This window comes from Tamandua tetradactyla, chromosome 17, assembly GCF_023851605.1.
Source record: "Tamandua tetradactyla isolate mTamTet1 chromosome 17, mTamTet1.pri, whole genome shotgun sequence".
In the NCBI taxonomy this organism is placed as follows: Eukaryota; Metazoa; Chordata; class Mammalia; order Pilosa; family Myrmecophagidae; genus Tamandua; species Tamandua tetradactyla.
In genome coordinates this window covers 79,160,572-79,232,660 of record NC_135343.1, presented here as the reverse complement: position 1 = coordinate 79,232,660, position 72,089 = coordinate 79,160,572, and the positions used below count along the sequence as shown (strand labels likewise).

The window sequence follows — 72,089 nt, the reverse complement described above, 5'->3', positions numbered from 1 at the left end:
TCTTCAAAGGACTTTATCATGAAAGTAAAATAACATCCTACACAATGGGAGAAAATATTTGGAAGCCACATATCCAATAAAGGATTAATATCCAAAATACATGAAGTAATCATTCAACTTAACAAAAAGACAAATAACCCAATTAAAAATCGGGCAAGACTTGAACACGCATGTCCCAAACAAGATATGCAAATGGACAAAAATCAAACAAAAAGAAGCTCAACATCATTAGCCATCAGGGAAATACAAATCAAAACTACAAGATACCATTTCACACCCATTACAGTGGCTGCTATTAAACAAACAGAAAATAACAAGTGTTAGAAAGAATGTAGAGAAATAGACACATTCATTCATTGCTGGTGGCAATGTAAAATGATGCAATGCAAACTGAGGAAAACAATTTAGCAGTTCCTCAGAAAGCTAAGTGTAGAATTACCATATGACCTGGCAATCCCACTACTAGGCATATACCCAAAAGATTTGAAAGCAGGGACTCAGCTATTTGCACAACTGATGTTCATAGCGGCATTATTCGTAATTGCCAAAAGATGGAAGCAACCCAACTTTCCATTAACCAATGAATGCATAAAAAAAGTGGTATAAACATACAATGGAATATTATTTAGCCATAAAAAGGAATGAAGTCCTGATACATGTGACAATGTGGATGAACTTTGAGGATGTTACATTGAGTGAAATAAGGAAGACACAAAAGGAAAAATATGGTATGATCTCACCATTTTGGAACAATTAGAATAAGTAAACTCAGAAAGTCAGATCAAAAATGTAGGTCATCAGGGGACGGGGTAGGAACAGGAAATAGGAAATTAAGGTTTAATATGTACAGGGTTCCTATATAGAATGATACAAAAGTTTTGGTTATGGATGGTGGTGATGGTGGCACAACATTGTGAATGCAATTAACAGCCCTGAAATAGATGTCTGAATATGATTAAAAGGAGAAATATTAGATTGTACATATGGCAGCAGAATAAATTTTAAAAAAAATACAGAACTACACAATGCAGTGAATCTTAAGTTAAACCATGGACTCTAAATAATAGAACAATTATAAAAACGTGCCATCATCAATTGTAATAAATGTTCCACACCAATGCAAAGCAGTGGTGGGAGGGTGATATATGGGATATATGCATGATTGTTCTATAAATTCCCAACTTCTCTAATCAAAAATAAAAAGAGTGAGGATAGATTTCCAGGTTCTGGGAATAGCAACAAGCAAAGACACCGTGGCAGGAAGTTATAAGGACCCACGCAGAATTCAGACCTACTGGGCTGGGCAGGGTCTAAAGGAAAATGTGGATCTGGCCTGAAGTACCTGGAATTTAGGATGGAGATTAGTGCTTAATTACACAGAGAGCAACTGCAATTTTCAGAGCGGGAAGTGGCATGCGGTAAGTGAAATTCAAGTGGTATTCTGTGATCACTAGAATACTGTGACGAAAAGAGTAAAACACTTAAAAGCTTATATTAACATTCTCATAGAGAACAAAGTTATTTCTAAAACCTATTGCTAACATAGGTTTTAATGATAAATTAAATGCTAAAAATAATGCAGATTCTGAGTGATCTTGAAAAGGAGAGTATAGATAAAAGAGAGATCTTTTAGATAGAAATAAGGGAGCTAAACTATCAGGAGCGATAATGACTGAAGCAACCTGATTTGTAACATGGACTCCTCAGAAGCCTCAGCAGACTGGAAGCACCAGTTAGGTCTGGAAGTCTGTTTAAGAAATAGCCAGATCACCAGAACTCCTCCTCTCCAAACAGCCACGTGGGAAGCAGGAGGTTTATTCTCTCTGAAAAGGGTAAATTAGAGGATTTTCACAGCGAATAATGTCCACTACAGACAAGAATAGAGGCACAATGCTGAATATGGAGGGTTGAAATCAGTGTTTACATATCCAGATATCCAGGGCTAAGACTCCCAGGTCTCTTCCCCAATTTGGCTCCCAAAATTCTGGCAACAGATATATACCTTCCAGAGAGGAGACAAGCACATTCTTTTCTGGTGAATTTGACTAGTGCAGAAGGAAAGGTCTAAAGAAGGTGTGCTGGTTTGAAAGGATGTATGTCCCCTAGAAAAGCCATGTTGTAATTCTAATCCCATTTTGTAAAGGCAGCCATTTCTTCTAATCCCTATTCAGTATTGAATGTTTGAAACTGTTATTAGATCATCTCCCTGGAGATGTGATTTGATCAAGAGTGGTTGTTAAACTGGATTAGCTGGGGGTGTGTCTCCACCCACTTGGGTGGGTCTTGAGAAGTTTCTGGAGTCCTATAAAAGAGGAAACATTTTGGAGAATGAAGGCGATTCAGAGACAGCAGAGAATGCTGCAGCACCACAAAGCAGAGAGTCCATGAACCAGCGACCTTTGGAGAAGAAGAAGGAAAACACCTCTTGGGGAACTTCGAGAAACCCGAAGCCCAGGAGAGAAAGCTAGCAGATGATGTTGTGTTCGCCACGTGCCTTTCCAGCTGAGAAAGAGAAGCCCTGACTGTATTCGCCATGTGCCTTCTCACTTGAGAGAGAAATCCTGAACTTCATCAGCCTTCTTGAACCAAGGTCTCTTTCCCTGGATTCTTTTGATTGGACACTTCTATAGACTTGTTTTAATTGGGACATTTTCTTGGCCTTAGAACTATAAACTAACAACTTATTAAATTCTCCTTTTTAAAAGCCATTCCATTTCTGGTATATTGCATTCCAGCAGCTAGTGAACTAGAGCAGAAGGTATCAGGAATCCTTCAATGAAAAGGCCCAGCCAGATCCTCTGGTGTGTCCCATGCAGACAACCACTGACCATCCACTCAGACTGTCCAACCCACTCTAGTTTCCTCCACACACACGTGAGGATTATCTGACATGAGGGACAGAAACCAAAAATTACTTCTTTACTTAATTAAAGCAACTTGGGGAAACAGACTTTTCAGGTAGCAGAAGGGGGAGAAAAAACCTAACGTTAATAAACTCAAGGAAATAAAAGAAGATATTATATATGAAAAAAAGTAGATTATTATTAAAAGAAAATAAAGGCAAAAGAGGAAATGCCTTGTTAAAAATGTTATAGTAGAAAAAATAATAATAAACCACAGTAGAAAGTTTGGAAAAAAGAGCCAAGGAAGTGTCGCAGAGAGAAGAAAACAAAAGCACAAAGATATGAAAAACATGAGTAGACAGACAGGCACAGTACAGGGCCAGCCCAAGAGCTCTGCCAGCCAAATTGCACAGTTTCCACCAAGAAAAAAAAAAAGAGAAAATAATGGTGTGGTAGGTTGAAATGTGTATCCCAGAAAAAAGCACATTCTTAATCCATTCCTGTGGGCATGAACCCATTATAAATAGGCCTTTGAAGATGTTATTTTTAGTTAAGATGTTGCCCGACTGAATGATCCAGGGTCTTAAACCTGCCACTGGGTGCTTTATAAAGACAAGCCATATGTAATTGCAAAATTTGGAAGTCAAAGAAACCCATGAGAGACGCAGAACTCATTGTCACGTGCTCTGCCGTGTGACAGGAAAGCCACGGAACCCAAGGGCCACCAGCAGCCAATCCCAGAATGCCACAGTCCTCAGAAGGAAAGCATCACCTTGCTTATGCTTTGATTTTGCACTTTTAGCCTCAAAACACGAATCAGTAAATTCCTGTTGTTTAAGCTAACCCATTGTATGGTGTTTGTTTTAGCGGCTGAAAACTAAGAAAATAGAGGAAGAAATCATCAAAGTAATTTAAGTCAATAGCCCAGAGTTAAAGGACACCATTTTCCACATTTTAAAGGCCCAGTTCAACTGGTCAGCACACAGAATAAAAGGAGACAACATAGTAAAATTTAGAACATGGAGAGAAAAGAGAAAAATTTACAAGTTTCCAAAGAGGAAATAGAAAAAAGAGCTCACATTCAAAGTTTCAGGAATCAAAATGGCTTGTAATTTCCTTACATTAACCTTAGGAACAAAAAAGAAAATGCATTAAGAATTTTAAAGTAAAATTAGTTTTTATTTACAATTCCACTCCTATCAAAAATTATCAATCAAGTGTGAAGATAGAATAAAAGCATTTTCTTCTCAAAGTCTTAAAGTAAGTCTCAAAAAAATTATATCTAAGCACGCTTTCTCTGGAAAATAGTAAAGTATGTATTCTACCAAAATGAGAGAGTCAATTAAGAAAGAAGACATGGGACAGAGGAAAATGAGGGACTCTATACAGAAGGTAAGGGGAATAATCAGGGACAGGGAAATTTCAGGCTGTCAGTTGAGCACCAGCTATCCAGGACAACATCTGAGACTGCAGCAGGTCGAAACAGGCCAAAAGACCCAGGATGAAACTGATAGATTACCTGATACATCTAAATAAATAATTGAGAAGAGACTTAGAAAAATGGGGAAGAGTTTTGCATTGAACTAATGTTGAGTATGTATATAGAAAACAGAGAAACACAAACAAAAATAAAACACAATTATGAACTCCAGGAAATAAAAAGTTGGGAAGGAAAGGATAAGTAATCAATGCATACTGTATGCCTCAATTCTCAATAGTCATCATAACATGTATTAAACAATGCTTTTACCTGAATTATAATCTAGTGGGGGACAGGAATAAGAAGAGAGTGAGGAACATAATGAATGAGAATTAAATCCTCATCTTCATAGTGGGGAGTCAAAAGATCATGCCTAAGCCTGAAAAATCAAGAACCAGAAATATGGAACTACCGATTAGAAAGATGATGATAAATACTGCATTAATCAGGCATCTTCAGAGAAACAAAACCAATATACACATACATAAGCATTAAGAAATTTATTGTAGGAATTAGCTCACACGGCCATGGAGATTGGCAAATCCAAATTTCACAGGGCAGGCCACAAGCTGGAAATTCCATGAAGGTGAGGTTGAACTCCCAAGGAGAAGCCACAAGTTGGAAACGCCAATGGACATGACATTGAATTCCCCAGAAGATGGCTGGCTGAAATAGAAATTCTTCTAATTGCTGAAATCCTTAGTTCTGCTTAAAGACCTCTAACTGATTGGATGAGGAGACTCCTTTCTTGCTGAGGGCAATTTCCTTTGTTGATTGTAGATGCAATCAACCAATTAAAGGTGCAAATTAATCTATGAAATACCCTCACAGTAATAATCAGGCCAATGCTGCTTGACCAAACAACTAGACACCATAATCTAGCCAAGTTGACATATGAGCTTAAGCATTACATATATCAAATGAAACAGCTAAAAGAGCATAAAGCAGTTGTCCCTAGAAAAGGGAAAATGAAGAATTGGGCAGACTTCTGTGTTGACAACTAGCCTTGTAGAACCATTTGACACAAAATTATGTGTGTGCATATAACTTTAGTTAAAATAAAGAATGAAGAAAATAATGTTTTAATTTAAAAATCAAGTCTGCACTGGGAGAAGGATGTATGTGTGAGAGAGAATTATATATAAATGACTTGGAAATTTCAGATTTGTTTGACTGGAAGATGGGGAGATCCAGAGGTGAGAGGGGTATTTAAAGGGAATTAAAATTATAACCAAAAAACATAGAAATTGCACCACAAACTACATGAAGATGCAAAATCGTGGAGCTCCACTCTCTAACTACAGGGACCCTTCAAGGTCATCTCGGTGCTGTTTCTTTTCTGAACACTTTCTAGGATCTCGTTTTGCACAGAGCTGTCTGCCCATGCTCTACTTGGATGGTGAAGGAGCATTCACTGTCTCCTGAGACGCATCATTTCTGCCTTAGCTTCTCAAATCATTGAATGAGTCCCTTAAGTAAAGCCAAATCTGTGTGCCTTTGCTCTTCCTTCCCATGCTGGAATGTGCTGCTGATCTGCCCTAATTATCCTCCAGCCTCTAACGAATACCCAAATGCCATGCCTTCCTGCCCTCTCAACTCTCTAAATTGTATCAGAGGATCCAGCATTCTAGTAAAAGAACCTAAATATTTAAATATGACTGAACATAAGTTTATATGGAATGGTGGCAACTTGTTCCTGCCTCGTCAGTTGAATTAAGAACTCTACAGATTCCTTCCAATCTTCTTGAGCAAACATAGTGAGGCATCTTGGGGCAGGAACCCATGAGGTTCAGGGACAGGGACGCAGCAGACACGGGGAAGGGTAAAGAAGGGGAGAAGAGGCTGCTGCTTCCCACGCCTTGCCATCCGGAGGTCTTCTGAAGTCAGCAGCTGTTGTGAGGCTAGACTCTGAATCTGTCTCTGAGAGCTGTACTTCAAATTAAAGCCCGGTACAACGGGGTTGCTTCCAGAATAATTTGGATCTTCAAGCTGTGCTAAGTGCCTTTTTGCCTGTACACATGAAAATTACTACATTTTTCAGTTTGTTTCTATTTGAAGGAAAACAGTTTAGGTGATTATTATAGAGCAGTAATTCATAGATTCTCCACAAATTCCACTTGTGATTTTTATGCTAAAATTCCCAATGTCTCTTTAATAGATAATTTATGTTGCTCAAAGATGGTGTATCTTTTTAGAGCTACAAAAGCCCTCAAACGTCCCAGAGGCAAAAGAAAAAATGAAACTCAACGTGAGATCTTAGGCTTCAGCTCTCTCCCGGAGGCCGATCCATCTTACATGATCAAGAGATATTCTCCTGTAATTCTCTGCGGGTGACTGAAAACTGCAGAAGAGTGATGAGACACAAACCCTTTCCCTGGACTTCATTCTCACCAATGCCAAAGGCAAAAGCCAAGAATTCCTTAGGACTCTCATATGAAAAATTCCAACTATCCTGATATACCTACTCTTACATTTGATTTTTATTAATTTATTCAATTAACACTGATTGAGCCATTTACCCTGTGACTGACTCTGTTCTAAGGGCTAAGGACACAGCTGTGAAAAAGATGGAAAAGCTTCCCTGAGGTATACATTCTGGAGTTGGAGAGACAGAAAGATGCCTGTGTCTGTCTTTTTCTGCTGTAAAGAAAATGAAACAGAGTGATGTCCTAGACAGTGACTGTTTGGCTGGGAATTGTGCTTTAGTTTCCTGCGAAAGCAAATGCCATCCAGTGGGTTGGCTTATAGACAATGCGAATTTAACAGCTCACAGTTTTGAGGCTAGGAGAAAGCCAAAATCGAGGCATCGGCTTGCCGTGCTTGCTCCCCGAAGGTGGCAGTGCTTTGGACCTGGCTGCCGGGGATCATTGGTCCTTGGTTTTTCCATCCCATGACAAAAGGCACATGGCCATGTCTTCTTTCTTTCCTGCATTCCGTTGACTTCAGCTTCTTGCTCTTCTTGTGGCTTTCTTTGCTTATAGGGACTTTGGCCACATTGGGCTTATTCAGTGAGGGCACGCCTTAACTAATAACATCTTCAAAGGTCCTTTTAACAAGTGTCTTTGGACCCACATGCCAGGGGTTGGGGCCTGAACATGCCTTTTGTGGGGGGCATGATTTGATCTCCAACAGACAGTTTACATGGGATGATCAGAAAAGCTCTCTTGGAGAAGTTATCAGAAGTGAAAACCAAGTATCAGGAAAAAGGGAGCCATGCAAAAGGGCTAGGGAAAGAATATTCCAGGCAGAAGGAAGAACAAGTGCAAGGGCTTCAGAGAGCTGTGACATGAGCATGACTTCCCTCCAAGGATAGGCTCAGGAGATGTTAACGTCTTTAGTGATAAGAAGTGCCCTGCGGCCTACACCCTTCAAGACGGAGGCACTCAGTCCCCCAGCTGCCCAAGAATAGCAGTTGATAGCTCTAAACTGTGGTCCTTTCCAGGAATCACCCTCAGCCTAAAAAAGTCACCCCCACCTTCCTGGGTGCATTCTGTTTTCAGTGACCGGCCACTGAGGTACGAAGATTCAGCCCTCTTACCTCCAAGGACACAACTCTGAGGGACCATTGAGCTCCCAAGTCTCCCTGGGTTGGCCAGGACCTCTGTAATACCTGCAGCCCAGCCCAGCTCCTCCCCCTGCCCAGTCCTGCTTTCCTCTCTGCCCCATGTCCACTGACTCTGAGGACATTCCCACTGTACCTCCTGCATGCAGAGTCCCCATCTCAGAGCATCTTTTCCTGCAGAATCCAGCTAAAGACCTAAGCTTTTAGGCACTTACCATTATTGGGATGGAATGGCAATATCACCAAATTGAAGAATGACTTCAGTGCCAGTGTTTTGCTTTGTTTGTTTTAATTTGCCTGTTTGTGTTTAACAAGAACATGGCGTGAAGTCCTAGCAGTCTATAGGCTTCTAGTCTTGCCACTCTGGAATCCATCTTTCACACCACCAAGTGTTCCTTTCCACACACAAATCTGACTCTGGTGACCCTCTCAGTGGCCTTCAAGCCAGTGTCTGAGCTCTGAGGTCCACGAGTCTCATCATGACCTGGTTCCTGGTCTCCTGCATTCACCTTTGGCCATGCTGTTTCACATCCTCTTACCTGTCCTTTCTTTCTTTCTTTCTTTCTTTGTAGTCAATTTTATAATTTCTTAATTGTAGTAAAATACATATAATATGAAATTTGTTATTTTAACCATCTTTCAGTGTGCAATTCAGTGACATGAATCATATTCACAAGTAGCATAACCATAACCACTGTTCCCCAAATTTCTCGTTACCCCAAACAGAAGCTCCATACTCCTCAGGGAGTAACCTCTAATCTAATTCTTTGCCTTTATGAATTTGCCTATCCTAGATACTTCATGTGAGTGGAGTTAGGCAACATTTGTCCTTTTGTGCCTGGCTTATTTCACTCAGCATAATGTTTTCTTGCCAGTCTTTGAACCTGAAGTCTACGGTACTTAGCAAATCTCTTTTTATTTTTTCCACCTACCTTCTCTGAAAGCCTTCTTTGGCCCCAAACGCAGAGTTCCTAACACTCTCCTTGTACTTTTCCTCCACTGTGAATGTTTTTATTGGTACATAGAGCACTGTAAATGTCTGCCCAAGTGCACTAGAATTTCCTTGAAGACAGGGAAGCACATGTTCTGCAGTACTGACCCAGTGCCCAAAATGCTGAGCACTTTGTACATATGCAGCCTGGCACATCCTGATCCAGTCTTGGCTAAGAGCCAAGGTCACAAACCAGATTTGTAAAAAAAACGGGTTACCATTTTACAATTACGGAAACCATCTTAGTTGAAATGCTTCTTTGCCTTGGGCCATGAGAGTGGAGGGGCAGGAATAAATAGCTGTAGAAACTTATGTGTGATGTTCTTTGCATTATAAGTGCAACTGCCCAGCCCTCTGAATCCTACAAGTTTCAAGAATCTAAAATCTGAAGGGCCCCCACAGACCACTTTATTTCCACATTCACCCGTTTTTCCCCACACTGAAGGATTTCCCACACTGCTAAGCCTTTACCAAATATCAGTCTTCCAGGCTACATAAGAAGAGAGAAAAAATGTTGGGCAAATTAGAGTAAAATCCTCAGTGCTTCTTTTGTTTGTCTCTTTTGTTTGTTCACAAGAGTAAACAATGGCAAAAGCAATCCATGAATTTAAGACAAGAATTCCTTTGGTTTAGCAACTAACCAAACAACGGTCATCCTTTTAGAAACATTTGGGGGTCACAGCCTTTAAACACTGATGATGGCAGTGATGAGCTCGTCATCATTGATAAGGGTAATAATCACAATATACTCGTCATACTGATAATTCCAGTGTGCAGAGGAGACAGTCATGGAGCAGAAAGACCGGTGGCCTTTGTCTTAGTTTGCCTGAGATGCTATAACAAATACCACACAATGGCTTGGCTTAAAAGACAGGGAATTTAGGGTGGGCCACAGTGGCTCAGTGGCAGAATTCTCACCTGCCATAACCGGAGACCCAGGTTCGATTCCCGGTGCCTGCCCATGCAAAAAAAAAAAAAACAGACAGGGAATTTAGGGGGCGGCGAGGGTAGTACAGCGGTAGAATTCTTGCCTGCCATGAGGGAGACCCAAGTTTGATTCCTGACCTACATACTTCCCCAAAAAACAGACAAAATACCAACCAAACAAAAATTCAACGAATACTACTGCAATAACGGATGCTCACATGGAAAAAGAATGAAATGTGACCCCTGCCATACAGCATATAAAAAACAGGGAATTTACCGTCTCATGGTTTTGGAGGCTGGAAAGCTGATGGTTCTGGTGTCGGCTTGCCACAATCTTTGCGGTTCTTCGGTTTGCACCTCTGCCTCCCATCACATGGAAATGTCCCCTCTTTTCTCTTCCAGGTTCCCGCTGACTTCTGGCTTCTCTCTGCAGCCTTCTCTGACCCTGGCTTCTGGTTCTTCCTCTTTATAAGGCTATCAGTAATGCAGATTTAGGCCCACCCTGCTTCAGTTGGCCTCATTTTACCTAAGAATGACATCTTCGAAAGGTCCTGTTTAAAAAGGGAGTCACGCCCCAGGAATGTAGACTGAGATTGAGCTCGTGTCTTTTCTGGGATATATAACTCAATCCACCACAACCTTTAAGGGGGAAGACTGGTGTTTCAGCCCTTGTCCTGCCTCTTAGCCGTGCGTCGGGAAAGACTTTTTTTTTTACTAGCTAACTGATGCACGTGCTCCTGACAGTACACGGTCAAGCAAAGAGATAATGCCTACACACAGCATGGAAACAAATGACACCCAGCAGCGTCTGTTTACTGCTCATTGAATGGTACAATAAGTCACAGCCAAAGGGTTTTCAAGGAGGAGGCAATTGCTGTGGATTGAGGTTTTTTTTACTTTGTACTTCTGTGAAAAATAACACATGCAAAAAAGCAATAAATTTCAGAACATATCACAACAACTAGTTATAGAACAGGTTTCAGAATTTGGTATGTTACAACTCCACAGTTTCAGGTTTTTACTTCTAGCTTCTCTGAGATACTGGAGACTAAAAGAAATAACAATATGTGATTCAGTATTCATATTCATTTGTTAAACCCTACCTACCTTCTCTATATAACTCCACCATGACCTTTGATTTTTCTCCCACTCATTAGGGATATTTGGCTATGCCCATTCTCACTTTTTCATATTGGAAGGGGCTGTGGATAATATGGGATGGGGGATGGAACTAGCTGATGTTCTGGAGAGGCTGGCCCCTCTGCATTTCAGGACTTATCTGGTCCAGGGACCCATCTGGAGGTTGTAGGTTTCTAGAAAGTTGCCCTAGTGCATGGAACCCTTGTGGAATCTTATATAATGCCCTAGGTGTTCTCTAGGATTGGCAGGAATGGTTTGGGTTGGGGTTTGGCAAGTTATGGTAGATAGCAAGGTCTAACTGAAGATTGCATAAGAGTGACCTCCAGAGTAGCCTCTCGACTCTATCTGAAAGGGCACGACATTTCACCTCTCCTAGCCTGACGTCCCTCATCTGCAAAGTGGGGATTAAATCAACCTAACTCACTGTCCTTGTGAGGATTAAACAAATCAGAGAATTACGCCTAATTCTAGGTGCTGCCACACTTAAGACCTCTTAGCTCAAAGCAAAACAAACGTTTTTACCAAAAACAAATGTTCTGTGCTCTGAAACTCAGGCACAGCAGATCATAAGAAGCAGTTCCTTCTGGATTAATAGCATCACTCTACCTTGCAAGAGTTTAAGATATGCTGATTTTGAATTTCTCATTTCGATTTTACTTCTGTATGATCAGAAAATCAGTTTATTTAAGGAACTATATCAAACTGTCAAATGTACTAGGCTTCAGTCCATTTGATTTCTTCCCCTAAATAAGCTGTTTGAAGAATGACAGTTTGAGAGTAAAAGGAAAGTTAGTTCCTTTATATACCTTTGTATCTTAGAAAATACCTAAGCAGATTAAAACCTTTCAGCATTTCTTAAAAGCACATTCTGGTCAGATCACCTGCGTGCTGAATTGTGTAATAATGGAATGTAAAAGGGTTAGGATAGTAAATGTCTCGAATCAACATATTTTAAAAAACCAAACACCACCAAAAATTTCACCTCTTCAACACAGTACTAAAGACAACCACTCAGATCTGATGGTTATAAAATGTCGACATTATTTTTGAAATGTCATGTTATTTGTTGGCTGCAAGGTTGGTGATACTAAAAGAAACAATGCCTGAACTGGGGAGAAAAAAATCTACAACCTTCTGTGCCTTTTGATATGCAAAGTGCTAAATCTTGTCAAGTGGACTAGAGGTTAAAGCAAATCTTCATCAAATTTTTTTAAACAAGGAAAAAGCTATTAATTAGTCTTTGGTATAGCCCTGCTTCATGCAAATTATACTCCTTGTCAAGGCTTTTGTTTGGTCACAAATAAAAGACTTAACGATAAAGATTTGGCCTTTCACTACAGGTTTTCTGCCAAACGGTGACCTGAAATGAACGAACTGGTATTGAGCGGAGCCTCCTGACTCTGTAATTTAATGTGGACAGTAATTAGCTAAGAAGGAGGTGTTATAATGAAAGCCCAGCGCACGGTGTTTATGTGATTTTACACAGAGGCAATAGATGGCACCTCCTTTTTCTGCCTCTTTCATTTACTACCACTGAAAAAAGAGAAGGTACAAATCATAAAAGATACAGGCTGCAGGACTCTCTGATAAATCTCTGGCCAGTGAGGACCTTGGGTTTAAATTAGCTGCCAGGCCTCAGCCATCTCACTCTGCAGCTCATGCTGGAGTTAGAAACAGTGCAAAGATACTATAAATGGATTCATAGGTCTTGATTAATGCCTCCTTTTGTAAACAGACTTTAAGCATAGAGCTACGCTGTAGCGAATGCTCCGTTCTAAAGGTTAATCTTTACATCAATGGCATATTCAAGACATCCGCATTTTTGCAGTTCTTCTTTTTCCTTTTTGAATTTCAAATTCTCTCAGAATAAATGAGGAGGAACCTTAATAGCAGAATCAGAATCTATTGTTAAAAACTTCCTGTGTAAATAAAGGATCATTCCTGAACCGCTGACTGTGGCACAGAACAAAGGAAATCCTTAGGAGTTGAAGCCCCTCCTACTTTGCCCTGAGAAAGGTGCTTCAGCAGGGAGAGGGCTCACTCCCAGATGTCTCTTTTGTGTGGCTAGGGGTAATCTGCTTGAAGGGATGGTGCTTTTATAAAGCGGTCTAACGTTCAGTGCTGGCTGAGTAATTCGATTTTAGGACCCAACAGTGAGAATACATAAGTAGGCTTGTCCTTCTCTAACCACTGCCAATCTCTGTTGTCCAGACAGTGGACTGTCACTTTGTTACTACTGGGAAAAAAATAGGGAGAAAGCTGCAAGAAGGTAGGGGCCAAAAGAATGCACTAATACATTTTTACTTCACCCAAAGCATTAATCCAGGAGGGAGCTATTAATACGAGCTTTTTGTCACCTCAGTTATTCACGATGAATTGGAAGCAAATCTTCTTTCAAGCGTTTATTGGCATTGTCATTTTCTCAGCTTCGTAAAGACTTTTGTTGACATAAGTTAGATCTTTATTTACTCTATGCCAGGCAGGAATAAAAATAAACCCAAACCCTTTCAATAAAAGCAATTATTTAATTACTTCCCTGTTCTAGTTTGCTAGCTGCTGGAATGCAATATACCAGAAACGGAATGGCTTTTAACAAGGGGAATTTAATGAGTTGCTAGTTTACAGATCTAAGGCCGAGAAAATGTCCCAATTAAAACAAGTCTATAGAAATGTCCAATCAAAGGCATCCAGGGAAAGATACCTTGGTTCAAGAAGGCCGATGAAGTTCAGGGTTTCTCTCTCATCTGGAAAGGCACATGGCGAACGCAGTCAGGGCTCCTCTCTCGGCTGGACAGGCACATGGCGAATACGGTATCATCTGCTAGCTTTGTCTCCTGGCTTCCTGTTTCATGAAGCTCCCCGGGAGGCGTTTTCCTTCTTCATCTCCAAAGGTCGCTGGCTGGTGGACTCTCTGCTTCGTGGTGCTGCAACATTCTCTGCTCTCTCTGAGTCCCTCATTCTCCAAAATGTTTCCTCTTTTATAGGACTTCAGAAACTAATCAAGACCCACTCAAATGGGTGGAGACATGTCGTCACCTAATCCAGTTTAACAACCGTTCTTAACTAAATCTCATCAACTAGGGAGATGATCTCATTACAGTTTCAAATATACAGTACTGAGTAGGGATTATTCTACCTTTAAGTAATGAGATTTATATTAAAACATGGCTTTTCTTAGGGGGCATACTTCCCTTCAAGCCAGCACATTCCACCCTCTGGCCCCTAAAAAAGACATGTTTTTCCCAAATACAAAATACATTAATTTCATAACAATATCAGAAATCCTTAAACCTATCAGTAGCAATACAATGAAGTAAAAAATTAGAGACAGTATAAAATCTCATCAAGTCAGTTACAGGCATGGTCTGTCCTAAGGCAAAATTCTCTCCATTTGCTCTGGACCTTTGAAAACTCACAACAAGTTATTTACTGCCAACATACAAAGGAGGAACATTCATAGGATATATATATACATTTCCATAGGGAGGAAGGAACACAGGGGTCACTGGACCCATACAGTTTCGAAAACCTGCAGGGCAAAGTCCATTAGATTTCAAAGTCTGAGAGTCATTTATCCTCAGGGCTTTAGAAAGTGGCAGCCCCACCCTTTCCAAATGCCTACGCCTGCCTCTCTCTGAATGCAACCTTGGGGGATATTGGGGAGACCACCTTTCTCTCGGCTCCACCCTCTCCAAGCATTGGGGCCGCACCCGGGCTCTCTGCCATCTCCGGGGCACACGCTCAGCCCCTCCATGTGGTGGTAGCCAGGCTCTCCCCCAACCCCAAGAAACATGCTTCACCTTCTCCAAGGTCTGAGGTGGCATGACTCTTCCACTGCAATGAGGTGGAAGGCCCATCCTCTGCCTTTGGGGCAAACTCACCTTCTCCACATGCTTGGGTGGGTCCGCGCTCCTGGCCCAGGGCTTCTTGACTTCAGACCTCAGTCTCCATGGCTTTGCCTCTGAAGTTATTTTTCCTCCAATGTGTCCCTTCTCTGAATCTCCCAGTCCAGACTGGCAGCAGCTCTGTTTATACAGGTCCCACAGCACTCTCATTGGCTTTCTATGCAGTAGCCTTGGATCATGCCCATCAGACAGAAGGAGTTTCCACAAATCCTTTCTGGATAACTCCATGTCCGTTCCTGACTTTCTCTGAAATGGCTGGCTGGTTCCACATTTGGTTAAATCCACACACAGGGCACTATACTCTGGAGTCCCCCTTTCTGTAGGCCCAGAATTTTCCAGGACCTCAATTTCTAGTTTCTTTTTACTCAAGAGTTCAGTTCTCAGCTTATCTCTTTCCTTTCGCATTTCACTATAAGCTGTAAGGAGAAACCAGACTGCACTTTCAACATTTAATTTGGAGATCTCTTCTGCTAAATATCCAAGTTCATGGCTTTTAAAATCTGCCTTCCAGCCAATACCATTAGTCAACTTTGCCAGATTATCTGCCATTTTAAAACAAGGATCACCTTCCTTCCAGTTTTCAATAACACATGCCTCATTTCTTTCTAAGGCCTCATCAGAGGTATCTTTAGAGTCCACATTTCTACCAACAGTCTCTCCAAAGCATTCTAGGCCTTCTCTATCAAGCTTCTCACAACTCTTCCAAAATCTTCCCTTTATCCATTTAAAAAGCCGTTCCAACATGTTTGGTATTTGCAAACTGTAGCAGCAGCACCCCACTCTCCGGTACCAAAATCTGTTCTAGTTTGCTAGCTGCTGGAATGCAATATACCAGAAACGGAATGGCTTTTAACAAGGGGAATTTAATGAGTTGCTAGTTTACAGATCTAAGGCCGAGAAAATGTCCCAATTAAAACAAGTCTATAGAAATGTCCAATCAAAGGCATCCAGGGAAAGATACCTTGGTTCAAGAAGGCCGATGAAGTTCAGGGTTTCTCTCTCATCTGGAAAGGCACATGGCGAACGCAGTCAGGGCTCCTCTCTCGGCTGGACAGGCACATGGCGAATACGGTATCATCTGCTAGCTTTGTCTCCTGGCTTCCTGTTTCATGAAGCTCCCCGGGAGGCGTTTTCCTTCTTCATCTCCAAAGGTCGCTGGCTGGTGGACTCTCTGCTTCGTGGTGCTGCAACATTCTCTGCTCTCTCTGAGTCCCTCATTCTCCAAAATGTTTCCTCTTTTATAGGACTTCAGAAACTAATCAAGACCCACTCAAATGGGTGGAGACATGTCGTCACCTAATCCAGTTTAACAACCGTTCTTAACTAAATCTCATCAACTAGGGAGATGATCTCATTACAGTTTCAAATATACAGTACTGAGTAGGGATTATTCTACCTTTAAGTAATGAGATTTATATTAAAACATGGCTTTTCTTAGGGGGCATACTTCCCTTCAAGCCAGCACATTCCCTATCCTAGAAATTCAGCAATTCCGCCTTAGGTTAGTGGATTACATCAGTCTATTTCCAACAATAAAATGGTAAGAAAGCAAAAATTTTGTGCAGGGAATTGGTTATCAATTCTAATTAGTTTTTCAGGGTATTTTTTTTAGCCTATGTACATACTATGTTTGCATAATTTAATTTGGATTTACAGAACATCAGTTCTCTCCTATTCAAATGAAATAGACAAATAAATATACATCATCCTAACTGAAGGAATGACCTGACCGTTTGCCACTGATCACCCCTAATTATCTCATATTCTTTGTCCATGCAATCTTTCTTATGCTGAAGTAAAATGCTACTATAATAGGGAGTTCTCCAACATCATCTTAGTGAAATCAATGGTCAGTTGATAGGAAGATTCCCAGGAAATCCATCCACTCTCTTCTCTTTATAACTGAGGCTCAAGCAGGAACCCTGGTCCCCAGTTAAAAACCATGAGAACTGGAAACCGCCAGGTGTGAAATGCCCTGGCATTCCTCCTCCCTTGGAAAAATAGGGGTTAATCAAGGTCCAAAAATGTAGAGCAAAGAGAACGCGTTTGAGAGCCCGAGGAGTTAAAAGTCCAGCACTGGTTCCAATCCTCTCCCAGGCTACAAGCATGGAGTGGTGGTAGGTCCTGCTTGAGCAAACAAAGAAAAATCCATGACCACCTGAATGGGACTTCTGAACCAAGAATTGTTCCGGAGAAGATGGCGGCTTAGTAAGGCGCGCGGGTCTTAGTTCCTCCTCCAGAACAACTACTAAATAACTAGAAACAGTACAGAACAGCTCCCGGAGCCACGACAGAGACCAGACACACAGCGTACCCCATTCTGGACCGGCTGGACCGGCTAAGAGATTCCGCTGGGGTGAGGTCCCTGAGAGGTGCACGCTTCCCCGGGCCGTGGCGGCTGGCGGCCGGAGCCCCTCCCTCCCTCCTTCCCGGGCCAGCTGGGAGCCTCGGATCGGCGGTTCCCCAAGCCGCGGTAGCCGGCGTCCGGAGCCCCTTCCACACACTCGGCTTCCCGGGCCAGCTGGGAGCCTCGGATCAGCGGTCCCCCAAGCCGTGGTGGCTGGCACCCCTCCCCCACAGGCAACTTCCCGGAGGGAAAGGAAAGAGTCTCCAACAGTAGTAGAGACTGAGCCCGACCTAACACCAATAGTGGCATTAATGAACAACTTCTGCCTACTAAAAATAGGCCCTCAGCTCAGGCAAAACTGATCAAGGCAGAAGTCGCCGATTGGGCTAAAAAAAAAAAAAAAACAGGAAAGGGGGTGAAAAAGAGCCTTCTGCTGCTGTTTCTACAGAGGCTTCGTTGCCTCTGGGCTCAGCGCTGGGATTACGCAGGTTATAACTGCCGCGAACGCAGAAACAGGCTGCTTTCAGGGCTCTCTACCACCTGAACCTTCCCCACGGGAGGGGTGAAACGCAACTCAGGTGGAAGCCCTCTCTCAAGGAATTCAGATCCCAGGACTTCGCAATTTGAAGCCATTAAAACCAACCTACAACCTTCCCTCTGTCTCCACCACACACCCAGCAGCGAGAGTCTTCCAAAGTTAAAGGAGCCACAACATCCTTTGCTGGTGGGACCCGCAGACAGACAAGCACCACATACTGGGCAGGATAAGAAAAACAGAGCCCAGAGACTTCACAGGAAAGTCTTTCAACCTGCTGGGTCCCACACTCAGGGAAATCTGATTAAATGCCCAGACACCAGCAAAAAATAACAAATCACACCAGGAAAATTGAAGATATGGCCCAGTCAAAGGAACAAACCAATAGCTCAAATGAGATACAGAAGCTGAGACAACTAATTCTGAATATACGAACAGAAATGGAAAACCTCTTCAAAAACCAAATCAACAAATTGAGGGAGGACATAAAGAAGGCATGGGCTGAACCAAGAATCAATCAGGTGCAGAAGATGCAATGTGCTTTCAAGTGTGGCTTTGGGGGAAAGAAAATAGATAGTACTTCTTTTAAAGAATAATCAGGACTTGTCATTCTAAAGAATTAGGGATTTTTACTTTTTGATGGAGCCACACCCCCAGACCCCCTCATGCCTGGAAAGTTGAAGAACTTAGCACCTTATAGTCAAGGGTCATCCCAGGAAGAGCCATGGATCTAACATCAGTGATGGGGTGAATTCCATTTTGAACAGGATAGCATGGACGCAAAACAGAAATAAGGGTATGTGTCTTTGAAGGAAAAGCACACATTAAAAAATATATGTGGTGGTAGGCTGAACAATGACTCCCAAGATATCCAGGTCCTAAACCCCAGAACCTGTAAATGTTTCCTTATTCGGCAGAAAGGACTCTGCAGGCAAAATGAAGTGAGGAATGTTGAGTTGGAGATTATTTTGGATTATCCCAGAGTGCCCTAAAGTAGGGTAGAGTAAAAGTGTCCTTCTAAGAGGGACACTTGATGACACAAGAGGAGAAGGAGAGGTAATGACAGAATCAAGTCGATGAGAGGAAAAAGTCATAAGTCAAGGAATGCAGGTGACTACAGAAGCCAGAAAAGGAAAGAAAATGGATTCTTCCCTAGAACCTCCAGAAGGAACCAGCCCTGCCAACACTCTGACTTTAGTCCAAAAAAAGTGATTGAAGAATTCTGGCCTCCAGACTGTAAGAGAATACGTTTGCATTGTTTCAGGCCACCAGGTTTGTGGCAATTTGTTAGAGCAGCAAAAAGGAGAGTGCATTAGCTTCCTGGCTGTTAAAGCAAATACCGTGCATTGGGACCAGCTTCGACAACAAGAATTTATTGGCTCAAGATTTTGAGGCTAGGAAAACTCTAAAATCAAGGCATCAGCAACGCAATGCTTTTTCCCTGAGGACCGTCACTTTCTGGGGCTGGCTTCCCGCGATCCTTGGGACTCCTTGGCTTTTCCAACTCATGACACAGCACATGGCAGCATCTTCTCCCTTTTCTTCTGGCTTCAGCTTCTGGCTGCTCCCCATGTCTTCTCTTTCTGTGTGTGAATTTCATTCCGAATATAAAAGACTCCAGTAATCTGGATTAAAACCCAAACTAAACTAAAACTTAACTAAAAATAAAATATTCAAAGGCCCTATTTACAATAGGCACAATCACAGGAAAGGATTAAGATTAAGGGCATGTTTTCCTGGGGCACATAATTCAATCTCCAACAGAAAGTAATACAAATATGTTCTTGGTATAGGTTAATATTAGGTAGTCAGAGACATAAGAAAGATAAAATATAAAAACAGATGAAAAGGCAGAAAGAAATTCCCTGGTATTATGAAGAGCCAAGCTCATCTTCAATGATCTAAATCATTACTCACCCAAAGCTAAATTTACCACAAGTGGATGGCTCAATATAAGAAGATAGTACAATATTCCTGTGTAACATTATCGGATTTATACTCGGTTACAGATCATAGAGTTCATTTTGACAACTACTTTAATTTTGTGTAATTTTTTCCTTCTGGAGGAACCCCCACCGTCTGCCTTCTCCTCATCCAGACTTTCATACAATTTTGTAAAAAACTAAATCCTTTAACAAACAATTTCCTAGTTGAAATATCTAAGATAATTTATATTTTCACAATTGAACCCTGACTGATCAGAATGAAAGGTAAGAGGAGGAAATTTTCTATTTAAAAATTTTCTAGAATTTTATTTCTCAATTAAAATAACTATAAAATATATTTCTGTACTGTTTAAGATTTCTAAAATATTTTCTAATGTACAGCCATTTGGAATTAAAAGGAGAGAGCTTTTCTTCCATGAGTCATGTGTGTGTAAAGAATTGCAAAGAATGGTATGTAAAATACGGGGTTAAGATGTGTAGGTGGCAACATGTTGAGGACTCACCTTATAAATACTGTACTGCACAGGTCCATTTGTGCAAGTTTGCATACTGTGTAGAGAGAGGGAAAGGCTGAGTTCCAGGAATGGGTTAGGGGCCAATGGATGCTGGAGTGGCAGCTTCCTTTTCTCTTCCTCACTTTAATATTCTTTGCTCACCTCTAGATAGTTTGTTCGCTCATTTTTGTTTGTTTTTAAAGCATCTAATACTCCCAGATCACTCTCTTGCTGATGTCCCTCGCTAGGTCTGTATCCCAGATTTTTATCATGCTTTTGGCAATTACGAATAATGCTGCTATGAACATCAGTTTTTGTGCAGCTATTTGTTGGTATACATCTTGGTGCATGTGTTGATATACATGTAATATGACATGTGGGTCATGTTATATATTTTTGTTATACTAGATTTGAGAATATAATTCAAATAGCATAAAATTCACCCTTTAAAAGAATATAATTTAGAATTTTTTAGTGTATTCACAGAGTTGTGCAACCATCACCACTGCCTCCTTTCCCAGCAGCGTCATCACCGTACAAGGAAACCTGGGGCCCATTAGCAGTCACTCCCCCTCCCCACACTATCTCATCCCTTGGCACCTTCTAATCTCGTTCCTGTTTCCATAGATGTGCCTACTCTGCACATTTAATAGAAATGGGATCGTACAAAATATGGCCTTAGGCAACTGCCTTTTTGACTTGGCATAACGTTTTCAAGGTTCATCCATGATGTAGTATATCTCAGCACTTCTTATTTGTTATTGCCAAATAGCATTCTATTGCATAGGTATACCATATTTTGTTTGTCTGTCCATCACTTGATGGACATCTAGGTTGTTTCCATTTTTGCTATTAAAAATAATGCTTTAAAAAATAATGCTATTATGGATATTTATGTACAGATCTTTTTATGGACATTTATTTTTCAATTTTACTGGGAATTTCCATAGGAGTGGGACTGATGGTTCATATAATAACTCTGAGTTTAGCATTTTGAGGAACTGCAAAAACGTTTCCAAAGTGGCTGCACCATTTTATAATTCTTCAGCAATGTATCAGGATTCCAGTTTCTCCATACCATCAATATTTACTGTCTATTTTTTGTTGTTTTTTTAATGTGAGCCATCTTAGTGGCTAAGAAGTAGTATCTCATGGTTTTTATTTGCATTGTAGTTATTGATTTTTAGCATCTTTTCATGTATTTAATGGCCGTTCAAACTATTCTTTGGAGAAATGTCTATTCAAGTGTTTCCCCTTAGGTCCTGCACTAGTCCCTGTGTCAGATATGTGATTTGCAGATCATTTGTTCCATTCTGTAGGTTGTCTTTTCACTTTTCTGATGATGTCAAAAGCTTTTTATTATTTTTTGTTAGAGGAGTTGTTGGTTTACAAAAAAAATCATGCATAAAATACAGACCTCCTGTATACCACCTTATAATTAACACCTTGCATTAGTTTGGTACATTTGTTACAACTGATGAAAGAACATTTGTATAATTGTACTATTACTTACAGTCCATGTCTTACAATAGGGATCACTGTTTATGTCAAAAAGTCCTATGGCTGTTTTTTAAAAATCTTTATTCAGGTAACATATGTACAACCTAACATTTCCCATTTTAACCATATTCAAATACATAATTCGGTGCTGTTAATTATGCTCACAGTGTGCTACTGTCACCACCATCCACTCACAAAACTTTTCCATCAACCCAAATAGAAACTTTATATATTTTAAACTTTAACTCTATTCTCTACCCCACCATCTGCTGGCAGCTATAGTCTACATTCTGACTCTATGAGTTTGTTAATTATTTCAGACCAATAAGGTCATATGATATTTGTCCTTTTGGGTCTGACTTATTTCACTCAACATGATGTCTTCAAGGTTCATCCATGCTGTCACATACATCAGAACTGCACTCCTTTTTAGGGCTGAGTAATATTCCACTGCAGGTATATATCACATTTTATATATCCACTGATTGGTTAATGGACACTTGGGTTGCTCCATCTTTTGGCAATTATGAGTAATGTTGCTATAAACATCAGTTTTTCTGCAGATATTTGTTGGAGTCCCTGCTTTCAATTCTTTGGGGTATATACCTGGAAGTATGATTACCAGGTTTTATGATAATTCTATATCTACCTTTCTGAAGACTTGCCAAACTGCCTTCCACAGTGCTTGCACCATTTCATACTCTCACCAACAATGAATGAGTGTTCCTATTTCTCCACATCTCCAACACCTGTAATTTTCAGGGCTCTTTTATGGTAACCTTTCTAGTGGGTATGAAATGGTAGCCCATTGTGGTTGAGATTTGCATTTCCCTTATAGTTAATGATGTTGAGCATCATTTTGTGTGCTTTTGCCCATTTGTGTATTTTCTTTGGAGAAATGCCTGTTCGAGTCTTTAGCCCACTTTAAAAATTTTTATTGTTGAGTTCTGGGTTTGTTTGTTTGTTTTTTAATATATTCTGGATATTAAACCCTTTTTAGATATGTGGCTTCCAGATATTTTCACCCAGTGTGTAGGTCATTTTACTCTCATGATAAAGTCCTGTAATACACAAAAGTTTTTCATTTTAATGAGGTCCCATTTACCTATTTTTTCTCTTGTTGCTTGTGCTTTGGATGTAAAGTCTAAGAAACAGGTACATAACATAAGGTCCTGAAGATGCTTTCTTTCCTATGTTTTCTTCTAGGAGTTTTATAGTTCTGGTTCTTATATTTAGGTCTACTTTGAGTTGATTTTTTATCTATGGGATGAGGCAGTTTTGTAGTAAGTTTGAAATTGGAAAGTATGAATCTTCCAAGTTAGTTCTTTCCCAAGGTTGGTTTGGTTAGTCTGAGTCCCTTGCATTTCTACATGAATTGTAGAAACAGTTTGTCAATTTCTAAAAAAAAGCCACTTGGATTTTGATGGGGATTGCACTGAATCTGTAGATCAGTTTGGTGTGTATTTCAATCTTTTTTTTTTCTTTTTCTATTTTTCTATTTCAATCTTAACAATATTAAGCCTTCCAATCTATGCCCAGTGGGACATTTTTCCATTTATTTATGTCTTCTATAATTTCTTTCAACAATGTTTTCAATGTGCAAATCGTTCTTTTGTTAAATTTATCACTAAGTATTTTATTCTTTTTGATGATATTGTTGTACATTGTATTTTCTTAATTTCATTTTCAGATTGTTCATTGGTATTGTATAGAAATAAAATCAATCTGAATATATTATTCTTGTATCCTACAATGTTACTGAATTCATTTTTTAGATCTAATAGGTTTTTTGCAACCTCCTTAGGATTTTTCTATATACAAAAGACAGATGGTATTACTTCTTTCTTTGCTATTGAATGCCTTTTTCTCCTAGTCACCCTGCCTAGGACATCCATTTCAATGTTGAGTAGAAGTGGCAAGAGTGAGCATTTTTGTTTTGTTCCTCTCCTTAGAGAGAAAGTATTCAGCCCTGTGCCATTAAATATGAAATTAGCTGGGAGGTTCTTCATCGATGCCCCTGTTGAAGTTGAGGAAGTTCTTCTAACTCTATTACTTTAAGTGTTTTTGTCACGAAAGAATGTTGGAATTTGCCAAGTGCTTTTTCTCCATCTTCTGAGACAGCCATTGGTGTTTGTCCTTTATTCAATGAATATAGTGTGCTATGGATTGAATCTGTCCCCCAAAAAGAAATATTTGCATCCTAAACCCAGTCTCATGAGTGTGTTCCTATTTGGAGGTAAGCTATTTGAAGATATTATTGGGTAGGCTGGAGCTGTGTAGATTAGGGTGGGCCCTACCCCATTAGGGCTGGTGCTCTTCTAAGGAGAGGAAATTTGGACACAGTCAGATAGAGAGAGAACAGCCATGTGATGGGGGCAGAGACCGAGTGATTCCACAAGCGAAGGAACACCAGGGACTGCCAGTCACTCTCAGAACTCTACGGACTGCAGGGGAGGCACCGCCCTGCTGGCACTTTGATTCAGACTTCCAGCCTCCAGGAAGTGAGACAATATATTTCTTCTGTTTCAAGCCACCCAGCTTGTGCTACTTTGTTACAGTTGCCCTAGGAAACTAGGACATAATTTAATACCTTTATTTCAGATGCTAAACTAACCTCCTATTACTGGGATAAAAAACCTTGGTCATGGTCTCTTTTATATGTTGCTCAATTCACTTTGCTGGTATTCTCTTAAAGATATTCCATCTATGTTCATATCAGAAGTTAGTCTGTACTTTTCTTTTCTCGAGGTATATTCGTCTAATTTTAGTATGAGAATAACCCTGGGATCATAGAATGACTTGGGAAGTATACTAATTTTCTATGGATGTTATAACAGATTACCATGAACTGAGTTCCTTAAAGCAACAGAAATTTATTCTCTCAGTGCTGGGGCCAGAAATCCAAGATAAGCTTCACTGGGCTCAAGTCAAAGTGACGACAAGACCATACTCCATCCAGAGGCTACAGAGGGACAGTCAACTCCTTGGCTTTTCCAGCCTCTGGTGGCTACCAGCATTTCTTGGCTTGTGCAGGAATCTCTCCAATTTCTATCTCTATGGTCAATTGCTTTCTCCTCTTCTGTTTAAACTCTCTCTCCACCTACATCTTATGAGGACACCTGTGTTTGCATTTAGTGTCCAACCAGATAAACCAGGATACTCTTCCTTTCTCAAGATGCTTAAGTTAGTTATATTTGTCATATAAGGTTTTACATACCTTTTAAACACCTGCTGTATGAGCTAACATTTTCAGGATCCAGATCTTAGAAACTGATCATCTTTGGGAGTCATGAGTCAGCTTACCACAGTAGTTTTTAAATACATGTGCTCTTTGCAACTATAAATTTCCCCCTAAGCATTGTTTTAGTAGTATCCCATAAGATCTGATGTAGTGTTTCCTTTCACTGACCTCAAAATATTTTCTAATTTCTTTTGTGATTTCTTCTTTAACCCATTGGTTATTTGAATGTGTTGTATAATTTCCACATTTTTGTGAGTTTCCCAAATTTCTTTCTGTTATTGATTTCCAGTTTCATTCTGTGGTGATCAGTAAGTATGCATTGTAGGATCTAAAAGCTTTTAGATCTATTGAAACTTTTTTATGGCCTAACATATGGTCTATCCTGGAGATTGTTACATACATATTTGAGAAGAATGTGTACTCTACTGCTCTTGGTGGAGAGTTCCACGGGTGTTTTTTAGGTCTAGTTGAATGGTATTGTTGTTCAAGTCTTTTATTTGCATTTGGCTCTTCTGTCTAGTTTTTCTACCCAGTTGAAAGTGAAATACTGAAGTCTCCAACTATTATTGTTGAGTTGTATATTCCTTCAATTCTTTCAGTTTTGCTTCATGTTATTTTAGGGCGCTGTTGTTAAAGTCTGTTTTGTCTAACATTAGTGTACCTACTTAAGCTCTCTTTTAGTTACTGTTTGCATAGTGCATCTTTTCCCATCCTTTTACTTTCAATCTATTTTGTCTCTGAATCTAAAATGTATCTTTCAGAGTCAGCATATAGTTTGGTCATGTTTTTTGTCCATTCTGCCAATCTCTACCTTTTGATAGAATTGTTTAATCCATTTACTCTTAATGTAATTAGTGACAAAGTAGTATTTACATTTGCCTCTGTGTTGTTTTTCTGTCATATATCTTTTTTGATCTATTATTCCTCCATTATTGTCTTCTTTTGTGTTAAATATGTATTTTTTAGTGTTCCATTTAAATTACTTTGTCCTTACTTTTACTAGATGTACTTCTAGTTATTTTCTTAGTGATTATCTTGGGAATTCCAATTAATATCATAATTTATAACAATCTAGTTTGGATTAATATCAACTTGATTTCAATAGACTACCGTAACTTTACTTCTACATAGCTCCAGTCCCTCTCTCCATCTTTATGCTATTACTATCATACAAAGTGCATCTTTATACTGTAAAAGCCTATCAGTGAAGTTTCATAATTATGGCTTATGAAATTGCCTTATAAATCAGATAAGATGAAAAAGGCTGCAAAAAATATGTCGTTATGTCTTTTATAATTACCTGTGTAATTACCTTTACTGGTGCTCTTTATTTCTTCACATGGATTTAAGTTAGTCTACTGCCTTTCATTTTAGCAGAAAAGACTTCCTATAATATTTCTCATAGGGCAGATCAGCTAGTGATGAATTCTATCAGCTTTTGTTCATCTTGGAATGTCTTAATTTCGCCTTCATTTCTTAAGGGTAATTTGCTGGATATAGAATTCTTAGTTGACAGACTTTTTCCTTCAGCCCTTTGAATACATCATCCCACCTTCTGGCCTCCATGGTTCTAGATGAGAACTGAGTTGCTATTCTCACTGAGTATCCCTTGTTCAAGATGAATAGCTTTTCTTTTGCTGCCTTCGATATTCTGTCTTTGACTATGGCTTGTGAACAGTTTGTGTTTGGGTTGTGTGTAGATGCAGATCTTAATGAGCTTAATCTACTTGGAACTTGTTGACCTTCTTGGATATGTAGATTAATGGTTTTCATCTACTATGAAAAGTTTTCAGCCATTATTGCTTCAAATGTTGTTTTTTCTTATTTCTTTTTCTCCTTTTCTCCTGGGACTCCTCTTAGGTATATGTTGTGCTTTTGCAAATTTCTCTGAGGTTCTGTTCATTTTTCACCATTTTTATTCTTTCTGGTCCTCATACTGTATAATCTTAATTGACCTACCTTCAAGTTCTCTGATTCCTCTTTCTGCCACCTCAGATCTGTTATTGAGCTCTTCAGGCAAATTTTTTTCATTTCAGTTATTACACTTTCTGACTCCAGAAATTCTATTTAATTATTTTTTATAATTTCTACCTCTTTACTGATAGTGCCTATTTGGTGAGACACTATCCTCTTAGTCTCTTTTAGTTCTTTAGACATAGTTTCCTTTAGTTTTTTGAACATATTTATAACAGCCAATTTAACGTCTTTGTCTAGTAATTCCAACATCTAGGAATATATTAGTTTCTCCTTCATTCCAGTGACACCCTGTTGGCTTCTTTTCTCTTGTGTGTGAGCTATACTTTCCTATTTCTTTTTACACATCTTGTACTTTTTGCTGAAATTTTGATATTCGATATAAAATAATGTGACAACTCTGGAATTCTATCCTCCCCCAAGATTTATTGTTGTTGCTATTTGTTTCTTTGTTTGATGGATTTCCTTAACTATTTCCATGATTACTTTCTTTGTGGGTGCCCACTGCAATCTCTACTTGGTTATCTTAGTAAACAGAAATTTCCTCGAATGCCCAGAACCAACAAGTCCAGCCTTGCTGAGGATCACACACTGAGGAGGGCACTCAGCACTCCAACAGGCAGTTTTCAGCACTGCCTTAGAGTTTACTTCTTGCCTGAAATGACGGGAAAGGAGGGCCTTCTCAGGTTATTCCTGGGCGAGCACACAGCTCTGTACATGTATGCAAACTTACAGATTCCCAGGAATATGTTAGGGCTTTTCAAAGTCCCTTATGAACATCTCATTCCCTGGCTTTTTCTTTTCCTTTTTTTTTTTTTTTTTGGCCAGATTCTTGAATGTCCCAAATGATGTCACTACCTCAGTCAGCTGTAGAATTGCTGCAGAATATTTTCAACAAAAGTCTCAGGAAAAGGCAGTGAGCTCCCCGAGCATTTCTTTATCTCAGAATGTCTTAATCTCTCCCTCAGTGCTGAATGAAAGTCTCATTAAAGACAAGCCCTGAAAGTGGGATTTCCAGGGAACTGACAGGTCAAATAATGACAATTGTGTGGGAATTGGGCTTTTTAAGGAGCTTCAAACCTGTTCTTCTCTTTCCACTGACTGCTAGGCACTATGATTTTCTTACCTCTGTGTCCATAAGGCTGTTGTTTCAAGGTTACCACCAGCTAATGAGAGGAGCAGGGGAATAAGGAAAGTTAAAATGCCACAAGGCATGATGTTCCTACCAAGATTCAGCTGTGTTTCTTGAATAAATGTTCCTCAAATTACTGCAAGCCTTTGGTTAATTTCCAGAGTTCTAGAAAGTTGCTTTTGACAACTTTCCTCAATGTTCTCACTGCTTTTATGGAGTTGTCGATTTCTAGAGGTTCTTACCAAACCATCCTGGAAGTGCTCTCTTAGATCATCTCTTCCTGACCTAGAGTTACATCACCGAATCTTCTCCTGTTCTCTTCAGATTAGTAGGCATCAACCCTGCTGTCCCTTGTAGTTCCTAATATATATATATTTGGGGGGGGGAGGTTACTGTAGTTGGTAGGGGAAGGACAATTCAAACACATTCATTTTGATCCTTATTTTTCAGCAATGAAAATTTGCCCAAAAGACAGGTTATTTACACCACTGATCTCTCATCAATGCAAAAGTGTAGTTGCATCCAAGTTAGCATCTATAATTTTACATAATATAATTATAGATGCAAAGTTTGATTACACATAACAGAAATAGTAAGCATATACAGGGTTAAATTGAAACACATCTAGGGACCTGATGAAACTGAGGGAGGGAAAATGATAGTAGGACAGACTCCAATGACACAAAAATTGGGTACTCTACATTTTGCATCAGTTAAAATATGAACTACAGCAGTAAGCCTAACAGTTTGATGTTACCTATCTATATCTTATCACATCAATGTCAGCATTGTTTAATTTATTGCGTACTAGTATAACCTTATTTTTATGAGGTTGTATTCTACACGGCACCCTCTTAAATTTGTGAGATGTAAAACATTGTGTTCCTGTGTGTGTCAGCACCACCAAGTGCCAGAAAAGAGAGAAAGCCTGTTCTGACTTTAAATTATTCGCTAAGACGAATCTGTCATTGGATATGCATAAACAAAGGCAGCCTGAGTTCATTCCACCGTCACCTTCCCAGACAGGACAAAGACCCTGTTTTTGTTATTCAGATGAGGAAAAATTGTATGATCATCACTGGGGAATACAAATGAATCAGAAAGATGCTATCCTGGCATTATGAATTTCTCCCCAGATGAATAAGCCAATTTTAGCTTCCAAGAGGAAACAGATAACAATCCTATAGTTAAACCTAACTACATATTAAAAATAAAAATCTTAGGTAAACAAACATCTCTAATGACTGCTTATTATGATCACTCATGCAGCTTTAAAATGTCTATAGAAAACATCATAAATTACTCTGTCTGTTAAATGTATGGCTTTTTGTCTTCTAGGTCTTTTCCTTCTCACGATTCCTTCCATTTGCAGCTGATTCCTCCTTCTGTTTCTTTCAATTTTCAAATCATGAGTTTATATGGAACATTACGATGTGTCCATAAAGTAAAATATAAGGTGGGCTTACTGTTATCAAGAAAACTAAAATTTAAATGTAGAGAGAAGGTGCTGGCAGTTGAGGACAGGGGTTATTTTATTCTATGTATCAACGTTTAACACATGGAAATGTTAGTGTGCTGGTCCAGGGCATTCGATGCAGAAAAAAATAAAATAAAATCGTTGGCATTTTCCTCTCCTACCTCTAAGGGCAATCCTCTGTCTGACTCTCAGTTAGATTCATTAGAATCTAACCATTCTCAAGGATATTTCAGGTAATGTTTCTTAAAATACACAGTGCCTGGTTTCTCCACAAAACTCCCACCCAAGTATTCTCAGCAAATATGCGAAAAGCTGTTAAAAGAGAAAAACCCATAGGCCCAAGGAGGGCATTTCTGTAAGCAGCTGTCCATGGATAAGAGCTCTTTTACAATGTTGCCTGGAGAGTGGAATTTCATTTATAATACGGATTTTTTTTTCTTAACATCTGTGAAAGCTGAGGAAGAAAATATCTATACACATAAATAATGGATAAGGCATTATTTAAATAATGCAAAACATTCTATTTGCTTATTGACATTTTAGGTGAAATTATAATGTAAGAGAGGTGAGGGAGGGGGATTAAGATGAAATAGAAGTGAAAAGTACCCACAAGAAGAGTTTCCAGTTGAGAGGCGTGTGGCTAGAGGTACTAAAGAGGGTCACAAGACAGAAAGAGTAAAGGACATTATGCCATCCCATCCGCAACCTCCTTTCTCCTTTCGCTCTGCTCGGTGGGAGGAAATGGAAGCCAGAGTTTGGAATCCAATCGTACCTGTGGGTAAGAGTCTCAATCATTTGGAGTTACCCATTCTTAAGCGTGGTATGCATGCGAACCCCCTGGGCACCGTGAAAGTGCAGATTCCGATTCCATGGCTCTGGGGCGGGTCTGTGGGGGGACATTGGGGTTGCAGGTCTGCAGGCCACAGTTTAAACAAGGAGCGTAAAGAAACTCTTTCAGTAGAGGAAACCTTAAGAGCCTAGCTAACATGGAGCATTCCCCTACTCCCCAATGTCAGATTGGAAGGGTTTTACCCTAAAACACCACGAGTTTGATCTCAAATGCATATATATATACATATAGATATAAATCATGTGGCATTACCCATTCATTCATTTCTTCATTTCACAAATGATTATGAAGCCCTTGCTCTATGTCAAGCACAGTTCTCTACTCTGCAGGTAGATTTGTGAACCAAGAAAAGCTCCCATTCTCAGGGTGCTTACGGGGGCTGGGGGTTGTGTGGTGGTGGGAGACAGATTATAAGGACATAAATGCATATCAGAAACTGAAAATACAAGTAATGCAAAGGTCGATTCCCAGCCCATGCACCTCCCCATACACAGAATAAAATAATCCCTGTCCTCAGTAATCCCCATTCCACCCCACCCAAAAGAGAGGAAGGCAAAGGCATGGCACTGGGAAGGAGCAGGGGGCAGGTGGTGCTATTTTGTTAGGAAAGGTCTCTGGTTATGGGCTGATGATTCTACCCCAACCCTTTTTTAAAAAATACCAAAGTCCATCAATGTGACTCCGTCTCAATACTCTTCTACTAAATCTACAAGGGCGGAAAATCTCCCAATTGTCTAGCTAAGTACTAACAAACCCAATCTTCAGTAGTTCATCACCCCAGGTAGAGCTCGGCAATTTTTATAAACTGTGCAGTCCTTACCCCTAACCCAGGTTGAAAAACCAAGAAGAAAGGTTAAAGAAATCATTACACTCTTCAAGTTTCACCAGCCGTTGTCCCAGCAGGCTGCTAACTCGGATGTGACATTCGCTTCTCATTTCTCCAGCTGGCTCAAGAAACTAAGTGGCTTTGTACAAATACAAAGAGGTGGAAAAGCAAGTCTACAATTTAATATCTCTTATGAAGCGTCTATCTATTGCTTTGTCTAATCTGTTTACAATATACTTTTTATTTATCGATTTATTTATATTTGCACAAGACATCCCTATGATACATACACTTTAGTCTGCGCTTTCATGATACGAGAATACAATATGTGGAAACCTAACACAATAGCTTTTGCTTTTTTTTCCCTCAAAGATGCCCCAGGAAAAATACTAGATTCCAAGAACTACACTGTTCATATCTCTATTTGTCAGAGCTACTTGTAAACCTCAAAAACGTCCTTACGCTTTCCTTGCTCTCTCTTCACATGGATGAAAGCCCAATGTGACGTCTACCTTCAACCAAGAAAGAAATAATTCCAAAAGGCAGAAAGCTTTTGGTTGTACTTGCATGTGTCTAATTTGATGGATGCAAAATAACATCCCGTCCCACCACAACACTTTAATAAGTGTTTACATGCTTACCACTCCCGAAAGACTCAGCTGATAAAATTCTGCCTTGGAACCAATTACACTTTAAGATAACCCTACTCCCCACGGGTAGGCTGAGACCACACCGCAAACCCTGCCATTTCAGTGAGTCCAGAGCTCCCCCCGGTGGGTTCCATTCGTAAAGGCTGCTGCTTCCTAAACGCTGATGAAAAACCATCTAAAATGCTACCTTTGAAAACGGACCCTCAGATATGGGAAACATGCCTGCTACATTGAAATAGCTGTCTAATAGATAAATTATACTAGTCCGATGAATGCTGGTTAATGTCGTATTCATTTTGGATTAGATCCTGTTGATTCGTTGTCTCGATGTATTGATATTCGATGCATGCCTTTTCACGTCTACTATTTTGGATACTGTCCGGAGACACAACTGTCCATGGATTATGCCGTTATTTCCTGTTTACCGTCTTGGTGTCAAAGACAAACCGAGACATTTTTAAAATTCTATTACAGTTTATTTGGGCAACAGACAATTCTCAAATGGAGTGAACACCAAACCAAGGGTGGCCAGGAGCTCCTTGGGGGGAGGAGAAAGAGTTTATATGCGGAAGAAAGCGAGGGAATGCTCTGATTGGTTGACTCTGTTATCATTTTACATGGGGGCGGGGCAGAATCTTACAAAGTGGGGAGCAGATGAACATTTTAAGTATGGTGTGTGTGTCCATTCTGACAAGCTCTCTCTGCTAGGCTGGAGCTGGCTTAGCACCAGGTGTTGATCATCTGCAGATGTGTGTTCCATTGCTCCATTTTCTCCAAAACCCTCCGAAGGTCCGTTGTTTTAGTCTTCTGGAAAATGCTTTCCTGGAAGAAGGTCCCTCCGAAGGTCAGTTGTTTTAGTCTTCTGGAAAATGCTTTCCTGGAAGAGGGTCCCTCCCAGTGACACCAATGCAGGTGGTCATAGTATTTTACTTAACCTTGGTCCAGAACGTTATACTACAAACCAGCAAAGATCTAGGTTTGCATGCAAGGCCAGCTTTGTGAGCACGTGGCCAGTTGGGTTACTTACTCAGAAGGGCCTCACACTTGAAGTTTAGCATTCTGCAGTCTCATCTGGAGAGTCTTAATGTAAATTTTGTTTGAATTTGTGTTTTCTGAGTGCAGTCCAGTAGGACACGGAGCATGTGCTGGGAGGCTCAGGGCCGTGGCCCATGGGCAGTCCTGCTTCCCTCTGCCTCCCTGGGAAAGTTTCTCGCTGCCCCACTCTGCTCCCTGGTACCCCAGGCCCCCACCCAGCTACCACTGCCGAGCTCCAGTTAAGAGAGGGACGTTAGCGTAGGGGCCACACAAACCTGTCTTAGGGAGTGGCCGGGTGATGACGTCACTTTTGATGACATCACTTTTCTGAGCTGGCACCCACTGCTCATTCACAGGTGACTTGGCCCAGGCAAGCGTCTCACCCACCTCTGATCCTGGCATGCAGTGCATACCAGTGTGGAGGCTGCGATCCCTCAGGGGTCCCCTGTCCAGCATGGGTTCGAACAGTGGTCAGGCAGCTTGATTTCTCACATTAGACCGACGGCTGGTGGGACCAGGTGCCTGGCAGGCAGGGGGCCACGTGCAGTCACAGGGCCGGGTCCCAGGCAGCTGTAGGAATCCGCATTCATCCCACGGTATCCCCAAGCCCAAGGGAGCGCAAAATTAAATAGCAGTTACCACCACCATGGCAGATCAAGAGACACTATGGGATAGAGGAAAAAGTTTGGGTTTTTTTTTTTTAGTACGTTTTCAACACTATTTGCCTGCTTTTTGAACAAGGGCCCCACGTTTTCATCTTGCAATGAGCACCACAAATTATGTAATCAACCCTGATTATATGTCTTGGCCAAAAGATATATGATGTCTCCAAAATTCCACATCCTTTCCTTGGTGTAGTATTTGTTTATCTGAGTGTAGAGCGGCTGTTAAAGATTAAGAGTGTTTGAAAAAAAAAGTGACTCATTACTAGCAAATCCAGAGCACGTGGTCAGTATGTGGTGGACACCACAAGACAGAAGTCTAGCTTCAGAAACCACCTTCGTAGTTTTTGATAAAATATTGCATAGGCTGGAACCAGCTGTGCACAAAGAAGCCAGGGCTCCCATATAGAGGTGGTTTAATTCCTGCTGGGCACGTTTGCATTTATGTATCCTCATCTGTAGCTAATAGAAGTGTTAGCACTGAATGGGAGATAGGCTAATTGCTTGGGACTTAATAGACAGCATTTTCCTCCAAATGATTGAGAAAGTTTTATAAAAGGAGTGGATTAAAGTGGAGAACATGAGGTTATGCTTCTATTGAAGAGAAATACTGGAGAAAGGTTTGAACGATGGCTTGCAAATGAAGTAAGGGAAGGATAGCCAGGGCATGCAGAGAGAACAAGAATGTTCTCTTGGTGTAAAAGGAAGACAATGTTACAAAATGCTGACTGCAACTAAAGCCCTGCTCATGGAGAGAGTGGAGAAGGAAAGGGAGCCACTGAAGGAGGGTTCGGATGAGAATTACAGTCTTAGTGGCAATCAAGATGGCTAGTACCACATTCAGTTCCAAGTGAAGGAAAAAGAGACTTAGGAAAAGAGAATGAGGCATAGTATGACTCTAATCTAATCTAATCTAACCAGTAAAATTGAATTCTATAAACCACAATGGGAAATCAGTTTCATTGCTCTATAGCCACATCGTATATACTAAACCAGGTCAGAAATGACCAGGGACAAGGAAACTAACTTGGCATTGTAAAAAAAATGGAAAATCCTATCTGTAAGGGGTGATGCCAGTTTTAAAGGCTGAGTGGGAAGAGTGGAGTAAGGAGTAAATATCATGGTGACTGTAACTCTGAGATGCACTATTAGAGGAATAGGGGTGCCAGGGAGACACTAAGGAGAGAAGTTGCTAGAAGAAACGAAGACAATGAACAAGAGTTAAAGCTTGTTAGCTTCGAGGGACAGAATCTGGACTGTCTGGAGGGGGAGCTGTTAGCTGAGAAGAAGCAGAGAGTTCGGGGCCAGAGCACAGCATGGAGATGAGCCCTCGTTGGCAGAAGCTCCTACATTAAAACAACAGGCGCTAGCTTGATTAAACAGGCGCTAGCCTGCCTGAATACAGTCTTGCATGGATTCCTATAGTAACAGGACTCTCAGAATAAAAGGCACTCACCAGACACCAAGAGCTCTACCTGTCGAGTGGCCGAGCTGTGTGACATGGGGAGCAGATGTCATTGCAAGCCTTTCTTTGGACACACACACAATCACTCACACTTACAAGGGAATAAAATGTACAAAAGCCTTTACAAGATCAAGAAAAAGTATCATAATCTTCTCTATCATGTAGACAAATCACAAAACTCCTTTCTTTCCTCTCCCAACTCCCCAAAGCCCTTTAAGTTCCTTTTAAATAGATGATTTATCCTAAACTGGCATTTTAGCAAGAAATGGAGAGGACCAAGAGAACACACTGGACATATTAGTCACATAAAGCTCTACCAAGCTGCATGGCTAAATTGGAATGAGATGTGAGCAGTGCGATGAAACAGGGTACTGGTGACAGATAACACTTATTCTATCTATAAAAAGTGCTTCTACAAATTTAACATTGACTGATGAACAGATTTAACTGGACTAATGAGACTACCAGTTCAAGTAGTTGAGATGACTAGCAAAATTGATTATAGTCTGTTTTCTTCTCAGTGTCCTGTCATGTGTTTAGGATACTGAACTATGTCTTACTGCATGAATCTTCAACTCTATTCCTAATAGATACCTTGTTCTAGTTTCTTAAATATATACCCAGAAGTTACCTGGAGTGTGTGTTAATTGTTCATTGAGAAGATACCGTGAGACTAGCTCCTCAACCTTGGATTGGCTTTGGGAGTGCTAGCACTGAGAAGGATTTCTGCCTATTCAGTGAAATTCACAATCTTATTTTCCTATGAAAAATTGAGAGCCTATTTGTGTTGGTCTGAAAGGATAGAGTACCCTAGAAAAGGCAGGTTTCAATCCTAACCCATCTCATGGAGGCAATTGATTTTAGTCCTTATTCAGTACAGTAGGTTGGAGACTTGATTAGATTATCTCCACGGAGATGTGACGCATCCAATTATGGGTGTTAACCTTTGACTAGAGGGAGGTTTGACTCCACCCATTCCAGATGGGTCTTGATAAGTTTACTGGAATCCTTTAAAGGAGGAGACATTTTGGAGAGAACAGGGCCACAAGAGAGGAGAGAGTCACAAGAACCACGAAAACCCTTGCAGCCAGAGACCTTTGGAGATGAAGAAGGAAAATACCCCTGGGGGAGCTTCATGAAACAAGAAACCTGGAGAGAAAGCTAGCAGACGCCACCATGTTTGTCATGCGCCTTTCCAATTGGGAGAGGAACTCTAAACTTCATCAGCCTTCTTGAACCAAGGTGTCTTTCCCTGAATGCCTTAGATTGGACATTTCTGTAGCCTTGCTTTAATTGGGACATTATCACAGGCTTAGAACTGTAAACTTGCAACTGAATAAATTTCCCCTTTTAAAAGCTGTCCTTTTTCTGGTATATGCATTCCAGCAGTTAGCAAAGTAGAGCATTACTGCTCTGCATTTTAAGACCCTTGTTTTCAGATAAATTTGGAAATCCTGAATAGCCTGTTATGTGAAATAGTCACCTTCTAAACTCACTGCTGTAGTTAAATGGAAAGATACCATCAGTTCTGCTCCAGGCCATGCATTCCTTAGATGGCGTGGTCCTCAGTTCAGGAGGAGAAGCAATGCTGGGCTTAGCCAGAAAGTTCCATCTGAAAGTAGAATTTAGAGCAGGGGATCTGAACATTTTTATATTAAGACCTCTTTAGGGGCCCTAGTGAAACCTATGAAACCCTTCTCAGAATGATTTTCTGAATGCAAAAAATAAAATATATAGGATTAGTTAAAAAAAAAAGCAATTATATTGAAACATGGTTGTCAAAATATTTCTGAAATATTATATCCTAATGCAGCTGCTTCTCTGTCATCACATTAATAAGAAGATCTAGCAAGGAGTCTAATAACTACCATAAATTCAAAGTAGTCATGAAGAAAGATATTTTAAGATACCTGCAACATTCATAATGTGATATGAAAATTAAAAGCACAGATATTTACAATACTTCTGTGGTGTGTGGTCTACATTTGTCACGAGAGTAAATGCTGAATTTCACTTAAATGTAATTTTTCCACACAAAAAATTTTTTCCTGGAGCCTTCTTTACTATCTACAAACAGCCATGGACCATGTTAAAAACCCCTGAGTTTGAGGGATTTAAGAGTTTAAAAATATATATGTCTCATCTTACATACTCTACTTCATGCCACGTAGATTATATTTCCCAGTACTTAAATAATGGTATAGGATTATCTTTTATATGCAAGCCTTTGAATTCCTCATTTGTAGTGTGTTACTTTTGCAATTTGGAAATGTTGTTATAATACAGCTATAAAGTGCAGGTTCATCTTGGATTACCTCTAAGGATCCTTAGATACAAAAGCAGCTGGCTTTCAGCAGCTAGGACAAGAGAAATCTGGAGCGTGACACCCATGGAAAACATTCCAAGGAGGCGCCCTTGGTGCTGCTTCATTAAATCAAACCTGATTCTAATTGCATAATATGTAGTGTTTAGACTTTCCCGGATTAGTGGCTGATTTCCTGGCAAAACTCTGTAAACACCAAATAGTCAATAAATTGTCATCTACAAAGCAGGAAAATTCAGATGCATACCAAATGCAATTCCCTCCTCATAAGCGCCAAAATAGTTTTTTGAAAGAAGATCAGTTTTCAGTTAAAGCTATTGCGGTTCGCAATTTTCCATGCATACAAACTAGCAGAAAGTCTGCTAATCGTTTACCTTATTCAGTTGTTTTGGGAGGCGCTTACTGTGAATCTAAATAGTGACGATTTACTTCCTCACTCTAAGCCAAGCTACATTATTAACCAAGCTGGCATATTGTAAGTTGAGAAATAAAATATTTCAGCAAGCAGTTATTTTATGGGGAAGAAAATTTCAGTGTACTGTTCCAAGTATGATCAGTTATATAATAGTACCATCTAGTGGATTCTCATCCGTAACACAAGAGAGTGACAAATTCTGTGCTGTGAGTCATAGTGTTTCAAGTTAAAAAAATAAAAGTTTTCAAATGTATATTTAGCAGACATCCTCAACAAAAGTTTCTGAACAAATGTCCCTTCAATAACTACCTGAAAAGAACTAAAGAGCACATCACTCACTGTGCTACGAAGTTCTATTTTTAAGAACTCTGATGACTAGTCTGAGGGATATAAAACCAACGTGTCTCTTATTACGTTCTTATTGTCCGAACAATAGCATGTGGTAAAAGAAGAATTTCTAACAGTGATTATTACAGGACACCAGGATGTATGTTCAAATAAGGCTACAGATTTATTCAGGGGACAATCAGTTACTGAACAACTAGGGTGAGTGACGTGTATCGTCCTAGGAACCGAGGAGACAAATACGAGTTAAATAAATTCCCTTATCAAGGAATTCAAAATATAATATAATTGGAAATCCAAATAAGCAAAAATTATAAACAAGGGCAGCCAAAGAGGTACGTAAAAGCATGACGAGGGTAGCACAGATCAGCAGTCTGGGAGAGAGGCAAGTAAAACCTCATCTAGGAGCAACAGAAAACTTGCCTCAAAATGGCTTTAACAATATGAAAAACATTCACATGACAAGAAGTTCCCGAGGTACCATGGATCCAGAGTAGGTTAATTTAGCAGCTCAGTGATCTCTAAAGGGAATGCCAGTGGGGGCTGTCCACCCTGGCGGGGGCAGAGGAAACAGAACTGGGGATGGCTTTTTATCAGGGACGTTGTTCAGAATGGCTGACACATGGTGCTAATGGAAAGCAGACCTTCTTTTAGTCCATTTTATCACTATCTTTAAATTTCTGCAGGCAATGCAGTCCCACATTGTCCAATATCCAGAAGCGAAGAAGAAAATGGATAACTATAATATTTTTGCTAATTAAAGGCAGAGAATGGTAACAGAAGGCAATTGTCCATAGTCAACAGCACCTATGACAATTCCCCAAATGGACAGAAATGCAGGAAATCCTTTCCATAGCAACAGGGTGAGTCCTTTGCTGACCGACTGACTGGTCAACCCAGCAAGAGCTCTCTTGTCCTTTGCCTTCCCACGCCCCTGGTGTTACCCTCTGAGATCACATTAATTCTCCACTGTCTTCATAACTATGTCTGAGATGAGCTTTGCGAAGAATGTTCTCTTGGACGCTGAACTCACTAGTAGCCTAATGCACCCGGTATTCATTTCTAACCCAATCACTGTTCAGGAAACAAGATTAGCTTGATGAAGCAAAACGTCTGTGGAGCAGTTTGTTTAACGTTCTCCAGATTGGGGTTTAATTGAGAGGAAGAAGGAGAATGGGGGATAGATGCTAGTTAGTTTTAAATTAAAAAAAAAAAGTCTGTTGCATCTTTGGAGAACTTTTGTTTGTTTGTACGCTGTATGGCGTGGGTCACATTTCATTCTTTTTCCATGTGAGTGTCCTGCTTTCAGCACCATTTATTGAACTTTGTTTGTTTTGGGGGAAAGTGCATGGGCTGGGGATCGAACCTGGGTCTCCCACATAGAGGTGAGAATTCTACCACCGAACTACCCTGGAGAACAGTTTAATGATAGGCATATATATCTGTTATAGATTGAATTTTGTCCCCCTAACAGTCATGTTCAAATTCTAACCCTCAATCCTGTGAATATGAACTTATTCATAAACAGAATCTTTGAAGATGTTAAAAGGTAAGGTGTGGTCAAACTGAATTAGGGCAGCCCCTAATCCCATATGACTGGTGTCCTCATAAAGAGAGTCCAGTTTGGACACAGAGACAGAGAGAGAGAACGCGAGACGGCCATGTGACACAGGAAGAGGTTGAGCTGTGCCACTGCAAGCCATGGAACACCAAGAATTGCCAACCCCCCCCATCAGAAGCCAGGGGAGAAACATGGAGCAGATTCTCCCCTTTAAGAGAAAGCAAGTCCCTGCTGGCACCTTCTTTTCAGACTTTTAGCCTAGAACGTGCAATAATAAATTTCTGCTATTTAAGCCAACTAGTCTGTGGTACTTGATTATAGCAGCCCTGGAAAACTGACAATATCTCTGTATATAGATATGTGAAAAACAAATGGAATGCACCCCAGAAATGCACAGTGTGTTATAACTCACCATATTAAAATATCTAAGCAAAAAAGTCACACAATAATCACCTTAGATACTAAAAAGGCATTTAATAAAACAACATCGATTTTTTATTAAAAAATAGAAACGGCTATTTCCTGAATATATTGCTATTCTATTTCAATCCCCAAACCAAGATGATAGGGTTGGAAGCAGTCCTATTAAAGCCGTGAATAAGAGACATTTTCCACCATCACCATGACTTCTGTAAAGCAGCTGGTGCAAAACTAATGTACAGACATCAAAGGGCTTCACATGGTCGAATAATAACCAAATAGGAGACAGAATTGAAGGAAAGACCTCACCTAAAATAATAATAGAAGAGATTATGTATGTAGGAAAAAAATTAAGATATCTATAAAATCCATAAGAATAAAACTATAAAATGTATATAGGGATTAAAGAGACTTGAACAAATGGAAAACTACATCAGGGCTTGGCTAGGAAGACATAGCATCACAAAATGTCAAATCTTTACAAATTAAACTAAATTTAACATACTTCCAATTTTAAAATATCGAAAGGAATTTTGAACAAATTGAGTAGATTCTGAATCACTTTGAAAAGTACAAAAAAGAAGAATGATGGGATAAGCTTGTTCTGTCAAGCTGGAATACTCTGCAGACATACACAGATGCAAAAAGTTCTGTATGTACTCATATGGAATTCTCTCCAAGGTATATTGTTAAGGGAAAAGAAGCAAGAGGCAAGATAATGCCACAATATGCTAGCAAGGGGGGAATATTCATAAACTATCCTTTTATTTTAAAAGATATAAAAAAAACTGTTGGCTCTTAGCAAGTGAACCTGGTAACTGGAAAACATGAGGTATGATTACAAAGAATGAGCATGTACTCTCTCTTTTTTGGAGTGTTATGTATCATCACAATTTTAAAGGAGTATCCAAAAATGTTTTGAGTCATGTCAGATTAGAAAATAATTTTATCTCACTTCTTTTTTAACAACAACATCATTAAGATGTATCATCTATGCTATTCAAAAGTCTCAAACCAAAGTACCCATAACTCTTTCCAAAAATCAAGTAAATGCTCTCTTTTAAAGACAGGCATTTAGCATTCTTATAGATTTTTTTAAATGTCAAAGGTAAGTGGAAGGCAAATCATAATTGTTTGTTAGATAAGCCAAGCCCTGAACTGTTTCAAGGACTATAATTTTGTTTTCTCTTTATGAACACATTATCCTATAATGCATAGTTTCGTTGCTTTTTTCTAGCTTCTTTATTATTTAATTATTCATTTTAATTCCTTCAAGCATTTTAATGTTATGAATTTTCTTCTCTGTGCAGCTTTAGACATATTCCCCTAACTTTTGATGTTAGTTTTCTCACAGTTTTTCTAAGTAGACTAACTACTTATTATAAATAGAGTACTTAGTAATAAAGTGCTCTATTTGCGCCAATGGGTGCAGGTCTGGGGAACATATGAGCATATGGTCTTTCTCCCAAGTCTAATTTTAATAAACACATTTCTGATCTCCACTGGTTTTTCGTCATCTGCATCTGTCTCATAAAATCCGACTTGATATAAATTAGGCAGAATCCCATGGGTAGCACAACATGGCGAATGTTCTGCAAACTGAACTATTAGATCATAGAACAAAGCTCCACATCCTGAGCAATGACCCTGTGCTCTGCAGTCTTCTCACCGCTGTGGTTACCAGTGCCCTTGACCTGACAGCAGCTTAATACACATCATCTATTATTTATAAATCGTTCACCCAATGGGCCACGGACAGTTCTTTTTCAGAGGTGCTCTCTTTTCTATATCCACTTTGTTTAGCGTATTGATGGGGTGTGAAGAAGAAGTACCCCTGACCATTTCAGAAAATGCATGCAGGGATGTTCTGTGTGAACACTTACTCCAGAAGCTTTTTATTCTTTTACCACCAGAGGATGATTTTCCACAGAGATGACACTTGAACAAAGTAACCTCTAAATTCCCCTTAATGATTGAGTTTTAATATGGCTCCAAAGGGAAGAAAAAAGAAAGATGTATGTTTTCAATGTATATATAATACCATATTGGCATTATAAACTGAGCTTCTGAATGAATATCATTTTAAACAGTGTGTCAGAGTCCAGATAATACCCTGGCATATAAGCTGAGTTAATGCAGAGACATTGGTAGGCAGGGAGATGACAAAAATAGATGATAAGTAAATGAGTAGATAGAGAGGTGATATGTTGGTAAATAGACAGATAGATAAACAGGGAGATGGTTGATAGATCCACACATTGATAAATGTTGGTAGGTAGATGGATAATAGATTGAGAGAAAAAGTAAATAGATGATATAGATAGATAGAGAGATAGAGAGATATGGATGGATAGACAGACAAATTGAAACTGTTTAGCAATAGAACAGCTTTGAATCAGATCAGCTTGTGACTCTCAAATATTTCTCATTGGAGTTCCAATAACTCTTCTTCTTATATCCATGTATTAGTTTATTCTCTCTATGAAGCAGATAAGTATATGGTTATGATTTCCAACTATTGATATTTTTAATCTGTAAAAGGACATTCCTGGCTAACTCAGCTGGGCTCAGATTCATAGACCAGTATTTTTCTAGGTGTATTTCAAGATAAGGGGAACTATATTTCATAATAGTCTATTTAGCATATTGAATCCAGCACTTTAAAACCACAACCACACAGGACAGAATAAAGCAGGACAGATGGGGTGGGCTGCAACAGGACAGGACCAGCTAGGACTGGACGCTACAGGACAGGATGGGCTGGCATGGCATGGCATACAAAAAATAGGGTGTTTTGCATAGAATAAGGAATGATGAGATCATTTTGTGAAAGTTTGGTTTCAGAAGTGTGTGTTCTTTGTTGAGATTTTAAATGTAGCGCTTACTGTGAGTTAAAATCAAAAGTTTGAAAGCTACTGGTATAGATAAACCCCCTACACGTACAAACACTTCCAACACATGTTTGCAATCACTGATGTGTGTGCTGGTTTATGTACCCCAGAAAAGCCATGTTTTAATCCTGATCCTGTCTTGTTTTAATTCTGATTTAATGTTCTGGGTGAAAAACTTTTGATTAGGTTATCCCATGGAGATGTGGCACACCCAATTGTAGGTGTGATCTTTTAATCGGATGGAGATGTGACTCCACCCATTCCAGGTGGGTCTTGATTAGTTTACTGGAGTCCCATAAAAGAGGAAACATTTTGGATAGAGCAGGCTGACTCAGATTTGAATACTTAAGGCACAGAGACATGGAAGTTTAGAGATGCTTGGAGCCCAGCAGACGAAGCCATGTGGCTTCCCATGAGATGTCAAGCAAGCCAGAAGCTGGAAAGAGACAAGGGAAGCCAAGAAATGAAAGCTAGCCCCATAGAAGCAAAGTGAGGAACCCCTACAGGAACAGAGGCTGAAAGCAACAGAGCCCAGGAGCAAGGGACCAGCAGCTGCCAGCCATGTGATTTCTCAGCTGACAGAAGTAGTCCAGACTCATTAGCCTTCCTTGAATTAAGGTATCTTTCCTTGGATAACTTAGTTTGGACATTTTTATGGGCTTAGAACTGTAAACTTGCAACTTATTAAACCACCTTACCATTTCTGGTATGTTGCATTCAGGAAGCTGGACAGACTGACACGATGTGCATATGCAGCTTTGCTCTTTACATGGAGGAGGGAAAAGAAACTTTGGTTGGAAGGTGGTGACATGAGGAAAGGGAGGAGATAAGTACCAGAAGCTGGCACACAGTTTTCTTGAGGCTTTTTAAAGAAGGCAAGTGTTTACACAACCCAGGGGGAAACGGCAGCACAGAGTTGGAGAGAGACGTCCTTCACTCAACCGCCTCCTTAAAGTCTTTCTCCTGTGGCACCTCAAATGCCTTACCCTTTCCTGACCTTGCTGCTGGGGTAGACAGGGTTGGGTGTGGTTCAGAGCTGTGGGAAGTAGACAGTAGTGTATTTCCCATCTCTCATTTCAGACTAGTGAGGCCTACCACTGGCAGTAACATTTGATAGAAATACATAAAATCAGCACATAGGAAAGCAGTCAACCCTTTACAAAGTCCTTTAATTATCTGCAAATCTACCAGCTAGGCCCAGTATTACCAGCCACTGTTCAGCAGATAGGCAAGGATTAAAAATGATGTCTGTGGTGGCTTGGAGCTTTGGATCCCAAAACACATATTCTTAAACTTAATCCATTCCTGTGGGTCTAAAGCCTCCTTCCTGTGTTAATAGGACTTTTTACCAGGTTACATCAGTGAAGATGTGACCCAATTTAAACCAGGATGAGTCTTAATCCTATTACTGGAGTCCTCTGTGAACATGATGAAATTCAGAGAGAGAGAGAGCAAGAGCACCACAGGACGAAGCTGGAAGTCAGCAGAACCCAGAGAGCCAGGAGAGGCAGCCCTGTGACCCAAAAAAGCCAAAAAGGCCAAGGACCAAGGATCACTGGCATCCAGTCCTAGAACACTTTGTCTTCTGGGAGAAGCTTCACCTTAGTGACACCTCAGTTTGGGACCTCTTCTAGCCTGAAAACCACGAGGCCGCAAATGTCTGTTGTTTAAGCCAACACATTGCACGGTATTTGTTTTTTCAGCCAGGAAACTAAAACAATGTCAAGGAAAAAAAAAATCACAAGAATATTTTCTTCAGCTCTGTGGTTTGCTGGTAATTTCTCAATAGCTGCATCCAGTGTTCAAAGGTAGATTTTGCTTTGAAATAGCAAAGCCTCAGAAGAAACAAATAAAATTAAATTAAAATCTACATCATTCAGGAAACAGCATTTGCTTTTGAAAGAGCTAAAAAAAAAAAAAAAAACTCCTTTTCTATGCAATTACTTTTTTTACCAGACGTATGAGTACACTCTGATCTTACTAGAGGAAATCTGAACCTCCAGCTCTCTTTGGTTGCTGTTAATAGTAACAGCTATCATTTATTTGGTATCTTTTTTTTAATAAATTTATCTAGTACCATACCTTCATTGTCTCTCAGCCTCCTAACAATCCTGTAAGGAAATTAATGTCACATCTGAAGAAGTTGAAGTTCAAGTAGGCTATGTGACATGCCCTACCATGACAGGTGGTAGAGGTAGAAAATACTTGTGGTGGCATTACATGGAGACCTCACATAGAGGCCTATTCACTTCCAAAGCCTCAACTATGTCAACCGAACCACTTTATCCACTCTGGAAGAGTCAGTGACCCTACAAATTTCGTTCCGATGGGTGTCTCCATGACAGATGACATTCATATAAAGGACGCACTCCCATGGGGCTCTGAAGATTTTGAAGAAACCCAGAAGCATTTGCAGGAAAGTAAAACAAGTGGTGCCAGGTGATAATACACAAAGTTTCAATAATTTCTGTTTTACTGTGCTTTTTCATGGTAGATCAGTAATAGTCATTTACTGCAGGCTGTAACTTAAATTTAATATGATGCAGTTTACGATTAATTTCAGGTTAAAAACCCAAATATGCATCCCAAAATGTGGAAGAACAAAAGTGACTGTGGTATAGGTATAACATTGAGCCCATGCTAATTCATCATTAATTTTCAAAGCAAATTATTTGTAAGCTTTTGTAACTTATTAATAGAAAGTAATAGAACAGATAGAAGGGAAGGTGGTTCTCTAGTGGATCTATAAGTAATATTACCATTTGGAAGATGAACAGGATTGAAAGCAGTAGTACAGACCTGCGTCCCACTGATGAACACTAGAAATATAATTAGTTCTTGTAAGAACTACTTCAAAGGTATGATTCATGTACAAGTCCATGGTACAGGCGGAAAATTGCTGTTGCATGCTGTGGGATATGTTCCAAAGGAAACCATCAGCACTGCCACAGCAACAGCAGAGGTAAATAATGGGGGGAGGGACAAGAGTTAAGCAGCAGTTTAGATTTCCTATTTGGTGAGGGTGTGTTTTTTGGTTATCTTTCTCTTGGGAACAATGAAATCATCTAAACTTGAGAGACTGATGGGCTGTGGACTTTGGGCACTATATGTGACGCCTGATGAATGCAGGTGGCTGAAGGATGCACTGATTGAGAAGTAGATTGGTGAACGATGGTGTGTACATATCAAATGTTGTGTTGCTACAAAAAGGAATGAAGTTGTGAGGCATGCAACAATGTGAATGAACGTGTGGGGCATTTGGTGAGGCAAAATAAGCCAGAAACGAAAGAATAATTGTGGTATGTGGTATTTTCCTTTTCAAAATGCTTATAAGAAACCAGGGGCCTAGGCTGTAAGCTCTTATGGCATACACATTTCGTCCTGAGTGGTAATTACTATTTCTGGATTTTGAGAGGTTGAAATATATATAACTTGGTGTTTAAAGATATACATGAAACCAATCAGGTCGGGATTAAAATAATTCAGAACACAGGCCTAAGGAAGACATTGTCTATATTTTAGAATCACACATACATGCTCTTTGAGACCAAAGAAAGAAAGGTTTATTTGGTCTGGAATCTAAATCTTCTGTAGCACATAATCTAACTCAACCTATCTGTATATTTCACTTGAACAACTGACACACAGGGAGCCCAGAATGAGAAAGAGGTCCTTTAATCCTGTATGGCTTAATGTAAGGCCTGGATACATCCTAGAGTATACTAAGCAGATAATCAAAAAGTATTGGCAAAGTCCCTTGAGGGTTGGGAGGAAGAATATGGAACTATTAAGCTTTACCATCAGGGAATCCCCTGATTCTGTGTTAAACTTTAGAGATACCCAAGTCAATAGGCCAAGCCCTTGATCTTGAGGCTTACTCTTGTGAAGCTTGTGTAGGTAATGGAGAAGCTTAGACTACCTATGGGCATGCCTAAGAGTTACTTCTGGAGACCTCTGTTGTCGCTCGGATGTGGCCTCTCTCTCTCTAAGCCCAATTCTGCAAGTGAGCCCTCCCCCCCTACGTGGGACATGACATCCAGGGGTGAAAGTCTCTCTGGCGGCATGGGAGATGACTCCCAGCGATGAATCCAGATCCGGCACGGTGAGATCAACAATTCCATCCTGACCAAAAGGGGGAAAAGAAGTATAACTAATAAAATATCAGTGGCAGAGACAGTTCAAATGGAGTCAAGAGGCTACTCTGGAGGTTGCTCTTATGCAAGCTTCAGGGAGACCTTGCTACCTATCACAACTTACCAAACCCTAAGTAGGACCATTCCAGCCAATCCTAAAGAACACCTAGGGCTATATATAAGCATCCTCAAGGGTTCCATACACTAGAGTAACTTTCCAGAAACCTACAACCTCCAGATGGGTCCCTGGACCAGATAAGTCCTGAAACCCAGAGGGCCCAGCCTCTCCAGAACATCAGATAGTTCCATCTCCCTATCCCATATTATTGACAGACCCTTCCAACATGAAAAAAGTTAGAACAGCCATATCCCAAATAACTCTAAAGAGAGGGATAAAAAGATCAAAGGTGATGGTGGAGTTATACAGAGAAGGTAGGTGTTAACAAATGAATATGAATGCTGAATCATTAAATTGATATCTCTTGTAGTCTCCAGTATTTTAGGGCAGTTCGAAGTGAAAACCTCAAATTGTGGAATTGCAATCCATGCCAAACTCTGATATATGTTCTACAACAAATTGTGGTGCTATGCTTTGAAATTTATTGCTTCAAAAAAGAAAAAAAAAGTTGATTGTGATGATTAAAAAATATATTTATTTCTTTTAGCCCCTAGAAGGAGCAGGTAGAAGGAAAAATCTGAGAGGCTGGTATGGTAGCCCATGACAAACTCTGGGATCTGTCCTGTAACTACTTCTTGAAGAGTGCTTTGAAATGCATTGCTTTTTTCTTTCTTTGCTTTATATATATATGTTATATTATACAATAAACAAGTGAAAGAAAAGAGGGAATTATTTTAAGGATTGAAGATCATCGCCGAGAACAGCAATAGAATTATGTAAAGATGTTCAGAAGACAGCTAGGAACCCAGGAAGCCAAGAAAGTCGGTGTAGAGCTATTCAGACAAGAATAACTTGTCCCAGGAACTCAGCTACTTCTGAGCAGTCTATCAAATTAAGCTCAGTTTATCAATGTGTATTCAAAAAGTATTGCTTCTGCTCTTGATAGCACAGGCAAGCTCACCCACCCTTCTAATGCAAGCACCTCCCTGGCATGAGTAGGTATACCAGCTCACTCCATTTAGCTGGCATTGGAGGGACAGAAGGGACAATTCCAAGGATCAGATTTAGAACTGAGGATGCTACATTTCCATTCCTGAAGTATGAGATAAAGGTCAATGGTCAGTTCACCTACTCAAGGATGGGGTCATTATTTGGAGGCATAAACAAAAACTAGATATGTGCAAGGATTTAAGAAATTAGTTCCTCATCCTAATTGCACAGTAGAATTTGTGAGGGAGATTTAATTTATACCAATGCCCAGGCACCACCATGGGAAATTGTGATTTAATTTGTCTTGGGTAGGACCCAGCATCAGTAGTTTTTAAATCTCCCCAGGTTCTTCAGCCAGAGTTGAAGAACTTTCATTTTAAATGAAGATAATCGAACGTGATTTAAATAGGAAGCCATTTGTTCTGGTGTGGAAAAGCAGTGGTACTGATGGTTGAAGTGACTGAGTGATGGAACGGGACTACAGAAAGGCCATCCTGTGGCCAGGCAAGGAGAACAGACACAAGGAAGTAATCATTTCATTGAGCACTTCTCTCAGGTTTCATAATGATACATGTGCATATTGGGAGAGTTAGTTCATGGAACTCTCAGCAGGTGCCTTGAGAAGGTTTCTAGACCATCACCGTTATGGATTAAGTCATGTCTACCACAAAAACATGTGCAAGTCCTAGCATCCATCCTATGGGTGGGAACTCATTAGTAAACAGGGTCTTTGAAGATACTTTTAGTTAAGAGGAGGCTAAGCTGAATCAGGATGGGCCATATAACTGGAGTCCTTATAAGCAGAGAAAATTAGAACACAATAGGAAACAGAAGGGGAGAGGTAGGCTATGGTTCTGGAGCAACTTGATATCCACATGTAAAAGAATAAAGATGGACCTCTTCCTCACATCAGCATGTTAACTCAAAGTGAGTCACAGATTTAAATATAAGAGCTAAAACTTAAATCCCTTAGAAGAAAATATAGTAGGAAATATTTGTGACCTTGGGGTAGGCAAAGCCTCCTTAGATATGACACCAAAAGCATGTGCAATAAGAATAAATAAATAAACTGGACTTCACCAAAATTAAAAACTTTTTACTTCAAAGGACACTATCATCAAAGGGAAAAGGAAACCCTCAGAGTGCGAGAGAATCTTTGTAAATCATATATCTGATAAAAGACTTGTATGTAGAATATATAAAGAACTCATAACTCAATTATAAAAAGATAGATAAGCCAATTAATAAGTATGCAGAGGGTCTGAATAGACATTTCTCCAAAGAAGATATACAAATGTCCAAGAAGCACGTGAAAAGATGCTCAACATCATTTGCACAAAGAAAAATCAAATCTAAGCCACAATGAGATACTACTTCACACCCACCAAGATGGCTATAATCCAAAAGACAAATAATGACAAGTGTTGAGGATATGGAGAAACTGAACCCCTTATCCCCTGCTAGTAGGAATGTAAAATGGTGTAGCTTCCTTGGAAAGGAATCTGGCCATGTCTCAAAAGATTAAAAATATGACCCAACAGTTTCACTCCTAGGTATATATTCAAGACAAAGAAAACATATGTCCACACAAAAACTTATAAATGAATGTTCTCAGCAGCTTTATTCACAATAGCTGAAAAGAGGACACAACCTAAATGTCCATCAATCAACATTTGTGAAACAAAATATGGCATCTCTATACAAGGGAATATTTTTGACAATATGGATGGTCCTTGAAAACATACCGAGCGAAAGGAGCCAATCACCAAAGGTCACGTATTTTATGATTCCATTTTTATGAAATGTCCGAAATAGGTAAATCTGTAGAGATGGAGAGTAGATTAATGGATGCCTAGGGCTGGGAAGTTGTGAGTAAATGGGGAGTGTGACTGCTAATGGACATGGGTTTTCTTTTGGGGTAACAAATTACTCTGAAGTTTACAATGATCATTGCACAACTCTGTGAATCTCTAAAAACCATTCAACTGGACATTTAAGTGGATAAATTTTATGGCATGTGCATCTAAATAAAGCTTTTATATATTTAAAAAGAGAGAGATTCAGAGATCTGTCAACAATGACAATAGAGTTTGTGGTTTCTTGTAGGTAGTTTTATGAGAAAATGTAACCATTATATACTTTTTTCTAAATCAAGCAACCTACATATTTTATAACCTCATTAACAAATATGAAATGTTAATACCTGATACAGTCATATACATGATTTCAATTATGTCGAAGCATCAGCTTTTCTGAGAACCCTTGTACATTATTCCCCAAACACCACCAACAGGGCTGTGTCAGTTTGAAGCTATTATGTACCCCAGAAAATCTATGTCCTTTAATCCACTTTCAATATTTCTGGCTGGGATCTTGTTTCCATGGAGATGAGACCCACCCAATTTCATGTGGTAACTTTTGATTAGATGGTTTCCATGGATATGTGTCTCCACCCATTCAAGGTGGGGTTGCTTCCCGGAGCCCGTCAAGAGGGAACCATTTTGGAAAAAGCTTTAGAACCAACAGAGTCCACACAGCCAGAGATCCAGAGATCACTGGAGATACAAAAAGAAAATGCCCCCAGGGAAGCAACTGAAGAAACTTGGAGAGAAAGCCAACAGATGTCACCATGTGTCTTTCCAGCTGAGAAAGAAATCCTGAATGTCATCAGCCTTCTTGAGCCAAGGTATCTTTCCCTGGATGCCTTAATTTGAACATTTTCATGACCATAGAACAGTAAACCTGCAACTTAATAAATTCCCCTTTTTAAAGCCATTCCATTTCTGGTATATTGTATTCCAGCAGCTTTTACAGAATAAACAGGATTATACTCATCCTCAATCCAGCTTATGCCTCCTTCCATTCTACTCATAATAGACTAGGCTGGAATCATCTATTTGCTTGTCTGTTTCCCTCCCAGGCAACAACCTTCATGAGGGGCCTCATTATCTCCCCACTGCCTGCTTCATAGTGTTGCTATCTAAATATTCATAGACTTTAACAGAGTTCAGAGGCCAAAAAGTCAAAGACAGCGAAAGAAATCATCAGAGTGAGTGCTGATCCCGGTAGAGAGGCTGTTTATTTGGGAAGGAACATCACGCAACCTTTATTAAGATGTCTGGTCCTATACCCTTTGTTCCCGCTTTTCTCAGGGTAAGGGTAGGGGGTAAGCATTAAAAAAAGTGCTAAGAATATTTTCCTCTTGTGCTGGTTTGAAACCATTATGTACCCCAGAAAAGCCATGTTTTAATCTTCATCCAATATTGTGGGGCTAGACTTATTGTTTAGGGTGGGAAACTCTGATTGGATTGTTTCCATGGAAATGTGACACACCCAGTTGTGTGAGTGATCTTTTGGTTAGATTACTTCCATGGAGATGTGAATACCCAATTGTGGGTGTGGCCTTTTGATTAGATGGAGATGTGACTCCACCCATTCAAGGTAGGTCTTGATTAGTTCACTGGAGTCCTTTAAAAGGGGAAACATTTTGGAGAAACTTCAGATGCAGACACCTAGAGAACAGTTGTTGCAGAGCTGACAGACATAGATGTTTGAAGCTGCTTATAGTGCTGACAGAGGGCAGATGCCCAGCAGACATCACCATGTGCCTTCCCTTGAGATGCTGAGCAAGCCAGAACCCAGAGTTGTGTCCCAGAGGAGCTAAGTGAAGGCCCACAGACATTTAGAGAGGAAACCACTGGCATCAGAAGCTGGAAGCAATGGAACCAGGAACAAGGACCTACAGATGCCAGCTACATGCCTTCCTTTGTGACAGACATCAGCTTTTCTTGAGTCAAGGTATCTTTTCCTGGATGCCTTAGTTTGGACACTCATGTGGTCTTATGTAAACTTGCAATTTAATAAATTTCCATTATAATAGCTGTTCCTTTCTAGCATATTGCATCCCAGCATCCTTAACAAACCAATATACCTCCTAATAAATAAATTCAGATAAACAAACTTGTTTCTGACCTCCAGACACCCAGAGTATCACAATATTAAGAAAACTCAGTCTGGAAAAAAAAAAAAAAGAAAGAAAGAAAATGAGATAAACTTGTTTGTAAATATTTGGTTCACCTTTCTAGGAGACATATCTTAAGTTATAAAAATGTACGGTATGTTTTATGGTTTTTGTCTTCCTTCATTGCTCTATAAAATCATAGTTTTATAGGTGTGAGACCTCTGTGCAAAATAAATGATAGATAAGCAGATGATAATTTTATTTCATGGTTGAGACAAAATGTGCTGGGCTTTATTACACCTAATCCCCCACTGAAAGAAAGAGTTTTCAAGTGCACAGTAGTTAATTCTCTTTGGCAGATAGGAGCTCTAAACATCTTTTCATCTGCCTTCTCTCCTTATTAAATTAGAAATTTTCAGCAATTACACACTTTTACTCCTCTTGTGGGGAACTTGTAAATAATTTTTTCTCCTTTTCCTATTTTTTCTGTTGCAGTTGCTACGTTACCTGGAGTGACCTCAGATACAATATTAATTATGTCTTATTCTAACCTGAGGTTTCTTTTCCCTTTTCACTTTTAATTTTTATTCCTTAGGGAAGCATAGGTCATTCGTTGAATATCTCTCCGACAGATAAATCCAAAGCAGTTCTGGTTTCATAGAATTTTGCTCACAGACAGGCAAACTTGGTTTATTGCTGGCCCTGTGACTCCATCTCTCTTCATTTTACATCTCAGTACATAGCCCTTAGTTTTCCATTGTGTTCCTGGTCTTTATGCTTTTGTGAACTGTCTCCTTTTCCTACAATGTCCTCGCTCTCTTGCCTGGTCTTCAAGCCACCTCCTCTCCTGCCCACTCAAGGTGACAAGCTCTCCAAACACTTTAAAACTTAGCTCAGACCTCACCTTACCTAAGAAACCTTCCTAGTTTGACACCAGGACAGAAATTTCTGGTTTCCTCCTCATGTCCTTGCTTCTTCCTCCCTAACAACACTCTGATTTTGTTAGCAGCCTCATGCATCAAAGTGGCTGGGCCTCTTCCGGGAGCCAGGGATTGATTCCTAACTGGGTTAAGTCAATGGCAATAGTTTTATTATCCTTGCCAGTGACTCTTTTAGAAACAATAAACGTGAAATTATGGCCACCTATACTTGAAGTCTGTAGGAGCTTCTAGAAAGGGATCTGTTTTAGTTTGCTAATGGTGCCGGAATATGATATACCAGAAATGGAATGGCTTATCTAAAGGGGATTTATCAAGTTCAAGTTCACAGTTCTAAGCCCTTATAAAATCCAAATTAAGGCATCCAGAGAAAGATACCTTGACTCCAGAGAAAGGCCAAATGGCATCAGCTGTGAAGGCACATGGCTGGCATCCGAGGGCCTTGCTCCCAGTTTGCGGCTTTGTGCTTCTGATGCCAGTGGCTTCCTCTCTAAGCATCTGTGGACCTTCACTTAGCTCCCCTGGGACACAACTCTGGGTTCTGGCTTGCTTAGCCTCTCATAAGAAGGCACATGGCAACGTCTGCTGGTCTCCTTTCCTGGCTTCTGGTTTCAAATGGCTCACACAGAATGTTTGGGTTCTTCTGGCATTTTCTTCTTCATCTCCAAAGGTCTGCATCTAGGCTTTCTCCATATTGGCTATCCAAGCCTATCTGTCAGCACTCCAAGCATCTCCAATATCTGCATCTTTGCCGGCTCTAAAGCCAATGGTGCTTTTCCAAGATGTCTCCCTTTTACAGGACTCTAGTAAGCTAATCAAGACCCACCTTGAATGGGCAGAGTCACATCTCCATCAAATCAAAAGATCACACCCACAATCGAGTGGGTCATCTCCATGGAAACAATCTAATCAAAGGTTCCCCCTAAATAACAGGTCTGGCCCTGGAAGACTGGATCAGGATTTAAAGAACATGGCCTTTCTGTGGTGCATAACAGTTTGGAACTTGCATAGGATCCAGAAAGTGGTGTTCTCTCTCCCAGCGTATGGATGCCACTGAGCTGGGGCAGTCACACTTTGATCATGAGGGGGCAAGCCTGAGGGCAAAGGCCAAGAGGCTGTGAATGGAAGGAGAGAAGCTTACAAGGAACTGGAACCCTTGAAGATAACACTGAGTCACTGACTCACCCGCCCTGGAACTGGCCTTTCTCCACACTCCTTAATAAGTAAGCTAAGAAATCCCCGTTATTGCTGAAGCAACTTTGAATTGGGCATTCTGTTACTTGCACCCACCCGTATCCCTCATTCATACTTCTTTTAGAACCCAATACAAGTTTCTATCATGCTGTTGTGTTTTAGTACCTTTACTGAGGCATAATCTACATACCATGTAGTTTACCCATTTAAAGATACAATTTAATGGTTTTTAGTAGATTCACTGAGTTGCACAACCATCACGTCTAATTTTAGAAAGCCGTCATCACCACACCCCCCAAAATAAACCTTGTATTCATGAAAGTCACTCCCCATCCCCTCAGCCCTACCCCACCAGCCTTAGGCAGCCCCTAATACACTTTCTATCTCTGAATTTGTCTGCTCTAGACATTTCATAGAAATGGAATCATACAATACAATATGTCTTTTGAGACTCGCTTCTTTCACTTAACATAATGTGTTGGAGGTTCATCCAAGTTGTAGCATGTATCAGTACTTCACATACCACATTTCACTTTTCCATTCATCTGGTGTTGGACATACGGGTTGTTTCCACATTTCGGCTTTTATGAATAATGCTACTATAAACATGTGTGTATAAGGCTTTGTGTAGACACATGCTTTTGTTTCTTTGGGTATATACCTAAGAGTGGAATTGCTGGGTCCTATGATAGCTCTATGTGCAATCATTTGAGGAAATGCCAGCTTAGGTTCCAAAGCGGCTGCACCATTTGACATTCCCCCCAGCAGTGTATTAAGACTCCAATTTCTTCACATCTTTGCCAATACTTGTTAATGTCTGTGTTTTCTATTTCAGCCATTCTGTGTGGCTGTGCGGTGGTGTCCCATTGTAATACTGACCTGCATTTTCCTGATGGCTGATAATATCCATCACCTTTTCTATTGTGCTGCTTTAAATATGCTTCTGTGCCAGTCCACAGCACCTACTACATGCCAGGTGTACAAGTACAAATACATAACGGACCTGAACCCGACCTATTTGTAATTTGGGGACATAATACTTATTTCATAGAGTTATGATAAGGACTGCTCCGAATTGGTTAAGTTGTATTTTACATTTGGGTCCCGGTGGAAGTCAGGTGTGATGCAATGGGAAAACAGGCCATAATGCCTGAGAGCAGATGGTTGGTTACTCACAGGTCCCAGAGAGTGAGGGATGCTTGAAGGGAAGCACCATCAGTTCTGGCGGCTCAAATGTTTCATTTTGTTCCAACAGGCGGAGTCTAAGTAGATTTCTCACAGCAATCCAAGATTGGCAAATTTAAAGCAAACACATGTGAAGGGGGACAAGGCCTGGGGGTCTGAGTGCAGTGGGGATAAGTACCATTTGGGACCAGCCGTGGTTATGCCTGAGGTGTGTGGGCATGGGCTGTAGGGGTAGTTTATGCCCAGAACTGGAGAGCTGCTTATGAACCAGGCCAAAGGTCAGTGTTGAGGCCAGTGACTTGGCAGAAGCGAGATGGATGCCAAGGAAGCACACAAAAACATTTGATCATTATAATAAGGACCAAATGATTGTTCAAGCTTGGACGTTAGAGTAAATCAGATGAGATTCTAATCCAGAATCTTTGCAACATTGCCTCTTTGATTCTAATCCAGATGGCCTCTTGCAATCTTTGTACCATTTGGACATTATTTCATGTTTCTCAGCCTTAGTTTCTTCATCTTCAGAAGCAGTAAAAGGTTGTTGTGGTGAGGATTGAGTGAGGATTAAGTTGAACGCAGTGCTTGGCTCGCATCACTGAAAGAATGCCAGCTGCTCCTGAAGGGTTGGCAGTCATTGTAATAGACTGCGTGGCAGCCCACCCTGAGCCCGGGACCACACCCAGCCATCCCTTCGCTGCTGTGAGCATCAGCTTCTAAGAGCTCATAGCTTTCCCCTTTCTCCAAACAACTGCCCTGGCAGCAGGAGCCCCTTCGTGGCCCCCCACCTCATAACGGGCAGCTCACAGCTGATGACGGACTGACCCTTCCTACAAAAGGCTTCAAGGCAGGCTCTAACTGCACGTGATTTACCATCCAGAGCCCTCCTGAGACCCCATCCTCACTGACTCTTTCCCCTGTCCTATCCTACTTCACTCCTGCAGGTTTTTCTGAGTGCATTTCTTCAAGGAATCACAAATCAAGTGCCCCCAAAACCCTGTCTCAGATTCTGACTCATGGGACCTGTGCTGGTTTGAAAGGATGTATGTCCCCTAGAAAAGCCATGTTTTAATCAAAATCCCATTTCATAAAGGTAGAATAATCCCTATTCAATACTGTATGTTTGAAACTATAAACAGATCATCTCCCTGGATGATGTGATTTAGTCAAGAGTGGTTGTTAAACTGGATTAGGTGACGACATGTCTCCACCCATTTGGGTGGGTCTTGATTGGTTTACTGGAGTACTATAAAAGAGGAAATGTATTGGAGAATAGGAGATTCAGAGAGAGCAGAGCAGAATGACATAGCCACGAGAAGTAGAGTCCACCAGCCAGTGATCTTTGGAGATGAAGAAGGAAAACGCCTCCCGGGGAGCTTCATGAAGCAGGAAGTCAGGAGAAGAAGCTAGCAGATGATACCGTGTTCGGCATGTGCCCTTCCAGCTGAGAGAGGAACCCTGACCATGTTCACCATGTGCCTTTCCAGATGAGAGAGAAACTCTGACTATGTTCGCCATATGCCCTTCCACTTGAGAGAGAAACCCTGAACTTCATCAGCCTTCGTGAACCAAGGTATCTTTCCCTGGATTCCTTTGATTGTACATTTCTATAGAATTGTTTTCATTGGGACATTTTCTCAGCTTTAGAACTGTAAACTAGCAATTTATTAAATTTCCTTTTCTAAATGCCATTCTGTTTCTGGTGTTTTGCATTCCGGCAGCTAGCAAACTAGAACAGGACCCAACCTAAGGCAGTGTCCCTACCCACTGCCCCCTGGACCCCTCCTCCAGCACCCCAACTTCCCTTTACCATCACTGCCTCTCCCCTTCTCCAGTCCACGGGGGCCCTCGCCCACCTTCTATTGCAAAGAGAAGGGAAGAGGCAAATTAGGAAAGTGTGAAGGACACAAATATATATATACATATATATGTATATATATATATATTTTTTTTTTAAAGGCAGGAAGAGTGGAGGGAAAAAGCAAAGCCTGAAGAGTTGAGCAAGTGAAAGGAAGAGGAGAAATGGAGCCTTACAGCGGTCTCATGAGAACAAAATAAAATTTATCAGCAGAAAACACATCTATGACTATGGTGTGACAGGAAAAAGCCTTCTTTACAATCCTCTGACAAACCCATTTCTAAGGCTGTATCGTAAAAATGGATCTTTGTTTTTAGAGGTTAGCTGATGCATGTGAGGATGAGAAGAGACAGTGCAGCAGTTAAATTACTCAGTATAGAACAGGAAAGCAGGGCAGCAGGGACAGAGAGGAAGTGCCTGGGGAATGGAAAGGGAGGGGAAAGGGAAAAAAGATGTGCTTGCTGACTGATGGGATTAAAGGGGAGATGCTTAAAGGCCATTTTGATTTTAATGAAGTTTCATCTAACGGTGTTCAATGCGGACCTGCCTTCCAGCGTCCACCAAGAAAACTTTAATAAGTATTTCTTTCAAACTAATGTGCTGCAGGGGAAGTTATCTATATTTGGACCCTGGGTCCTGATTCATAAGCAGACGTAGGGACCCGAAAAGGGACTGCTCCAAAGGAAGCAGTCTCCTTGTGCTATAGTGATAATATAACCTTTCCTGCTTATAAAAGGAAATTCTGCGGAAGAAGAAAAAAAAAAAGAAAAAGCTGGGAGCTTATGCATATGAATTTTTTAACAGAGATTATTCATTAAAATAGAGCCAATGAGAGAGGAGGATGAAGACAAAAGAGTCACAGGGCAATGCAGTAAAGTCCCCAAAGACAAATTCTTGCATATGGCACCGTGTTGCCCTAGGAAACCTGAACATTTCCCATGAAGAAAGGCTCGACTACTTCTATTTCTGGGATAGTTAGTGATTTTAGTGACTGTTAATTTATTTTAATTTATGTTGGTTTCAAAATGATTTCTAAAGTCCCATTGTGGACTAAAAGAGGCATTTGATGAGCCCCTTAGTCCTTAGTTGAGCTCAGCAGCTCCAGGAAGAGAGGAGAAGGGAGTTGGATGGCTAGTCTGTCCCTCTCATAACGCTTTCCTGCTGCCCCATATCATGTCTTATGCTTATAGTTTTGTGGCAAACTGCATCACTCATCTAGCCCTGGTTTCAAGGAGGTATGAGAAGATAAGTTTTATAGCCATCCAGCCTCTTTGGGGGAGAAATGCAAGGTAGCAGCAGGTTGTGAATGGCTTTGAGGTAGCCAGTTCATTCTATCAGCCAGAGAGTGACAAAATACATCTTCAAGAAAATGAATAAATGCCCAGTTGACTTAACCAAGCAGAGAACCCAAAAACCAAGGGACCCTTCAGAATTCCCTGCACAGAATGCGGAAGTCTCAGAACTAGGAGAAACCAAGCATTATCCAAGGTGGAAACATTGGAAAAAAAATTTTTTTTTTTTTAAAAAAAAGGGGGGGGTGTTGAAAATACACATAGGGAGCAGTAAGACCCCAACATCCTCCTAAACCACCCCACACACACACAGGAAAGAGTTTAGTGTCTGAGATATTTTCTGAGGGCAGAGCATGGAGACACAGCAAGGCTACATTCTGAAGAAAGGGCCCTCGTCCCTCTCCTCCCATCCTGTCTCTATAACAGGAGACTGAAGGAGTCTTCCCTGTGTGAACTAAAGAGTCCCAAAGAAAAGACTTGTGGACACTGACGTCTGAAGAACTCCCAATGAAAAATCCAGCTTGCTGCCAAAGCACCACCATGAGGAGTTTCAAGTCCACCTTAGTGGCTCACTCCAACATCTGAGTGGGAACCCAAAGACCACCAGGCATCTGAGAAAAGTCTGCAAGCTAAAAGAGAGAGGGAGAATTGAAAATTGAACACATATACCCCATCCTGATCAAGATGGCAGGGTGAGAAACTTCAAGACTCCACTCCTCCAGAGAAGCATTGAAAAACCAGCAAGAACTGGCAGAAACACCTTTCTCAAAGCTCTGGAAAACAATTTGAAAATTGTAATAACAGGAAAACTGCTGAATCAAGAAATAGGTATCTGTGACACACTTGTTGGGCCAGGAGTTGGTGTCACCCAACTAAGCAGTGGCACGTTGTACCTTGCCATGCTGTGCTGGCTGTTTCCCTGTGGAACTCTGAGTCTTGGCTCAACTAGATGGTAGATGCTTTGAGGTCTCATCTAACATTCACAAAAAAAGGAGTACATGGAAGAGCTACACAAGGCCAAGGTGGGAAAACTTTGATCTGCCAGTGCCCTCGTTCTACGGTGCATTCATCCTTTTGCACTTACAGAAAAAAAAATGGTATTAAAAGGAAATATTTTATGAAATAAGAAGTCCCTGTTTAAAATTTTAATGCTCGATATGTATTAAGATGGACAACTGTTCTGAAAAATATGAAGTTCTCTGGTCTCAAAGAAGCAAGCACCTGTTTAAAAGTGATCCTAAATAAAAACAGACCTGAAAAGACAACCAAAAGTTTTTCAGTGGCAGAAGAGTGAAAAAAATGGCAGTTTGTTCAGTTTTTTGCTACTTGTTTTAAACTAAGCCTATTGGGGGTGGGGGGGATGAATGATAGTCAAATTGTGAACCATATGAAGTCCTACCCTTACAGATACCTCGTAAACAGCTATGACTTTGTGAGTCATAGCCTGACTCTTAAGCACAGCCCACATGGGGCTGCCAGCTACCAGTACTTGATTAAACCACAAGGGGACGCCAAGCCCAAGAGCCCTCCTTTTACTGGTTATAACGAGTGCCCCTGAAACCTGTGGCCACGGTGCTGCAACTAGAAAAACAAGGGGCAATGAGAAGTGTGTTCCGTCTCAACTTAATGCCAACGTCAAAACTCCATTTGCCTTAGAAACTCCTTCTAAGCCATTGAAGCGAGAAGAACTGCAAGGAACACTGGATTGGGAAAAGCAAGTGTGCAATGGTATAATTCAGCAAGACTTTGATGATTCTTTCCACAGTCTTACAGTTCATAAACTTCTGCAGTTTACTTGGGCAGATACATTTTGTCCACACACCGGAGTCCTTATGATGGCGGACTATGACATGTTTATTCACATGCCAAATCGTACTGATACCGTCAAATTCTGGAACAAACAGGTGTTCAGGATTTGGGGGTTGGTCGTGCTTACCGTGGCGCCCTTCCCTTCGAGACAAAAGCAGCCAATGCTGTGTCTTCTGTGACATGCCCCTGCAGCCCGCTTACCCTGACACACCTGGGGCCACCGGCGTGGTCTCCGGTGACGTGGCCTCCAAGCTCCGCGATGCGTCACAGATGCTCAGCTCCAGTCTCTGCACGGACAATGTGTTCGTGGCCTCGGCACAGATAAAGTGGGGTTGTGCCACAGCACCATGGGTTTTTCTGGGGGAGGTAAGACTCCTCGCCATCCTTGCATCGATGAGAAGAGGATGACATCGCATGGACACGCACACAATCTTCAAGACCACTGGGAAGAAGCCACAAATGTTAAAGCAAAAACTATTTCAAAAGGGTTTTTTGAGAGTGCACGAGTGGTGCAGCGGTAGAATGCTCACCTTCCATGCGGGAGACCCGGGTTTGTTTCCGGACCATGCAACACCCCCTCCCTCCCCCAAAAAAAAGCTTTTTGGTCAAATTTACTGTAGGTTAATTTAAGTAGTTCTCTTTTGCAGAGTGACCTATGTGGACACTTATCCGTGCAGGGCTGCGTTTGCCTAGTAGTACTTGAATGTTGTCTGTTTTCACTGTCACTGAGCCAAACCTGGGAGAAAACCTCTAAGTGTTTATCTACACCTTAAGAGAAATGAACATGAAAGACGAAGATGTACTTTGAGAGCCCAGTCTATCAGAATGTTTCTTTGGTTTTGGAAGCTATTCAATATAACTTATCTACTTCACTGCCTAAATTCATTTCGAGGACATTATATTTAGGAAAGGTTTATATTATTAAGTAAAATAATAATAAAGGAGGGAAAAGGAATAGTGAATACACTCAGAGATTAGAGAAGATAATGCATCCATGAAATGAGATAAACAGAGCTATGAAAAATAGACAAAACCCAAAGGATAGTAGGACAGGACATGGCCGGGTATACCAGCCAAGGAATCCCAAGGATTGCTGGCAGCCAGCTCTAGAAACTACAGATTTGAGGAGCAAAGCAAGCCTATGAGTTCTTGATTTTGGACTTCTCACTGCAAGCCATGAGTCAATAAATTCCTGTTGTTTAGGCCCACTAATATAAAATTTTTTAAAAAAAGAACATTCTAAAGACTGAGTAATCTTATAATAAAGAAAACTGTTTATATTTATTTAACCTGCTTCCCAAATCACCTGGACCACATGCTCTCCTCACCACTTTTCTTTTTTCATTAAACCCATTCACATCTCTCTGAACTCCTGACCTGTGCAAAACATTTCAAAGAAATATTGTCCTCAGATAATTTCTAGGGAAGAACGTTCTAAAACTCCTCATTAAATAAGACTCCACAGCAATTCCCATAGAATGGCACTTGGGTCAAACAGGATGGATTCAAGAAATACTTAACTCACTTACTTTTATGATTTCTGTCTTCAGTGCTTTCAAATTATTTCATAAGAATGCATTTAATATTAGGTTTTGAATGTCATTTCAGAAATCAGATTCCTGAAAAATGAATGACCATTTCAAAGCACAGCTTGGATCTACAGAATTGTTTTATCTAGAACTTTTTCATGTGGCATAAGCCCCATAACAGATAAACGTCTTCTTATCTTAAAATGAATAAGCACACACACACACACAGGGGCACTGCCAATGTGCCATTCAGTGTCCTAACAAAGAACAGAAGCAACTCCGACCTTCCTAAGTAAAATGGCAAATCTTCTCCTTTTGATAAAAAATAAATCTGGGAAAGGAAAATGTAGCGTGTTATTTCATACCTGTAAACTAATTTTCTTATGAATTTATGAACAGAGCTAGTGAGAGCCTTTATCTATCAATGCCATGGCCTGAAGAGCACTTACAGAAGCCGAGAAGACAGGACCTGATTAAAATGCAGTTGATAGGAGGTGTCCGTTATACATCATCCATTGCCGAGAGGAGCTCACACTTTAATGCCCTGCAAACTGAGGGAGCAGATGCTGCCATCGGCTCAAGAGAGGCATCAAGGAAACATAAATGTAAAATAGCAGTTATTCAAGAATGTTCAGGGGCCTGGCAGAAGCAAAGGGAGAATGGGTCTTCAAAGTGCATCCACCAGGATAAGGCACCAGAGAGAAATCAGAATTGACACCAGTCATCAGGTGTGGGAGAAGCTGGAGACCTTGTCATATTTAGCAACAGCTCTGGGTAGATCTTTCCCTTGTGGAAAGTATTTATTGGTCAACATGCAGTCATCATCCTTGAGTCTTCTAATTAGGGTTATATGAAAAATCAAACCTGCAAGAATTTACATTTGGTGGAGGCTTGTCTTCCGATATCATCACCATGGCCAAGGGGAAAAAAAAAAAGGTATCCCCATCTATACCAATCCAAAAATTGGCCACAGACTAAAGCCACTAATCCATGACCATTGTTGAGTAGCTACTGCAGAGAAGAATAAGAAACCAAGTGTCCCTCCAGGCCACAGGTGTCCTGGTTATTAAAACAAAATATAAATAGTTTCCACTTCATTACAGGCTAGTCATCTCATCTTTTTGTCTTCTTCAGACCCACATACACACAACTGGTTTGAAAATGATATTTTCTCAAAATTCTGTTTTTCAAGTTTTTTGTTTTTTGTTTTTAATAAGGTATATCCAGTCCTCAGGAGAGATTAGAATAAACCAACCTGGCAAGCCATCAAGTAGATGAAAACATGTTGAGCAGAAAAGAACATTGTTAGATATTAGTGATTACAGTCTAGAAACCAAAGAGTAAGAAAGTTGAAAGCAAGAAACCAAGCTTTTATCCTTTGAGTTAGTTGCATTTCACTTCCTATACCAGTATGCCATGTGGGCCCCCAGTCTCTTACCTGCTCCCATACCAGGATGCCCCAAGGAATGGGCCAATGAGAAACACTGCTGTCACAATTCACTCCTACGGCTGGCTGAGGGTTCCAGCAAAGGGAATTCCATGATCACCCAGGACCACAAAGCTCCTTTGTCCAAGGCCCATTGCCATAAACACACATTTAGGGTTAGAATATATTGTACTTGGCTTTCTAAGGAGATGGCAGACTAATTGGTGGTGTTATTTTTTAATTGAACTTTCTTAAAGTGAGTTATATTTTTATTCATCAGGAATAGGAAACAATCTTTTGTGCATATTAAAAGTCTATTAAATGCCAGCATGCACTTCCCCAAACAACGAAACAAAACAAACAAAAAAAATTCAACAAATTGGTACTGCAATAATGGGATAGTCACATGAAAACAGGAATGAATGTGACTTCACCATACAGCGTGCAAAAAAAAGTCTATTACATGTTATAATGTTCAAATGAATTGGTCCTTTTTCAGACAATTGGTCCAGTTTGTTGTAGCATACACTCAGATTTCTACTCCACGCAGTGAAAACACACGCACTCTAAAACTGGAGCCTCAAATGAGGAGAAACTAGAAATTATGCCCGCTGTTCTGGGTCCCAGGTTACCGAGGAGCAGATTGCTGGTGCAGGGAACTGTCACTCAAATGGTGGGTTCTTCTGGTGATGCGGGTATAAGGCAGGGAGGCAGCCACAGTCCTGTGCCATGGAGGGGTGGGGAGCTTGGTAGAGGTCATCCCCAGTGAAGATCCCCTGTATGCAGCACTGAGAAGGAGGGTTGACCACTTTGCTGAAAGATCCCAAGATTCCTGGGTAAGAAATCACTGGATCCCCACCCAACCCTGGGTGGATGAGGAGGGCTTGGACAGTAGCACACTGGCCAGAAAAGTTGCCAAGGGCCACAAAGAGGAATAACATGGGGAGTGGGAGACTGGACTGATGGTCCAGGTGGAAATGAAAAGCAAAGGGTGGGAGGGGGACAGCTGAGCCTGGTGCAGAATGGGGCAAATCTGGAAGCTCTGATGGGAAATACAGCTGAGTGTGTAAGAGTACCTGTGGTAGTTAGATTCAGTTGTCCACTTGGCCAGGTGTAGGCACCTAGTTCTGTTGCTGTGGACATGAGCCAATGGTACATGAACCTCATCTGTTGCTCATTACATCTTCCGTAGGTTAGGAGGCATGCCTGCTGCAATGAATGACGTTTGATTTAATTGGCTGGTGCTTAAATGAGAGAGCTCAATGCAGCACAGCCCAAGCAGCTCAGCATACCTCATCTCAGCACTCGCAGCTCAGCCCAGGCCTTTGGAGATGCAGAAAGAAATCACCCCGGGGAAAGTTGTTGGAACCCAGAGGCCTGGAGAGGCCAGCAGAGATCGCCCTGTGCCTTCCCATGGAGGAAAGAACTTCAGATGAAAGTTAGCTGTCTTTCCTCTGAAGAACTAATGAAATAAATCCCCTCTTATTAAAAGCCGATCCATCTCTGGTATGTTGCATTCCGGCAGCTAGCAAACTAGAACAGTACCCTTGGAAAATGAGCTCAGGGCACCACAGTGTTTTTGGCAAGGGCCTGAGCCAGGAAGCGCTTCACTGAAGGGCTGGACAAGAAGCCATCAGGCTAAGAGTCAGCAGCAGAATGAGCCACAGCATCTGATGCAAAAGTCATCTAATAGTCAATCTGACCGCTGTGCAGGAGAACTGAAATTCTGAGCCATGGGTCTCTGGGAAGGGGGGTGGAAACCCAATGGGAGGTATTTGATTTCTTGCCAAATAAAGCAGGTAAGGATAAAAAGTATCAAGTGGCTATTTTCCCACCACACTGATGCAACAGATCATATTAATTTCAGAAAGAAGATAGCTGGAGGTATTTGAATTGATAAATGTATATCTAACAACCGTTCATTTAAATGAGGCTGTTAATCATTTTTGAATGGCAAACACTGGCTGTCACACCCAACCCCCATCCATATAAGAGAGAAGAAAAGGCCATTGATTTGAGAAAACCATCTTGTAAGTACTTCTCCTTTTTATTAATACAGGAATGTCAATTACAACGTTATCACTAGCACCAAAAAAAAAAAATAACAGGTAAGAAAAACAATCGGAATTACATGTTTCTCTTTGAAGGTTATTTTCACAGAACATGGCATCATTTTTTAAATTCTTTGGAACCTTACAAGTTCCCTTTGTTTAAACTTTGCTTTTAAGGGCAGATTTGTATTAGAAGAAAACACAAGTTAGCAACAGTTAAGAAAATCCTAAGAAATCTCTTTCTTGCACAGAAAAGCAAGACTGAGAGGCTAATGAATGTTTCCAGTGCTTTATCAAATTAGATTACTTGAATGCTTTGGAAGACACAGAGAGCTCTCTTTCCCCCAAAAGTTGCAGCAGGGAGGGGCTGTCGTTCTCTCCTCTTCCGGAGCCTCCTACATTAAATAAAAGACTTGCACAAAAAAAAAAAAAAAAAAGTGCACGGGTGGTTCAGTGGTAGAATGTCCGCCTTTTATGCAGGAGTCCCAGGTTCAATTCCTGGACCATGCATCCAAACAAAAAAGATTTGCACATGCATAAAGACCAGTCTCTGAAATTTCACTGACAAAACTGTATACAGAAAGCAGCCTGTAGAGATCAATTTTCCTGGAAGAAATGGGGTGAGAAATGAATAGGGTCTTACTTAGTAAGAGTGGAATAAAGTGTATATAGCATTAATCTTCCATTTCACTAGCTTGGGAATTGTAAGATTACTTTGGGTGACATAAATTTGATAACCCATTAAAATATGTATGCATGGCCTCTAAGCATTTTGATTGTCATGGACAAAGAGAGATGGAGACTCCTCTCCTAGGATTTTGTTTCATTGGGTTCTATCCAACTTTTTTGCTTTTGTATGAAAGGAAAGATTGTAAGAGAAAGTTTTGTATGTAATTTCCCTTTATTAGCTCTCTGCATGTTTCAACAACTTATTTAAGCTCTGTGCATTGCAGGCTCATCCATAAGGATGAGAAAATGTCTTAGCACAAATGAGCTTAAGAAAGAATATTATTACTAAGGAGAAAACTTATGCCTCAATTCCTTGCTAAAGTAGTTTCCAGAACGTGTAGCTCAGCCTCAGGACATCTTTACATAACCAGCAGAGACAACTAGGCCTTCTGCTGAGCAGTGTGTCTTCAAGCACAGGGCAAGAGCCAGGGTCTGAGCAGATGCTACGTCTCTGCAATGCCATTTTTTCTGTTCTTTGCACTTTACCCATTTCTCCATCATTCCTTTCTTCCAACTCTTGCTCTAGGAACTTTCTACCTGTGGGGAATGAGGCAGTCAGTGAAGGATGCCTCTGAGGTCAGACTGCTTGGTTCTTACCCTGGTTCTCTCACTTACTAGATGGGTGAGAAATTCCTTAACTTCCCTATGCCTAAAATGGGGTAATCATTGGATGGATCTCGTCTAGTTGTGGGCACTAAGTGAGATACTACTTGTAAGGCTCTCAGAGCAGCGCCGGGCACTTAGGAAGTGCTCAGTACATTAAGCTATTATCATTCTGACATTTGGAACAGAAGCTAGTCTTGGAGGTGAAGACAGAAAAGGTGTTTGGGCATCTTGTGTTCACCTCTGTCTTAGCCTCTCAAACTGGATCCAACTACAAGGGGCCTCATAGCCTTAGAGTCCCAACTCAGTGCTTCAGTAGTTTTAGTCTTACCATCTCAGAGTTCCTTCTGTGGATGCTGAGAAACTATAAGACAGGTTTGAACTCAGAGCCTCTGAGAACAGGAGGCTGAAACTCCATCCATAAAAGAAGCTGCCACTTTGAAAACCAAGCATGTCTGTACAACCCACTCTCTTTTAAGTGCTATTATTTTTTCTGGCTTCTCTTCCAAAATCTTTTTTTTTCATATATAAAATATAATCCAATGACATACCATTTGTTCTAGTTTGCTAGTAGGCAAAATGCAAAATAGCAGAAACAGAATGGCTTTTAAAAGGGGGAATTTATTAAGTTGCAAGTTTACATTCTAAGACTGTGAAAATGTCCAAATTAAAGAAAGTCTATAAAAATCTCCAAATTAAGGCATCCAGGGAAAGACACCTTGGTTCAAGAAGGCAAATGACGTTCAGGATTTCTCGCTCAACTGGAAAGGCACACGGCGAACATGGCGACGTCTGCTAGCTTTCTCTCCAGGCTTCTTGTTTCATGAAGCTCCCCTGGGACATTTTCTTTCCTCAGCTCCAAAGGTCTCTGGCTGCATGGGCTCTTGTCACTCTCATTGTCATGGGCTCTGCTCTCGCAGAATCTCAAGCCTTTTCCAAAATGCTTCTTCTTTTAAAGGACTCCAGTAAACTAATCAAGACCCACCTGGAATGGGTGGAGTCACATCTCCCTCCAATCCAAGGTTAATACTTACAACTGGGAGAGTCACATCTCCATGGAAATAATCTAATCAAATTCCAACACACAGTATTGAATAGGATTTAAAATAAACGGCTGCCTCCATGAGATGGAATCAGGATTAAATCACGACTTTTCTAGTGTACGTAATCCTTTCAAATCAGCACACTATTCTAATGAACTCTTCTATTGGCAAATTTCTCTAACAAGGTAAGTTGATCAAGTGAATTCTCCAAGATATTCAAGAGGGAAAACTTTCAGTAAAAGTTTCTATTTTAAGAAGGATTAGTCCAGGGTTGAGCATGGCCCTGACATCATGGGTTTGAGAAAGCCTCCTTGACCAAAGTGGGGGAAAGAAATGAAACAAAATAAAGTTTCAGTGGCTAAGAGATTTCAGATAGAGTCAAGAGGTCATTTTGGAGGTTACTGTTGTGCATTATATAGGTATTCCTTTTTAGTTACTACTAGAACAACTAGAAGAAAAAACCTGAAACTGCTGAACAGTAATCCAGTAGCCTTGATTCTTGATAATGATTGTACAACAATATAACCTTCATGGTGTGACTGTGTGATTGTAAAAACCTTGTGACTCACATTCCCTTTATCCAGTGTACAGACAGATGAGTATGAAAATAAAAATAAATAAATAAATAAATAATATCAGATGCTTCGGGGGGTTATTTTTTTATTTTTTTATTTTCGGAGTAATTAAAATGTTCTAAAGTTGGCTGTGGCGATGACTGCACAACTATATGATGAAACTGTGAGCCACTGATTGCATACTTTGGATTATTATATGGAATTAAGGATATAGCTTAATAAAACTGCTTTTAAAAAAAGAAGGGCAGGCGGGCAGGCCATGGTGGCTCAGCAGGCAGAGCTCTCACCTGCCATGTCAGAGACCCGAGTTCGATTCCCAGTGCCTCCCATGCAAAAAAATAGGAAAAAATGAAGAAGGAGGGTGCAAGGGTAGTTCAATTGCAGAATTCTCACCTGCCATGCGGGAGACCCAGGTTCAATTCCCCGCCCATGCACTTTCCAAAAACAAGCAAACAAAAGAAAGAAAAAACAAGCAAACAAAAATTCAGCAAATATCCTGCAATAACGGGACACTCATATGGAAAATGAGTGAAATGTGACCCCGTCATACAGCATACAAAAAAAAAAAGAAGGCTTAGTGATAGTGATAGCACCCTGTGTGAATATAGAACAATCTCTTTGAGTTTTACTTTCTTATCTACAAAATAGGGCTGTACAATTTTTCTTATTCAAATGCATTACTAGAGTTTACAGAAAATAGCTGCAAGTTTTTATAAAAGTATTACTACAAAACAATTTTGAAAATTAACATTTACTGAGAACATACTATATGCCCGCCACTCTTCTAAACATATTATATGGATTACCTCATCTGGTCCTCACAAAAATACCACGAGGTGGATTCTAATGTAATACCCATTGTACAGGTGAGGAGGCTGAGGCACAGAAAGGGCTTTTTACCGTCCTAAAATCATGCCGATAATATGTCATAGAGCCAGTGAGTCTGTTTCTAGAATTTAGGCTTTCAAATATCATATATAGGAAGAGAATAGTTCATGCATATTTTGCATGTTGCTATTAATCAATTCTTTCTCCAGGTTGATAACATATTTAAGAAAAGATACAGTGTCAGGACTCCTGATACTTCATTCATTCATTAAACATGCATTTACCAAACACTTGCATGGCGCAAGGCCTTATTCTAAATAATCATAATGTAAAGAGATATTCAATATCATTAGCCATCAGGGTAATAAAAATTAAAATCACAATGAGATAAAGCTATCACCTGCCAGAATGGCTGAAATGTCAAAGATCATAGCAAGGATGGGAACCAGAACCCTCACTTATTCCTCATAAGTAGATAAAACACTACAACCTTTTTGGAAAACTTGGTAGTTAATACAACTAAATACCCTATGACCCTTCAGATCTGCTCCTGCGTATATATTCGAAAGATACACACGCACAATTTAATTGATAAATTATTGGAAAGCAGCATAACAATGCAACCAAAACTCAGATGAACAAACAGAATATTGAAAACTTCTTGGAGGCCCCGCACTGCCCCCTTCTCAATCACTAATGCCCCCAAAGTTACTAGAATCTGGACTTCAAAGATCACAGATTAGTTTTGCCTGTTTCTGATATTTATATGCATGGAATCATACAGTATGTACTCTTTTGTGTCTGACTTTTTAAATGTAACCTTATGCTTTTGAGATTCGTTAACACTGTCATATGTAGTTGTGATTTGTTCACTCACATTCCTGTAAAGCATTTTAGTGCATCAATATATAGACAGCCATTTACCAGGTTTAAGGGGAATACCCAAGTCTATTAGATACGGGCGTGGGCTGACACCAGTACACAGGGAACCAAAATGCCTCGAGCCCACCCCACATATAGAATGAAGTCATAGCCAAGACCATCTCATGGTTTGTCAGATGGGCCCACCCTCTGGTCATTTCCCCTGTCCCTGAGTGGGTAACAGAGATGGACAGAATCAGCCGCTAGAAGAATCCTCACACTGGTTTCTTGGCCTATGGAGTAAGAGCCATTATTCTGGGAAAGGTCCAGAGGAAGCCCCTGAAATGACCTCTGTGTTCCTTAGCTCCACCCTCTGAGACGGTCTTCCTTTTCCATCATCCTTCTCGGCCATGTCTGAAATGGGACTGGAATATAAGACTCTCCTTGAGTGTGGAGCAGATTTCTCACCCTGCCTCCTGCCCATGGCAGACTGAGGATTTAAGAGTCATTCTAAGTCTCAGTCAATCACAAACTTCTTTGACCAGACCTGTGGTTCCGTTGCCAGATTAACTTTCTGACATAAGCCTCTCACCATCTGATTGCCACCAGATCCACTCTCCTAGCTTTTTATTTGTTGTTTTTAGACGTAGCTCTCTGAATCACTACATTCCTTTGCTTTCTTGCCCTCAAATCTCTCTCACATAAGTTCACTGTGCGTTCCTTATGCCAGTAAGTCTTCAGGGGAAATGCCTCACATCAAGACTGTTTTTCCTGAACTCTCTTTCCTAGGTATCTGTTTTGTCCTTGGCACATCAGCTTGGGTGGCCAGTCAAGGATTACAAATCACCTTTAAAAATCTGCAGTTTTCAGACTTAATAAAATCCAGGTGGCAATCTTGTCCTTTCTCTTAGCATAGCTCCTGACATCACTTCCAGTGTAGCGGTTGCTTCCTGCCCACTGATTTTGTCAATTGTAGTTTTTCCATGTTGCCAAGGTAACAACAATAAAGTTGGCCAAGGAGAAAGCAAATACTCCCCTTTCCTGCTCCCACAGCCAAATCTTTAGACTCATTAAACAAGGTTTCCTTGTCATTTCAACTGCCTGCCATGCCCCTGGTGGTAAAATGTTTTTCCTTATTTACCCTCACTTTCCTTACTCTGGGAGTTAGACCTAGTTTTTGTTTGAGGCAGGCCAGAAGTCCACAAGGAACTGTCCAGAACTGTTTCTCCTGGACAAACCCAACTGGTATTCCCTGATTACGTTTATATAGAGACATGTTCTCCTTAGGGTAAGTGCTTCGGACAATCTGATTGAGTCCCTGGCAGTTGCGTTTTCACTGCTAAAGGATGTCTACGGCAAGCCTTCAGCTTCAGATGTTCGCTCCTTAGATCCCTAACACCTTTCCACTAGCCTCTCCAGATATGTTGGAATCCTTACTGAGTGGTCATCTTAGGCTGTCATGCTGGGCTCCTCTTGTGCTTATGTGTAAAACGAGGGTGGTTAAGTCATAGGATGAAGTGTTTAAAAGCTGGGGAAGACTTTGAAATGGCCTGCCCACAGGTAGCTCACAACCCATGAGTGAACTGGAAAGTCAGTTTAGTGGGCCCCTATCCTAGATTGCTAGCTGCCAGATGTGATATACCAGAAATAGAACAACTTTTAAAAAGGGGAATTTAATAAATTGCAAATTTACAGTTCCAGGGCTGTGAAAATGACCAAATTAAAGCAAGGCTATAGAAATGTCCAACTAAGGCATCCAGAGAAATATACCTTGCTTCAAGAAGGCTGCTGAAGTTCAGGCTTTCTCTCTCAACTGGAAACATGGCAACAGCTGCTAGCTTTCTCTCCAGGCTTCTTGTTTCATGAAGCTCTCCTGGGGGTGTGTTCCTTCTTCATCTCCAAAGGTCTCTGGCTGCATGGGCTCTGTGTTTCTCGAGGCACTGAAGCTTTTTCCAAAATGTTTCCTCTTTTAAAGGATTCCAGTAAACTAATCCAGACCCACCTGGAATGGGTGGAGTCACATCTCCCTTTA

The 72,089-nt window shown here is 40.5% G+C and overlaps 1 non-coding gene and 1 pseudogene across 1 annotated transcript; both read left to right on the top strand.

The window, feature by feature from the left end:
- The first annotated feature begins 45,263 nt into the window (after nucleotides 1–45,263).
- On the top strand, nucleotides 45,264–61,105 carry LOC143661246 (lactosylceramide 1,3-N-acetyl-beta-D-glucosaminyltransferase-like; annotated as a pseudogene).
- Nucleotides 61,106–65,857: 4,752 nt separating this feature from the next.
- Nucleotides 65,858–65,928, top strand: TRNAK-UUU (transfer RNA lysine (anticodon UUU)). Its single transcript has one exon. It is a non-coding gene; the product is annotated as a tRNA-Lys (tRNA).
- The last annotated feature ends 6,161 nt before the right edge of the window (nucleotides 65,929–72,089 follow it).